Source organism: Lytechinus variegatus, chromosome 5, assembly GCF_018143015.1.
Source record: "Lytechinus variegatus isolate NC3 chromosome 5, Lvar_3.0, whole genome shotgun sequence".
Classification (NCBI taxonomy): Eukaryota; Metazoa; Echinodermata; class Echinoidea; order Temnopleuroida; family Toxopneustidae; genus Lytechinus; species Lytechinus variegatus.
Window position 1 is genome coordinate 28777346 of NC_054744.1, and position 55021 is coordinate 28832366.

Sequence of the window (55021 nt, forward strand, 5' to 3'; positions counted from 1 at the left end):
TTTAAGGGTATTTCATCTCACTGATTTTAACGGAGATAAAATATTTTATTTTATCTGAGATAAAATGGATCTCCGAATACCACCCCTGATCTTCTCGACAAGCATCAAGAAATCGCCAGTTTGCAAGCAGAGGTCTCTAAATAAGTAAGTAAAATGTGATACCAACCCAATTTATGTCATTTTACCCTCCATCTGATATAATTATCTTACCTTTGTCTGCTTGATTTCTTTCCTAAAGCTTTTCGCAAATTAAGGTCTCACTTTTTTGTGACACTTTTTCAGCTGAGCGCGCACTAGTAGATCGCCTTAGGCTTGGAATTTTGAGATCGCGATACGAGCAAAACCCTTGACCTACTTTATATTTATAATTCCGTCAAGCACATTTGACTTTGGGATCTTGCCTTCCGTCTGGTATTTATGATTTTGATTAATTTTGTGTGACCTGTGAGAAATTTTTGATTGAAAATTGAACTTCTTGATAATTTTTAAAATGTAGGTATGTGCAAATACAGGGCATCGCGAGCGCTGGTTTTGGTGGCACGGTTTTCGCGCGGGTTTGCTGCGAGTGGCATCACCTCTGTCTGGGCGGCTCATCAAAAATCGGGTTTAATGCGCAAGCGCACATAGTAGATGCAATCTCGTGTCTTTTAACAGACAGCTGAAGCTGTGCACTTTCTGTACATATAAGTGTCAATGTGGATACTCGCCTGTAAAGTGTGGATATCGGAGCTTGAAAGTTCATCAAATTTTTGGACGCGTAAATGTTCGAAATTTTTTTATGGTAAGTAAAAGAACGTTCCGATTAGGTATAAAAATTGACTTTAAATATATTAAAATTATAAAAAAATCCAAAATCATACCATTCTGACATTGCGCAGTCCAGATATAAGAGATGCCAGCTACCCTTGTCACAGCCGGTTTCTCGGCAGTCGAGCTGCCCGATGCGCCTGCGGTTGGCAGGGTGATGGGAGCGGTCGATAGTGAGTCGTTCATGCTGGATTGAACTAGATCTTAAATTGCTTACTTGATGATAATGTTGTGCCTTTTTTGGGAAATCTCTGTCATTATACCGTAGATAATTATTCTGATATTGATTTTAATACATACATTTGTCACAGAAAGATTTTATCATCCCAAGGTTATGTGACTCAAGTCAAGAGTCGAGGTGGTTGATTATCGTTTCATTTGGAAACTGGATTTGCTTTTGACAGTGGAATATCAATGTTGACTTTTCTAAAATTAAAATCATGGGTAAAAATCCCAGGGGGACACGTCCCCCTACCCAAAATAATAGGGGGACATATAACAATAATACATTTTTGTTTCTTCCTTTTTTTCTTTTTTGGTCAAACTTTTTGGGGTTAAAATGACCTTACAACAGTTTTTTGGGGGTTAAAATGACCTTACAACTTTTTTTTTTAACTTATCAGAGTTGCCAGCATCCATAGGCGGCGAAAGCTGGGGGAAGTGTACCCCCCCTTAATTTGAGGTGGGGGACGATCCCCCCACCCCAATTTTTTTTTTGATAACCTTTTTTTTTTTCTTTTCTTTTTTTTTTTGCTTGTCAAATTTAGTTTTCTGCATCCCCCTATAATTTTTGGTTGATAACCTTTGGTGTATTTTTTTTATTATCAAAATAATTTGGTGGTGGTCCCCCCTAAAATTGTTGGCTTTCGCCGCTGATGCCAGTGTCCCCCTACCTTTGGGGCCAATTTCCGCCCATGATTAAAATGCAAAAAATATGTTGTTTAATTTTTCACTCTTGTAAGAAAATACATGAAAACTCAAAGGAAATATTTCACTTCCACATGGCTCTATTTTTTTTTTCTATGTTATACATTTTTTTTTCTATTTTATTATAATTATTTTTTTTTTCAAGAAGGGTGCAGGGGGGTCGTGTTCATAAGTTGAAATGGGGATGGGATTTGTATAAGTTTTTGTGTCAATTTGTTCTCTTGTTTTGAGTGTTTGGAGCTTTGATGCCTGTTTTTGTTGCTGTTCAGAGCTTTATTTATGTGCAGTGATTTCACGCTAGAATATGAACTTATTTTTCATAAAAAAAGAGTGCTCGAACAGGGCCTTTGTTGTAATCATACATATCTAAGAAATGCATATATTAAAGCTTAATTTTTATGTTTCCTTCTTGATACTTAATTGAATTGCATGCAATGCTACATCTTAACACCCTCAGACTCTGCTGCTCATCCTTCCTAAAAAAATTGTAATCGAATGCCCACGGTCTCCAAAATGAAAGCTACATTATCCATCTATAAACAAATTGTTGAAACAATAAAATACATAAAGAATTGGTGAAACAATCAAATACATCAGAAAAACACACTTGTATTTTTATACCATACAAAGTACATGTACAAAAGGAATTATATTTTTCATTTGTAAAAAAAAAGACCCCATACATACATGTACACAATACTAAAGTTGAAAAAGAGCTAATTGTAATTTATATCAGAAAAACAAAGAAATACATTAGAAATTACAAAAAACAATACTTTAATTTAAACAAATTCATTTAGGAAATTATCTACATGATGCTGTTTTGATGCCAACTAAATTATATATAAATTATCTCTCATAATCACCTTCATTTGGCAAAAAAAGAGGCGAGTAATTGTGATTTTGTGTAATTTGCATAATTAATTAGAATTAATTAAAAGAAATTATTTTACACATAATTACCAAGTGAAATGATTACACATCAATTGAGTTTTCTTTCACCTTTCCATTGATACCTAAATTACATCAAAGGGCTCAAAAACAAAGAAGTTAGAGCCCGTTGAAGACTTGGGTTCAAAATGGTCACAAAAATCGGATATGCACTCCATTGACTTTACATTAAGACATTGAGTCAATGACCACAAATTTGGATAAATATGAGCGACTTAAGTTAAACTGGAATAACTTTATAATTTCTTAATGAAAATTTGAGTTCTTGGTATCATTTGAAAGGTCTTTTTAAGGGCTTTCAAATGATACCAAATTCATTGAGATTTGAGGATTTTCATTTTTTTGTCACATACCTATAAAATGTGCGCAAATTATGAATTTATGGTCACTCCATCATATACGCATTACACGGAAATCAATACATGGGACTGTACAAAAAAACCTGATCATTAAGTAGCTAAATTAAGTGGTAACGCTGCAAAATTACGGTACTCTAACCTCACACAAACCTCATATTATTATTTTCTCACCTGTCACCTCCACGATGAAATCCCGAACCAAGAAATGAGCTAAATATATCATCAAATTTTGACATCTTTCACCGACTGAGACTGAGTGTGATCCATAGCACAAACTCCAAACTTTTTTTTATTACACAATAATCATGGTGTTGTTGCGTCATCATAAAAAAAGAGAAACAAGCCATTTACTATCGATCTTGCATGCCGGGGGGGTGCACTTACATTGACTAGTGGATATTATATAAGGTCTTTGGTGGATACCATGCGCAACCAAAAACACCCGTAAAAGGGATGTCTTTTTCAAGATAGGGCACGTTACGTACGTAACGTAATAAGGGTGTCAAAAACACTAAAATAATGAAAAAAAGGGTATCTATATTTCGCCAGGAATACGTCATTTCAAAAGTCATTTCAGAATTGAACTCAGAGGGTAACCATCTACTTGGATTACCAAGTACAGGGAAGTTAACATCGGGATCAATATTTGATGAGTTATCTTCTTTATTATGCATCATTTAACCCATATCGTAATAGTGTATCATGGTTGAAAATGTTGCCAAATTCTATATCGGAAAGGTAGTTAAAAGGGAAAGAGGATTCACAAAATAACATAAAGTACTCAAAGATTAATGAGGGTAAAAAATACAATGGAAAAACAAGTGAAAAAATTGTAATAAAATTCATATCAATTTGTTTGCGCTCCTTTTTTGCAGTGCGTAGCGTGTTAAATTATTTCCCTATGGAGAATAATAGAAAATACGCCGTTTTTGACGGATTTGCTAAGATATCTCCCAAACGCGTCAACAAGGTGATCTATCAAAACAGAATAGAATAGAGCAGATTCTCACCTTGAACATGATATGATTTTCATTTAATTTTAGTCAAATTAAGTTCTGTCACTTTTGAGGTTTTTGGAACCTTTCTTGATGATTTTGGAAATCCATTTGTACATGAGCCAATGGGCAAGTGCGGGAAACGAAACGTTTGGTGCGACTTCACATTGTTGTAAAAAAATATATACGTCACAATATAGACCCTATCAAAAAAAGACATTTTGCAGAAAATGCTGTAGATTGCGAATACCTAAGAATTATTTTGATTGGATAAAAAAAACCTCTGTCACTTTTCACATTTGCAAAAGCTTTTGCAATAATTGGTCACTATAGTTTGGCGGGTTCAGCCGATGGCATTGTGTGTACACAGTACACACGCATGCATAGCTAGGCAACGCAGCGCGTGAAGAATTTTGCACGTTTTCATTATTCGTACAGCGACGACTTGAGTGTATGTTGGATAGGACCGTACCATTTTTGACCAGGGGTGTGCCAATGAATGCAAGTGATCAAGAAAAACTGAAGGGAGTGAGAAAACAAGGAAAGTGAGAGGGAAATTTATGAAAACAAGTAATGCGAGGAAAAATGACAAGAAAATTAAGGAGAGAAAGGAGAAGAAGTGAAATCACGCAGCTGAGTGCGCTCACGATATGTAAGTTGAACACCCCTGCACCGCAATGTAGCAGCCCGCCACTATACACGTAGACTGCCTGCACGATGCGAAGACAGCGGCTGTTATTAAGGCCCTAAACCGCAAATTGCACCTAAACCGCAAATTGCCGCCTAAGCATGTAGAATATTAACAAGGACCGTGTGCGCGTAAGAGGCGTGAACACAGAGGGCGGCAAACATAAATCGCAGAAGGATAGAGGTTGAAGAGTGAGGAATTAGAACTAGGGCGCTGGTCTCATTTTTATGAGAAATGTTGTTGTTGATCCCTTTGTTGATACACGTATTTATTTATTTGTTTATTCATTTAAATATTTTACCAGGGTGCTAATTCAACATAAAGTTGGTCTCCCATGGGGCCCTAAAAGGCTATCATTATTGTTCTTCTTGTTTGGTTATGGTGGGAGTTGGGCAACTTGGGCTGTACATAGTGATGTTTTTTTTTGTTTTTTTTTTTGGTGTTTTTTTTGTGTATCCCTAATTCTCCCCTAGTATAATCTAACGCCTGTAGGTTTAAGCAAAGGAAAAGGGAAGAAATGAAAGGCGGAAAATAAAGAAAGAATCGCTAAGAATCGCTATAAATAATTTTTTAAATATTTATTATAATCTTTTTAAAACTTTAATTCAAAATGTTACGAGGGTAATGAAGCCATGTACTCATATTATTATAGTCATAATCAGTACGAAATAGTAGTAGTAGTAGTAGGAGTAGCAGTAGTAGAAGTAGTAGTAGCAGTAAGAGTAGTAGTAGTAGTTTTAGTAGTAGTAGTAGTAGGAGTAGTAGTAGGAGTAGGAGTAGTAGTAGTAGTAGTAGTAGTAGGAGGAGTAGCAGTAGTAGAAGTAGTAGTAGCAGTAAGAGTAGTAGTAGTAGTAGTAGTAGTAGGAGTAGCAGTAGTAGAAGTAGTAGTAGCAGTAAGAGTAGTAGTAGTAGTAGTAGTAGTTTTAGTAGTAGTAGTAGTAGTAGTAGTAGTATATAGTAGTAGTAGTAGTAGTAGTAGTAGTAGGAGTAGTAGTAGGAGTAGGAGTAGGAGTAGGAGTAGTAGTAGTAGTAGTTTTAGTAGTTTTAGTAGTAGTAGTAGGAGTAGTAGTAGGAGTAGGAGTAGTAGTAGTAGTAGTAGTAGTAGTAGTAGTAGTTTTAGTAGTAGTATAGTAGGAGTAGTAGTAGGAGTAGTAGTAGTAGTAGTAGTAGTAGTAGTAGTAGTAGTAGTAGGAGTAGCAGTATAGTAGAAGTAGTAGTAGCAGTAAGAGTAGTAGTAGTAGTAGTTTTAGTAGTAGTAGTAGTAGTAGTAGTAGTAGTAGCAGTAAGAGTAGTAGTAGTAGTAGTAGTAGTAGTAGTAGTAGTAGTTTTAGTAGTAGTAGGAGTAGTAGTAGGAGTAGGAGTAGTAGTAGTAGTAGTAGTAGTAGTAGTAGTAGTAGTAGTAGTAGTAGTAGTAGTAGTAGTAGTAGGAGTAGCAGTAGTAGAAGTAGTAGTAGCAGTAAGAGTAGTAGTAGTAGTAGTATTTTTAGTAGTAGTAGTAGTAGTAGTAGTAGGAGTAGTAGTAGGAGTAGGAGTAGTAGTAGTAGTAGTAGTAGTAGTAGCAGTAGTAGAAGTAGTAGTAGCAGTAAGAGTAGTAGTAGTAGTAGTTTTAGTAGTAGTAGTAGTAGGAGTAGGAGTAGTAGTAGTAGTAGTAGTAGTAGTAGTAGTAGTAGTATAGGAGTAGGAGTAGTAGTAGTAGTAGTAGTAGTAGTAGTAGTAGTAGTAATAGTAGCTTATTTTCAAAAATTTTCAAACTTTAATACTAAATGTTACCAGGGGAGTGAAACCACTCATCCAAGGTCCTTCGTTTCAAAAATACTTTTTTTCTACAAGCTTAGGCGGCGATTTGCGGTTTAGGTGCAATTTGCGGTTTAGGGCCTTAACAAGCGGCGCGTATTAGTGGCTGTGCGTTAAACGTCCCATTTCTATGCCTTATAGAGGAGCGTTTTTTGTACACAACAAATTGATATGGTTACATAAACAAGAGTGCAATTGGAGTACACAATAGTTTAATCACACTTCAAGTTTCATTATATGCATGAAGTTCAACAGTCTTTAAAGTTTCATGAGTTCATCCTTTGTTCGTATGTGTCTTTTCATTGTTCTGTTTCCTGTTGTAGCGAGCAGTGCAATGATCCGGCCATCATTATTTTTCTATTGCATTAATTGGTTTCTTTTATTTCCAGAATATACTAGCTCTTAACATCCATGAAATGTTTATCCTTAATCACCGGATGCATAATGATAATCACAATACCCGTTTTAAAGATTCATTCCACCTATGGCCAGTTAAAATAATAACGTAATCATGATAATGAAATGTACGTGTACGATATAATTTCCCTGTTGTTGTTGTTTTTATTCCCGAAATCAGATTTTTTAAAATATACAATATACAAGAGACGATACCTAACGGAGGATCACCTATTTCAGCTGTATTTACAAAATACTGCTGTTCTTCCTTGGGGTCCTACATTTACCATACAAAGTAATATACATCATTAAAAATACTATAAAAAAGCACACACATTTCCAAGTAAAATACATTGACAGAAAAATGTTATAAAAAAAAAAATTAATGGAATTTGGAACTCCACCCCTCGAGAGTCGAGATGTAATTGAAAGCAAGTGTGTTCGGTCATTAAAAAAAAGATTGAAGCAGTTCCTTTATCTTAAATATGTATAGTTAGTTTTTTCTTGTAGATTGACACTTTTTCATGTTGTTTTTTCTGTTTGTGTTTTTGTTTGTTGTTTATGTTTAATTGTTTATCTTATTGTTTCTCTAAAGAAATAAACCGTTTCATGTTATCAATGTTTTGGGAACTGCGCTTACACAAGGCCACTTGGCTTTATTTATGCAGTTCCCCATTTTATTTTCATTTTTTACTCTTGCTTGTAAGTATATTGTTTCTCATACCTTAATTGCTTTGTAAGTTGTTTTATCGAGAATGAAATAAATTCAAATTGAACTGAATTGAATAAAACGTCCGACAAATCGGATGCTTTCATGAAACGCCCCTAGCTAGTGAAGCATTTCCATGGAAGAATTTTGGAAACATTTTAAAATCACATTACAAAAAATAAATTTGATAATCCCCTCCCCCCTCCCCCCACGAATTTACACCCGTAAGGTAGCGTCCGCAGTTGACGATTATGGAACTTTTTTTCTAAAGTTTACATAATTAATAATTTTCCCTTGTCATCCTCTGTGATAAATGCAGGCTCGCTCACTCGCTGAATTTCTCAAATAATTTCACACACCTTGAAAGACGATTTTGATCATCAGTCTTCCAACTATCAAAAATTTGCTCACCCACTTGGCTAGCTCGTTCCTTTGTATCCCAACAAATCCATTACATAGTAGCAATCGAGAAATTAACTAAAGCCCTTTAACCGGAAGATGATAGTACTGTGGGGTTGCCTCAATTTTTTTTATTTTCAGGTCCAATATTGCTATATCACCCCCCCCCCCTCCCACTTACCCCAGTCATGTTACGGATTAGTGGAAATAAAACTGAAATGAAATAAATCAATGAAAATGTAATAGTGAGTGGCTGAGGCCATCGATTCCCCAGTGATATGAAATCGGGCCATCTTTTTCATGTTTTTGCTATCAGATTTTATCCTTATCAAAGTTTAACGTACTGTAACCTACAGACTTAAAACTCACCTCAATCTCGAAATTCAAAAATCTGTTTAAACCTGTGGTTATTACTTGATGTCGGTTTAACTTTATAAGTGACATAAATGACAAGTCCAGCCCGCAAAACACTAAAAATTTGATCAAAATCGGATAAGAAAGTTATGACATTTCAAAGTTTCGCTTAATTTCACAAAACAGTAACTTATATGCACATCCTGTCTGGTATGCAAATGAGGAGACTATGACGTCATCCACTCACTATTTCTTTTTGTATTTTCATATATGAAATATTCTAATTTTCTCCTCATTGTCAAGTGATGTACAACGATTGATTTTTCTCTGAAGTGGCAAAGTTTAATACTATATGGTTCATTCAAGTTGGTCCTTATTGTCAAATCTATAAAAAATGAAATATTGTACAATTCAGACAATAAAAAACAAAAGAAATAGTGAGTGATGGACATCATCAACTGACTCACCTTGTTGTGCATATCACTGAAGTTGTGAAAATAAGCGAAACTTTAAAATGTCATAACTTTCCTATTTTTCAGCCGATTTTGCTGAAATTTTCAGCACTATGCTAGTTTGATTTTTCTCTATTTATTCAAGTCAACATTTTGTTGGGGTGGACTTGTCCTTTGATATTAAAGGGTTTATAGCCCACAAACAGTTACCTGAAATTAAATTAAAGTATTTGCCGATACTTGATGATTATTTATTATGTTTAATGGGATAGGGATATACAGTAACTGTCAAAAATTATCTTGTGTGAATGAAGCTCAGTTTGACTCCCGCCTTTTAGTTTCTTGCTCTTTTTTCTTTATTATTATTTACAGTACGCATTTATCATATTAAGTACCCAATTATATTTTGAAGGGAGATCCACACTGTATTATTATTATTACTATTATTTGTTTGGTATCACCTGTGCCTGGGAGGCGAAAAGCGAACTGAATCACTATGACCCGCATAGGTCTCTCCTTCCGATATAACTGATTGGGGGAGGGGGGGGTGCAGGTGGACCACTACACCGGCGGATTTCCCCTACTCTTATACGAATAGTGCAGGGGGTTCTTAACGTGCAAAGGTGGCGACTCTCTTATAGTTGGGGCCTCCATTTAACGTCCTATCCGAGGGACGGTGTGTTTTCCATTGTAAAATAGCCTACATCTATGAAACATGGGAGACACGCATACGTTTACACACAACGCACTGGCTTCAATCATCCGCCCGGGTGGAGTCGAACCATCGATTTTTGGTTCGTCGAAGGGCAGACACTTTGAGCCAACAAGGCTTCTCAACAACATTTCTCTGATTGACCCCCTTATTTCAACTTTCACATGCCTGATTTCATTGTCGTTCCATGCATGCGGGTCACCTCTTCGCGCGCTCAATAACCAGGTAAGCTTGACCTGAAAACTGAAAGACATTTTATGATTTTTCAGGACTGGTAGGAATTCATGTATTGAATAAGACATACAGTATATCTCAAATAACGCAGGCGCGAAGGGCCAGCTGAAAATGTTCTTAATATTTATATTTTCATTAAAACAGGACTTTTTTTGTAACTGATTATGTTTCATTAACGAAGAATGCGAGCGCGAAGCGCGAGTTGAAATTTTGGTATGTATTGAATCCCAAAAGGGACATTTTTAGGGCTCAATTAGGAATTAATGAAGAGCATACACTATTATCTCCTAATGGTCAACGAATGCGAGCGCGAAGAGAGAGCAGATTTTTTTTATATATCCAAACCAAAAAGGGACAATTTTAAGGACTGTTTGTAGGAATTAATGAAGAGCATAAAACGTATTTCACTAATCAAATAATGCAAGCTCGATATGCGAGTTGATTTGTTTTATATTCACACCAGAAAAATGGAAATTTTCTGATGCTAGGAATTCTCTAAAAGCATTAATTGGTTTAGAGAGGAGTGATTGACGACGACCCGCCAATGGAAAAGCATGAGAAAGAGATTCAATTTTGAGGAAGAATCCGGAAAGTGAGTCTCATATACGCCTAAGGCGAGAGACTTGGCATGTGTCTGTCTAACCACTGAAAGGTGAAAATACATAAGGACTTTTAAAAATGGTACGTACGCCTATATATATATATATATATATATATATATATATATATATATATATATATATATATATATATATATATATATACAGTGCGTCCCAGAAAAAACGAAACCGAGATTTAGCGATCATTTATCATTACTTAATCATAAATAAAATAGACAAATTACCTACCAATTTAAAGCTTAGAATCTCTTCTTTCATCTGATATTACTTAGATTATTTCTCATTCACGCATGAGTGAGCAAATGCAATTTGAAGAAAGGATATCAAAAACTCATTTGGCAGGGGGTATCTGGGTTTCAAAAAGAAAACCACATTTATGAAAAGTTCAGTATCTCCTCTTTAATTTGATACCTAAATTACAGAAAATGGTCACGAAATAACAAAGTTCTGGTCATTTGAAATAAGGCTTGAATTTCAATAATTTCATAAAATGAAGAGGTTCTCCAGGCTAGCTTTCAAACTCTCTCGACACTCTGTTTTGTTGATGATCAGCCATGCATTAAATCTTTTGTTCACCATGCGAAAGCTTCTGTGGGAAACCGGTGAAAACACGTTTATCTCATGAAATTATGGAAATACAAGCCTTATTTCAAATGACCAGAACTTTTTCATTTCTTGACCATTTTCTGTAATTTTGGTACCAAATTAAAGAGCAGATATTGAACCTTTCAGAAATGTGGTTTTCTTTTTGAAACCCAGATACCCTCCGCCAAATGAGTTTTTGGTATCCTTTCTTCAAATTGTTTTTGCTCACTCATGCGTGAATAAGAAATAACCTAAGTAATATCAGATGAAAGAGGAGATTCTAAGCTTAAAGTTGGTAGGTCATTTGTCTATTCTATTTATGATTAAGTTATGATAAATGATCGCTAAATCTCGGTTTCGTTTATTCTGGGACGCACTGTATATATATACCAGCAAAGTTCCACTCAAACTTTCTTTGATTGATACACTTAATGAGTGAGGTAAGAGAACTAAGAGAGCAGATAGAAATTAAAGCCTACAAAAGATAAATTAATGAATAAGTCAAATAAATCAAATTAAGATAAAATAAAAAACAGAATTGAAATAAATGAATGAATAAATAAATACATAAATAAATAAATGAATAAATAACTAAATAAAACAAAATAAAATAAATAAGAATAATAATTGAAATTGAAATCACACAGGCACTGGCAGACAGCGCTCTGCGACCGCTTTTTACCAAAATTGCGTAGCAGATTAATGCGACCGGAACGGCGTAACGACAAATATGCGAAGCCTTGGAGCGGCTTTCTTTGTTCTTTTTCTCAATAAGACAAAAATGCTATGCCTTGGAACGGAAATTTCAGTGTAAAAAATGGGGTACCCTCCGCGGCACATACCCACTATGCATTATATACTCAGGGCGGATCCAGCCTTCGCCAATAGGGGGGCCCGGATTTTTTTTCGGCCATATTTTCCCCGATCGGCCGCTCGAATATGATTTTTGCCGGATTTTTTTGTTTCTCTGAAGGGGTAGTCCTAAATGGTCACTTTTTAGATTTATTCTTATGAAACATAAATGTATAATACCATAACCCTTATTTGTATAATGCGAGCGCAAAGCGTGAGCTAAATTTTTTTGGAAATCTTATGTACTTTTTCCTAAAATTTTGAACATTCTGGGAAATGTTTGTTTTCCTGAAAAAAAAGATGTGTATGCAAGTTAATAATTACTACGAACGTAAAGAGTGAGCAGAAATGAAGTGATGGAAAAAGTACTGTTAGATACTTGCTTGCAGTTAGCCATGAAGACGTTACACATTTTAAAAAATCAAATAATGCGAGCGCGAAGCGCGAGCCGAAATTTTTTGACATTTTTACCAAAGGAATGGAAATTCTTAGCACGTTTTGTAACTTAACTGAATAGGTATATAATTAAACATGCGAGCACGAAGCGTGAGCAAAAGGTTTCGAGATTTAGACCTGCTAACCAAGACACTCTATTCAATTAGTAGGCCTATTGTAAATCATGAAAAGGATTAGTAAGTGGGGATCTTCCTTACATTAATAATGCGAGCGCAGAGCGCGAGCAGAAATTTTGTGTATACGTTTTGAACTGCTCAAAATTATACCTGTTATGGACTGCTTGCATTTAGCCATGAAGACTTTACATATTTCAACATTCAAATATTGCGAGCGCGAAGCGCGAGCTGAAAAATTTTGACCTTTTTTACCTGAATAATGAAATGCTAAGCACTTTTTGTATTCTTGGAAGGACTCTAAGTATTTTATTGATGCGAGCGCGAAGCGCGAGCGGAAAAATTCTGGACACACTATTCATGTTTAATCATGAAAAGGATAAGTTATTTATCCGCGAGCAGACACTTTTTGATATTGTGATCTGAAACTGGATAATGATTTAAATAGAGAACAATCTGCGCATCTGAATTAACGTGTGTTTTAGATTTCGACCTAGAATTTCTAAGTAACTTTCTTATCATGAAAATCAATAAAGCGAGAGCAAAGCGCGAGCTAAAAATATATGATATTCCGATCTAACAAAGGGTGAATTTTAGCTCTGTAATGCAAACACTTTGTGGGAAAATTGTGAATTGTGATCACAGTTAAAAAAGAGCTGATGTATTTTATTATTATTACTTTGAGTTTTTACATAGGACCGGGACATTCTATGAGGGCATTATGTCATCATATGAAAATGATGACCATCTTCCTATTTCTCTTCCTAAGCATGAGAGCGCGAAATCTGTTAATATTATGGCCTGAAAACTGGACATTTAAAGCACTTTGTAATTATGCATAAGAGGCATTATATCTATCAATGCGAGCAGAAATCGCGAGCCGAATTTTTTGATAAACTGTCATCAAAGTAGTTTGATTTAGAATTAATATTGGGTTATACATAACCGACTAATCAAAATGCTAGCGTGCGGCGCTAGCTGATACGTTTTAACAATCTGACCTGAATAGGGAACTTTTTGAGAACTTTATGGAATACAGGAAAATAATAGGTACCTGAAAAATCAAATTTTGCGAGCACGCAGCGCAAGCAGAAAATGATAGTGTTCAGACCATAACACAGACATTTTTACAGAGCACTTTTTTAAAATCAATTTGTAAATCAAACAAAATAATGAAAGTTCAATTTCCCAGCTGAAATATGTTTTGTATATTGACTTCAAAGTTTGATATTTCAAGCTCCATATTGAGCAAGATATGCAAATACCCTAAAAGACAATAAGGCGCGAAGCGCGAGCAAAAATTTTGTATCCTAACAAATAGATTTAAAAAAAATTATTTTCAAAGTCTTCCCCTCATGTTATTTTATTTAATCATGCTCCTCCTCTTACGTTTGCCTTTCTTCTTTTCTCCTCTCTTTTCCCTTCCTTTTCTTTTTTTCCCTTCTTTTTTCCTTTTTTCTTTTTTTGCTCCGCCAATAGGGGGGGCCCGGGCCCCTCGGGCCCCCCCTGGATCCGCCTATGTATACTGAGTACCCCCCCCCCCCGGGCTGGCAAATCGAGATTCATTTCTAGGAATTTAAACGTGTACACAGTTATAAATTATATGATTGCCATGTAAAGAACGAGAAAGATAGATCGGGATAGAAAAAATAATTGTTAAAAAAATTGTTAATAAACGTGGCGATTTATGAGTCCCTCTTGGCTGCATATGGTATTGAACAAAATAATAAAACTTGAGTGAGTGGACACATGTCCTACCCCTGATAACCGCGCATAATTGGCATCATTATCATCATCATCATCTTCCTCATCATTCATTATCATCATCGTCGTCGTCGCGTCGTCAGTTGTTCATCATCGTCATCATCATCATCACCACCACCACCACCACCATCATCATCATCATCACGATTCCTTTCTTCGAGAGTGGATTTTCATAGCACATATAATATATTTAAAAAAATGGAATTGAAAACGAGGGGGGAAATATAGGGATTGACAACAAAGGCATACGACTGATTTGGGGAAAAAAACCGAACTGTGAAATTACATAAACCAATAGACGATTATTCGGGTCTCACAAGTTGAATTTAATATTGGAGGACAGTGTGACTGTGACCTACCAGGGTCATCTTTGTGCGCGTTTTATCTTTAGGGAAATTCCCTACGAAAGGGCTAGAAAATATTGCCAATCATTCAGCTAAAAAATATGATACTTTAAAAGAAGAGCAAAAATATTATAACCAATCATTTCTCTGTAAAATATTTTTAAAATATATAATAAAAATTTATTGAGTAAAAAAATTGTTTAATTTTTGTATGATATTATTAATAATACATTAAAAATGTTGCAAATTGGCTCAAGAACAAAGCTAAACTTGGAAGGCGGGGCTCGTGCGAATGATGGCTTATGTCGGAAACGCTGGTGGAGAGAGTGCGAGAGAATGTCAGCACACGACAATAATACACCACCCATTGAAAATTTACTGGTCAGAGAGCGGCTTTTAGGAACATCAGCCGACATGCAGAACTCAGAGGAATTTCAAGATTTGCCCGTTCATGATGACTTTGATCCGTTTGAATCTTACACGGAATTGCCCGAAGAAACCGTAGATGCCAACTTGACCGCTCCCCCAGAAAATGAGTGAGTAAATAACGCGTGGGAGGACAAAATCGCAGAGCTATTTTTGTTATTGTTGTCCCGATTGTCCATTCATTCATTCACTGCCTGACGCACAAAGGAATGAACTTTCAATTCATTCCGTGCATATCATAATCACTGCACTGTCGCATATGACATGTATGATTGAAATGCTCTTCGCACTTCTCGTTGATTCCACATGATGTTTGGCAGTTTGCTCATTTTGTCTGTAATTTTGGCATTTCTCCCTTTATTATTGCCAGCATCATGCCGATTTTAATATAGGATGGGAGTGGGATGTCCGGACACTTTATTTTGAATTTGAATTTTTGAAAGAAAATGAAGCCTTATTAATTTTGCCTGATTGGCTTGCCAGATACGGACTTGGTTAGTTTAGTTTACTCCAACAATGTTGGATTCTACATCAGTAATATCATATTAATCATCTCCAATATTGTTCTGTATTACTTTAGATCTTTACCCAGTTGTTGACTGTTGTGTATCCGGACGGGTTGTGTGTCTGGACGATCAATATTAGAATCACTCATTCAATGAACAAGGTTATGATATAGGCCTAACCTTGTTCTCAGTTATATCTCCATGTGTGGCAAAATAAGGTTGGTAATGTTTGGCTAATTTTCTCTTTTCCTTTGGGGCAAATGCTTGATTTTTTACACTGACAATTTCCATACACCTATTATTTTTACAACTTAGCTCTTATTTAAATTTGATTCTTTAAATTATTTTTTTCTTAATTAAAAATAGAGATCAAAAAATGAAAATTTTCTTGCCATATTACTTTTCACCAGTAGAGGGCGTACACAAAAATATGCCCAAAATTCAAGTTTTTGAGCGTTCTGGTGAATACAAAAAATTAATCCCAAGTTACTAATGAAAAATAAATTGCAACTGTATGGAAATTAGTAGTTTTGGTCACAAAAGTGATATTTAAATGATTTTTTAAAGTGTGTGCCCTGTACAACATTGGCATGCCATAGTCCTATCCTACCTGTACCTGTAGATTCCCCACAGGCAGGGTGGTAGCAGTGAACAAGTGATTAGAATGTCATTTGGAAAAATTTACCAGCGAAGTTTAATCAATTTTTAGTACAAAACGTTAGGAAATATTATAAAGAACAAAATAGATAATGATTACAACTACAAGTAACGGATTCATATTTTTAGTGTAATCCACAGACAAAAAAGAAGGCTTCAAAAAGATAAAGTGTCCGGACACCCGACCCCCATCCTACTATTAACAGACTAAAATTGAAACTTTAAAGGTCCAGTCCACCCCCAAAAAATGGTTGTTTTGAATCAATAACACTCAAAGAAAAATCAAACAAGCAGATAAGTCTAGTATGAGTGTGACTTGTACATAGATCTAGACCTAGATTAGACAGCTGGCAGCCGTCTGTTTCGAGGAGTTTTTTAACATTTTTTTTTTTTATTTCTCCTCGTACACAGAGGGCTCGCTATCGTGCAGCCACCATTAGGGGACTTGCAATGCAAAATCCCCCCGTCGGGGCTCTTCATTTTTTGTCTTTAATGAATAAAAATTTTGAAAATTAACGCAACCAAAATGCAAATTGATATTCTCTCTTGGCATTACTTGCCAAAAAACGGAGAAAAATCAAGTTAAAAGGAAATAACAGTGACTTACAATGTACCTCGGCTGTCGTGCAAATTCACTTCCCCGTTTATCCGATCTTAAGTACATAAACATATGGCCATTGAGTCCCCTGTACAGATCGCGCTAGAACTTCGGTCTCTGTATTTGGTGAGTGAAGCCAATGGAGTTCAGCTGAACAACCAACATAACAGAGACCGAAGCTTTTGGTCTAGACCTAGATCTGAAAATTTTTAAAATCAGAGGTAAAAATTATGACAATAAAGTGTTGCTTATTTATTTTTTTAATGCACAAATCTGGGTACTGTTTTCCAGCCTTGGGCCCTGTAGGCCTAAACAAATATTTACAATATATAACAAGCCAAATAATAAACAAACAAAAATAATGATTGAACAAAACTTGTAAGCAAAATGGTTGCAGTTATAATAGGCCTACATAAAAAAAAAAGATGATGGAAAATGAAAGATGGAATAGCACAAAATTAGTCTACATGGATAATGTAGATTACAACCAGCATTTATTAAGTTGAAAATCAAATTAAATACATGACAACATCCCCCCCCCCCGTCACAAACAGATTTAAGGCAATTAAATGTTGATATGATGTCCTAAAATCTACATAAGGGCAAGTCCAAGAAAAGGTCACCCTAGAAGGCAAAATTTCATCTTTAATTTAAGAAGTTATCTTTGGTGGGGTAAGAAAGCCCAAATGTTGAATTTTAAAATTTCATTGAGAAAAATTGGATAATATGCATATTTATGCTAATTTGGGGCACCTAATTTGCATAATTGGTAAAATGGGTGTTACGTATGGGACAATGATAAAAACTCATAGAAAATAAAAAGAAAACTTGTGAGATTTAGTCATAGGTGGGACATGGACCCCCTAACATCTTAATACTTTTTTGGGGAAAAAAGCGGTGTCATCTAATTAATTATGCAAATTAGGTCTTGTCCAAGGATGGAATGTCCCATACGTAACATTTTGAGGATGTTTTTTTAAGTTATTTCTCATAATACAATACTTGTATTGTTGCTTCTCTGGGAAGTTCTAATTTATCAAGTATGAAAATGCTATACCCAAAAAAGTTTCAAAAATAGAGTTTACTTTTTAATTAAAAGTTAATTAAAAAATTGTTACGTATGGGACAACATGTTACGTATGGGACATTAACACACAATGTCAATGGGGAGATTTGTGTACAAAGTGAATGGAGAAAAACAAATTTCAAGAGTGCTCTAAAAAGTGATTATTTACCTTTTCTTTAGTTTTTAAAGACTGATTTGTTATGAATACTGATTAATGAAAACAATTGAAGTAAAAAAATTGTGAAAATGGAAAAATATGAAAAAATGAAAAACAATAGAAATACATAAGAAATTCACGAAACCATGAAAAACAAGAAAAAAAATATTGAAATGGCTAATTTCCTCTTCAGTCATATCAAATATGTATCTATAGAACATTTTAAAAGACAGAAACTCTTTTGTTATTTCCATATTTTAAATTATTTCAATTTTTTTAATTATGGGGAAAATTGTGTACGTTCTCTATGGGGACAAAATGTCCCATACGTAACTGTCCCATACGTAACATGTCATTAATTTGTTTAATTAGAGTCTGTAATTAGAGGGATTTGGCTTATGACATGAAACTTGCTTTAGATATACTAGAGTATTGTGACTTCTATCACACTAAGTTACAAATTGTCAAATGAAATAATTTCAGAGAATCCTCAACTTGAAAAAAATGTTTCAAAAGTTGTCTTTTTTCTGCGTCCCATACGTAACAGCCCATCTTTTCTCTCTAAAAGGCCAAGGTCGAGGTCAAATGTCACCATTTTTTGCATGATTATTCTTCTCCTAGATGTCTACCATCATGAGGGTAATTAATCTAATCAAAGTCAATTAACACTATTTTTCAGGTCATTAAAGCCTCTGAAATGTCCCATACGTAACACGCGCGAATTCTTGGACTTGCCCATAAATTTGGCATATCATCAACAAAAATTACAAAGAAATCAACAGATAAATTCATCATTCTATGTCACATAAAGTTAACCGTTATTCCACATGATGCATATAAACAGAGTACAGTATGAACTGCATGTACAGTTCTGTAATTAATACATAAATTTACAATATTTCAGTTCATCCTCAGAACTTTGATATGAAATTACCAGTATCTCTTTTGAAACATTTTGGGTGGGGTACTCCTTGACCAATCTCTAAAAGGCAAAATATTAAAAGAAAACCAAACTCAAAATAGAAAAAAATATTTTTCTTAGATTGAGTCAGACCTGTGTGTGTGTGTGTGCCTGTACTGTGTGATATTTTGCTGTAATTTTCTATTGAGTGCAACATACAGATTTTAATATTTAGGGTTTTCAAATTTTTACCACTTATCCTCCATCCCTTCCAAAAAAAAATAAAATGGATGTAAAAATCAGGCAGGCAATTGGTTTCCTTTTAACCCAGTGTACAGTGTGCTACATGTAGTTGAAATATATAGAGTTATGGGGGTCACTGAATACAATTTTATTCCCAGATACTGTCCAGAACATTTGACAAGCTTAGCAAACATTAAATGTGAAATGTAACTTTTTGATAGTGAAATATTTTGTAAAATCTTTTCTCAAGAAACAAAAAGAGGTAAAATATAATCTAGCAAAGAAGAAAGCTCCTCATTTTCGAAAAATGAAGGCTGGATTTTCGATGTTGAATCTTTAGACTTGAATATTTTAATGTTTATCTTGGCTTCATCCCCAACTTGTGTGTGTGTGTGATTTTTTTCTTCAAATTATTGTCTTACATGTTGAATTGAGCCATGAATGTTTTATTTTAGATTTTATCCTATTTATTCCTTTTCCTTATTTTCATATGATTGTTTGAAATGTCAAATTTGTAATCAATTTTATGTATTGTATCATGATCAGGCATTGTTGATACAATAAATAAAAAATTAATCTGGTCTTGACTGGTATAAACTGGGGAAAAAATATATTATATGTACTATACTGTAAATCCACTTTGCATAGTGTATCTTTCTCTCTCCATCTCTTTCTTTTTTCTTTTTTTTTACATATTATATTTCCACTGAAGGCAGGAGTATTGGAAGGCTAATATTGGGGGGGGGGGGCACTTGAGTGCTTGATTCTGTTTTCTTGAGGAAATTATTGTACATACATATTATGTTAAGGACAGCAGTGCAAATAACATGATCTACATCAAGTGATTTATTGTACATGTACATTACAAAGTGATCATGTGCCAACAAAGTAGTGGAAATACACATTGTATTTGCTTTTTGCTTTTATAAGGGTGTCGTTTTATAATGATTTCCTGGGGAAATTTTCTTTTCAAGAGTACATGTACATTAGTATTAACAGGCAGAAGTGAAATGTTGTTTTCCTTTCCAAGAGGAAAATTATGCAAAAGTCGTGCATTAAATCACAACTGTCTTGGTCTTGGCATTAAGGTTTTCTTTATTTTCAATATCATAATTATACAAACATAGACATGTCTATTTGTCTTTTATGAAAATACCCATGTTGATTTTCCTGTCAGCTTTGCAATTTAATGCAGTTTTGTGGGTTAATGTTTATTGCTAATTTTCAACTTTAAATCTACATTGCTTGTACGCATTATTTAAATAAACTATTTACAATAGAAAGTTGAATTTTCAAATTGCATCCTCCTCATGTTGATTTGATAATGGATTATGGCCCATAGTATGCATGGTTCTTGTCGTATACACAAAATTTAACAATATGGCATATGGAAAGTGTACATGTATTTGTTTTGTAGAGAAACATTTAAGCATGATTTGTGCTTTTTGTAGTTACAAATATTATTGCAAGTACACCATTTTGTAAGACTGGTTCATGCAGAGAGTTGTAAAGCTTAAATGTTACATGTATGTACAATGTACCGGTTTGAGTATGCATTTGATATATGAATTGAGATTTTATTTCAAAACTGGACTGCGACACAGGCTTTATTTCATTCAAGAGTAGGGTTTACAGTAGGTTGCAATAGGGTTTTGTATTGGGTTATATTGGGTTTAGGGTTAGGATAGGATATAGTGTTGAATAGTGTACATGGTGTGTAGAATTTACAATGTACAGTGGAGCAGTTTTCGTCGGAGCAAATGTCATGGAACCATTTATATTGCTTGAACTATCTATTACTGTATATTTTCATCGATTTGAATTTCTTAACTGTTCTGATTTCTTATCTAAATGTAATCTTTACTCTGTTTTTTTTTTCTAGATGGTACCATGGATGTTTAGATAGACAGTCGGCAGAGATGCGGCTGCATGCAGCGGAGAAACCGGGAAGTTATCTGGTCAGAGAGAGTGAACGAAGGCCAGGCTCCTATGTTCTATCCTACCTAGGACAAAAAGGGATTAACCACTTCAAGTAAGCATTATTTGTATTTGACATTGCAATTCGTTTTTATTGGTACTGTAGACATATAAGCGGTTTTTGTATCTATAGTAAATTGCATATTATTTTTTGTTTATTTTTGTTTTTATCCTTATTCTTCGTCTTATATTGTTTTATTATTATTGTTATGAATATTATTGTTGTTGTTGGTGGTGGTGGTAGTAGTGATAGTACATATTAATCATCATTATGATTAATCTATTGTTTGATTGCTTTTCTCCTATTTTAGAATCACTGCTTTACTGGGGGATTTCTACGTCGGTGGCCGAAAATTCACAGCTCTTCCTCAGTTGATAGGCTACTACACTCACATATCAAATATACTTAAAAATGAGAGATTACAATTCCCTGTCCCTCCTCCGCCAGAGTCGCAGGTATGTTGTTGAAATCAACCATGGATGAAACTCTATTAAAGAGAATGTTATATATTTCAGTAGTTGAATATATATACATGTACATGTTTAGTGGTACAGTTAATCCAATCATCAAGTTTATTTCAGTTCAGATCAATTTTCTCAGCATGAAAAAAATATTTGCAATAGGAATTAGAAAAAAACGGAAGTTACAGAAATGTTTATAAAAATTTGTGACGAGTATTTTATCGGAGAGATTATTCCAGATGCTTGGGCCATCTTGCCTCAATGAATTTTGGAGAATTTGTATTTTAACCTTGGGATAGTGAAATTCCATAGTACATGTACAGTAGTATGTCAGTTGAACAGCTAATAATTAATTCTTTCCCTTGAAATTCAATACAAAACATTCAGAACAAGTTTGTAAATTAATTCCAGAAGAAATATATGTACAGGAAAAAGTAGAATTAAGTCAGTTTTCAAGTCTTTCCTTTGTTTTACACACAATGTCAAGCTCAGTATGAAATATATGCCTCCATGTGAATGAAAGATTACAAGGATTATTTGAAAGTAATTTTTTTCATGCTCATTCATGATCTAAAACGTTTTTTTTTTAATTGATTTGACAGCCAGTGGATGAGAAAAAGACGGTTGTTGTCGCCCTTCTTCCGTACAATAAAGTTCCTGATACAGATGAGCTAAGGTAAGATCTCTATGATTTATTCTTGAATTCAAATGGTACTCCAGGGGCCTGTTGCATAAAACTTTTTACCTGAGAAAACTCTGGTAAAAACTGAAAACTAAGGTTAGTCGGATTTCTGCCATTGACTTTAATACAGGGCAAAATCTCTGGTAAAAACAACCTGAGTTTTCTCAGGTACAAAGTTTTATGCAACGGGCCCCAGGTGGGTGTTTCATAAAGCTGTTCTTAAGTGAGGAACAGCTTTAACTGGTGATACTTTTTGTGGTAAATGGTGTGTACTGAAATATTCATTGGCAATCATGGTTTAGCGCAAAAGAATGGATCACCAGTCGTTCTTAAAGTCACTCTTAACTTTATACGAACAGCAATATAAAATGGTCCCCTGGTTGAAGAATTATGTGATACATGTATGAATAGAAAGGCCAATTCACAAAGGTGGTTTGGAAAACCATTGGTTGAATCCATGGTTTATGCAGATTTCTTGTGTGAATTACGCTTTAATGAAAACTGCATATTTAAATTTCAATTTGGTGCACTGACAAGGGTGTGCATCAGCATTGGACATTAGTTAATGTATACGCAGGAAATCTGTAAAACCAACCGTTTAACCGATGGTTTTCAAAACCACCTTAAGTGAATTTGGGCCATAGAGTAAAATCAGACAACTATAAAACACTGGAAATTTTATCAAAGTTAGATGAGGAATAACAAAATTATGACCAAATTGCCTTTTCCATCCATGATGTACATTTGATAGAACAGTTCTATGCACATCTTCACGAATACATGTATGCAATGATTAATCTGATGGTGTCATCTCCCCACTTTTATTAATTATGGTGATTCAAATTTTATCATCCAAGAATGTAAACATATGATTGTCTTCTGACTGTATATACATGTATACTGTACATAAAGATAATCATTGCTAAAACTCTACTATACAAGCACTTGAGCAGGCTTACATGCTTGTATGAAAATCTGAAATTATTATCTTTTTATGTTACAAAATAAGAGAAAGGAGAGTGGGAACACAGCACGATCAGTCCACTTGATTCAAGAGGATATGCATAGTTTGCATATACATGTAACTGTTGAATTCACAAAATATTACAAATTTTTAGAATTGAATATTTTTATTTTTATTAAATTTTCAACATTTTGCTCATTGAATTTTAATCTCATTTAGTATTTTTATTTAAGCCTTACTTCTACTATTACCAAATATCGTTCACTAGTTTTTACACATATGCTGGCCCCGATGTTTATAGTCTGGTCTTTTAAACCCAAGGGGAGCAATAGATGCATTTTGTTTTGACTCTGTTATCTTTGACTGAGCAAGAAAAAAAAATCTGTCAAAACAATTTTTTTTAATTCGATATTACATGTAGTAGGCTTATAGCAACTTTTTTAATGCCGCTTTGGACTATTTGACAAGGACCTTCAGAGAAATGAAGTAAAGAAATTCAGTGTCAGAAATTTTTTACATTGTGATCATGTGATGTATCTCTGTATTTCATTGATCCTACTGGTCTGCAGAAAATGATGACAGTGAACAGCATCCTTGGTTGGGCACTGATAGACCAATTACAGTACATTGTGGCCTAATACATGTAATTAATCTTTCACCATTGTTCATATATGATTGTTTGAAAACTATCTAGATAGTATTTGTGAATGAACGCTGATTTGTAATTTCTTTGTGAATGTACATTGTTTTAGGAAAATTTATCAGAGTTACAATAGAGACTACATGTACATGTACTCATTAAATATTCAAGTTTAGTTCAATTCAAAATTATCTTATTTCCCAAATCTTAAAGATATATATACATAATGTCTTACAATATTCCATAATCAATAAAATTCATAAGGAATAAAGGAAACAAGCAGAAAGTAAAGTTTGTAAATAAATGCTGGTTCCCTTTTTTCACGATGCACATATACATGTAGATAATGAAATAAGTTCAGTATCAAGCTATGTTAATAAAACACGAAGTCATGACAAAAATAAACAAACTTTAGGGGAGACTACAAGGTGGGGGTTGCAGATTGAAATGCTACACCACATTGTAATAAAAGACAAGTCCACCCCAAAAAAGTTGATTTGAATAAAGGGAGAAAAATCCAATGAGCAAAACACTGAAAATTTCATCAAAATCGGATGTAAATAAAGAAAGTTATGTCAGTTAAAGTTTCTCTTAATTTCACAAAACAGTTAAATAGGCCTATATGTGCGCATGCTGGTCAGTATGCAAATGAGCAGACTGATGATGTCACCCACTCAAAATTTCTTTTGTACATGTATGTATTTTATTTTGAAATCTGAAATATTCTAATTTTCTCATCATTGTCATGTGAAACTAAATTTTTTTCCTCCAGGAACATGTGGTATTACCATTATTCAAAAAGTTTATTGTTTATTTTTAAAGTTAACCTGTAAAAATTGAAATATTGTATAATTCAAACAATAAAAAACAAAAGAAATACTGAGTGAAGGACATCATCGACTTTCATTTGCATACCGTTTTATACATGAAAAATAAGCGAAAGTGAAAAATGTCATAGTTCTTTCTTATTTCACATTAACCTTTAATAGTTGAGCATGTTGAGAAATCATGATGCAAAAATTGCAAATGTTTGTTCATGGAAGGCATTGTCTGCTGAGTCTATATGAATGTTGCAGACTTGCAGAACAGAAAACCCAAGTAATATTAGTCAGATTGTTTCTAAGAAACCCCCTTTCATTATAAGTGTGCGTTCATGCACAGTCATGTATTTTGGTCTGAGTCAAGCTGAAGACTTCATCAGTAAAATGCATAGATCTCCATGTTCAGAGTACTGGCATTTTTTTTACATTATGCATGGATGAATAAAAAAAGGAACATACATGTACTGAACATGTACATGACATTGTAGACCTGTCCTTTTTAATGTTTTTTATATTTTTTTAGGTGTATTATTCAATTCAGTTATTTAACCAAAGCATTAAAAATACAACAACATGATAAACATACATAAAATACACATCAATATATATATATATATATATATATACATGTATATATATATATATGATGCTTGGCAGGAAGCAGCCAGAAAGGAAAAGACCCTTAAAACGGCCGACCTTACATATAAGTTTTACTTGTAATACAAATACAACAAAACAAGGGGGGGGGCAAGAGTTAGAATAAAAAAAAATAAAGAAAATTCAACTCACAGTGCTCACATGATAATTGGCAAGATTTATTTCTCTGGATTGTTTCTTGATACATTATTTTTGTACCTCCGAGTGTAGATGGCAGAGAATTCCAAATGACTGATCCTTGATAAATGAAAGATTTTGAGAAAAAGATGTCCGTATGAGAGGAGGATGAAAGTCAGTCAGTAGCACTTCTAGTAAAATGTTTATGAATATCACAATTTAAATCAAAATAAGTATTAAAGTAATGAGTCAGGGAGAAATTTTTAATGACATAAATCCATAAAAATTACAATCTGATACAAATGCAAATTATTGAATCACATTATTTTGAGTGAAGAAAATACAGGTGATGTACTGTATGGGCAAGAAAGGAGGCATGGTCAATAAATAATTCTTACTGCACGTTTTAATTTAATAATCGTAGATGTATAATAATCCTGCTCACATTCATTTAAAAACCAATTTGTTGGAGAAAAATTTATGGAAAAAAATTAGCAACATTAATAATAATAATTTTCAATACTTTGGTTAAGAATTCGAAATTTTTGTTTTTATATTGGACTGCTAATATTCCCTAAAAAGCACTCAAATTTTTCAAAATGTGACTATCATTTTTAGTTGATGGATATTTAGTTGAAATCTGAAATTTTTATTTCGACAGTGATCTTCAGTTTATAGTGCCCCATCTATGTTATGGCATTACAAATGCTTTTTTAACAGTCTCTTTCATGTACAGAGCAAAAATTAATTTCTCATTATAAGATCTTTTACAAAAAAAATTACTTTTTATCATTTTTTTTCCTGAAATTTAAATGAATCCCCCCTTCCTGCCATATAGCGACATTAGTTTTTCTACAATTTCACATTTTTTTTTAATTCACTTTATGTACCGATCATACCGGTATATAATTAGGTACAGTGTAGAGGCTATAGACCCAATGATTGGGCCTACAGTACATGTACACTGTATTTTGAAGACTACTATGCTGTACTGTGAAGAGAGATAATTTTATGTCTAGTTTGAGTATATAGATCTTTCTTTCCTGTTCAATTCCAGGTCTGTTTTTGATAAAGTTGTAACAGAGAGATCTATAAAAACGCCCACGTTTTACTCCCACGCACATGGAAATACATGTACATGTCTGCAAAACAAATACATACAATACAATCATGGATCCTACTAGAATGATAGAATCCCTGATACAATGCGTAGAGAATATATGTTTATGGCATGACCTTTCTAAAGCCATTCCAAGCACTTTAAGATATGAACCTGAATATTGGATTTATAGATCTATTTTTGTCTATCTCATCATTGTGCGTACATCAATGCTTCTGAGATGTGTGTGTGTGTGTTACATGTAGCTGGCACCAGTCACGTTTATTTGGGCAAATTGTGATCAAATGCAGTGAAATTTGTCGGAATTAGTGTTGATGTGTTGAGGTGCCTTCTATCGGTATTCAACACAGTGAATTCCCTGGGAAATATTGTTTTTCATAGTACATTGTATACACACTGTAGTAGTATATGAAGTGATATTCTTTATGATGATGTTTATGCTGAAATGTCATACAGTGTAATTTATGCTCATCAACCTGGAAAAAATATAGCCTACATGACAACATGAGAATGTTTTACTTCCACAAGTTTACATTTAAATCTCAAATGTACACGTGAATTATTAAAATGCACAGTAAAATTCACTAAAATTTTCTTATTAGTTATTTTATTTCATTTTTTTCACAACAGTTTAATGGTTACACTTCGTAATTCCGAAACACGTAAATTGCCAATATTCGATGTTCGTTAATCAGAAAACGTAAAAGGGTTCGTTAATCCAAACATTTGTGGCGTTATTCCGAAGGTCCGATAATCCGAAAACGAAATAAGGATCGGTGTTCTGAAGGTTCGTTAGTCCGAAAACGAAATAAGTTGCGTTTTTCCGAAGGTTCGTTAATCCGAAAACAAAGTGAGGTTCGTATAGTCTGAAAAGGAAATAACATTCGTTAATCATTACAATTTCGGACTAACGAACCTTTGGAATTATGAACCTCATTTCGTTTTCGAATTAACGAACCTTCAGAATTATGAACCTCACTTTGCTTTCGGACTATAAACAAACCTTCGGTATTACGAATCTCATTTCGTTTTTGGACTTACGAACCCTCGGAATTACGAACCTTCGGAATAACGAATGTATGCGCAGTTTAATACTACATGTACATGTTAACATAAATTGAAGTTAGGGAATAAACTATGCAATCCATTTTAAAAACAATTTTCAATGTAACATGTATGCGGGGGGGGGGGGGGTGTATTTTAGGAATTTCCTGTGGGTTTCATGTACAGTGTATATTTTTTATCTCTATTCACCATCTTTTCCACACATAAATGTAGGTACATGTACATGTAGGTGTACAAGTACATAAATGCAATTCTTGGCCAGTAGACTCATGCCTGGGTAGACTGTACCTTTTATTCTTCTGCTTGATGATGTTTATGGTGTACGAAATGCTCGTGTTAAACATGTGGGTACAAGCAATATCAGCATAATTGTTTGGACAGCACTATAAACCATTTCCTGATCAATCATGGATTTTCCCTTTCTGTACATACGCATGTACATGTAGTAGCCTGACAACCCCCACGCCCCTCCATTTGTGACAGCGCAATTGAATATATGAGTGATGCAACCAGGTTGAGGTAGCATTTTTCTTACTCCAGTTTCTGACGACTCCATGTCCGTTCTTATAAAAAGATATCGTTGTCAAAAATTGCATGTGTACATGTATTTCCTGGTGGCTATTGAATAGACCTTTTTATTTCTAAATACCTGGGGAAACTTGATGACATGTACATAATGTACAGTGTAGCGAGGTTCAAGACTTAAAGAAATTCTTTGTTAAATTGTGCTCATTACCGTCCACACAGAAACATGGTTAATGCTAAAAAGAGCATCATTAGTTGGCCCAGTCACATCTTTCAGATTGTGATGTCATACTTTGATCCAAGATGTAAATAACAGTATTGTGACATTAGGCATTGCTGCAATATTACCAGAACTTTGTAACAGGAACTCTCTTTTTGTTAGCGCTAATGTTTCTGTGCGGCTGTTATTAGATTTCTTCCACACCTTGTTGTAGACTTCTGCATTCTGCAAGCACAAACCAAATAACAAATGATCTTCCATACATGTTATTTTTTAATACTGAAGACAATTTTATGAATACTTTCCAGACAGTGGAGTGGTTTTAGAGTCAAATTAGGTGGTATATTTAACTTATTTTATGTAACAATAAGCCATCCACAGTGAGTCTAGTCTCCTATTTTAGACCCTACATTATGCTCTAGTCTATACAAATAGCAAGGGTCTGTGCTTGCAGACTAGGCCTTCCTTTTTTATGTTTATTTTTTTTTTATTTTTAGCGTTAACAAACAACATTTTATTAATTCATCTTTATTGTAAAAACCATTCAACATCCATAGATAAAGAAGAACATATATAACCCAGGACCGAGGTTTACAAATAAAAGTATAAGTTCCTCAGGCAGGGTGACACAGGCTATAGGGTACAAATTAACAGAACAGTAACAAATACATGAGTGGATTTGGTATACGTTCAGTACAATTCGAACATTTCAAATGACCCAGAGTTCTATACCATTGAAAGAAAGAAAAAAAGTCTTGACTTACTTGCAATTATTTGAAATTATGAAAATACATAATGACTACAGAATAAAGGTAAATTATACATAATGGTACCGATAGATACTGGAAAGGAGGGAAAATAGGACACAGCCTTAGATAGATGGTCATACATATAAGTTAGCTTAGATATCTTAAGTGAAATAACACGTCGCTTGAAAACATTTGATAAATAATACTTTTTGCCATTTTTATTCATATCGTAAAATCATACAGATTCTGTTGAAAAAAATACACTTCCACAAAGTCTGAACCAGTAGATTTGCTTGGTAGAAAAGTAAATATCCTCTTTTCTCAAAACCACCAGGATTTTTTTTTGTGTAATATATTTGTGAACGTTCTACAGCATACATTATACAATGGTCAAGAACAAATAAACAGTTTCCTTTGAACCCCACATTTATTGTTCTCTTCACTTCTCTTTAGTTTCTGAGCAGGAGAGATGACCCCTGCTCAAATGAAATTCAGAAATCAGAAGTGTACTCTACTGTACTCTATGTCTAGTCTAGTACTTTTGCATATTTGTAGCTGATAGGTTAACCTCACAGAAATCTTGTATCATACGTAAAGACGAGATGCCCTTCAAGAATATTCGAGGATCCAAATTATATTAATTTTCATCTATTTGGCTCTTTTCTTTATTTTTATTCTTATTCAGTTTCAGTGCAGGAGAAGTATTTGTAGTCCACAATGAGCTGGGTGGTGGCTGGTTGTGGGTTACATCACAGAGGACGGGAGAAAGCGGCATCATTGTTCAAGACCTTGTTAAATTTGTAGTAAGTAGTTTTGTCTCTTTGTCCATTCTTATGATTTATCTTTTGGTATTATGATATGCTTTTCAAGGTCACTATTATGACATCTGAAAAGCTATAATTATCCTTCATTGAGAAAAGAGATAATTACCCCTGTATTGACAAGGTATTATCTACCAAAACTATTTATCAGGAGATATTTAAAAGAAATAAATATTAAAATAGTCAATTCAAGAGATGTAATTTTCAACAACAAAAAATAGCATATTATTCTGCCACAATTGCCAAGTATTGTGTGTCTAATGGACTTCCTATTCTCCATTGGAGAAATGCAGAATATTCCTACAAAAGCTTTAGAATGGTACCATAATTATAAAAAAAACTTTCATTCTGTAACTTACATTGTTAAAAGGGTAATATAGTTATGCATAAATTTGTTTGGGAGGAATTCTATTAATCCTCTATAAAGTCCAGCAGAAGAAAGAATAATAATGCCCCCCCCAAAAAAAAAAATAATAATATTAAATGGATTGACTGCTCATACAGATGATACAGTACATTGTGTCCTGGAGAAAAGAATAAAAACTCACTATTCCTAGAAATTATATCTTGTACAGGTATTTCAAGCTATAGCTTTACATGGTTTTGTTTCCTTTTTTTGTATTTCAGGAAGGTGAAATCGATCCTAATGAGGGAAAAGTGTAAGTATTTTGTTTTCAAATGGATATACAGTTACTGAATCATGTAGCATAGAATACTACAGATGTTGTTTTGATATAATAAATCTATAATAAATCCATCGACGCTTCGCGCGATATTTCCGAAACGCAAGAAGATAGTGCCGCAAAATTTTATGACTTTCTTCTTTGATGTCTTGCGCACCTTTCGAGACCGAATTCGAGACAAGGGTATGGCATCGCGATGTCATCATGTGACTTTTTACGAGACAACGTCATGCTGAAAATGGCTAATTTTACACTTTGTGTACAAATTCTATGGGAGATGAAATTCATAAAAGGGTTCTAATTGGTCTGCTTAATTAATTAAGGGTTTAATTTAGTTTTTAAATGGTCTGTAATAATTTTCATTGAAAAAAACAATGAAAAACAAAAGATGAAAATACAAAGAAATACATAAGAAATTCTAAAAACAAAGAAATACGTAAAAAGAATTGGCTTTCACTATTTTTCTTTGTGGAAACCTTTACATTAGATTACAAAGATGAGATGAGAAGAAAATTTGAAGTGAAATTGGGGGTTAAATATGCAATAAATGTTTTTTATGAATAAATTTGCATATTCTATTCATAATAAATAGAAAATATTAAACTATTTTCAGAATTTTTTTAATACTATGTTGTAGCTTTATGTGGTAAGTAATGTGCGTGCCAAATTTTGGCGCAATCGCGCAAACAGAAGGGGGGCATCATAAACCCAAAGTCAATTGCCTGATCGGGCAAATGGCTATTTTATAATGAAAACATCAATAACATAATCAAGCACATGAAACAAACAATTATTGTATAACCAATGCATTCAGAGACAGACCTTGAAGAAAACTAAATTGCAACTTAATCCAGCCAAGGGTAAAGCTCAATAACTGTGTGGTATCCTTGCCCAATTACTACATGCAGAACTTCTCAGGATCACATGTACAAATCACCATGAATGCCGCCAAGGCTTCGAAGCTTTCTCTTATTAAAAGTTCCCACACCACCAATTGAAATTGGCCTTTCAATGAAATTACTGTTTATTATCTGTTTAGTCATGTACATTTATTATACTATTTATTGCACATCTTGATCAGAGTTTTTATATACAGGTATTTTCTATAATGAATTGTTTTCATTATGAATCCTATTACATTTCTTTTCTATAGATGGTTTCATGGCAATGTGTCTAAAGAAGAGGCAGCGGAGATCCTATGGAAAGGTTTGTATAGTTCTGGGGCCGTTTCATAAAGATTTACAACAGTTGTAACTTTGCCAATGTGGCAACTACCATGGCAAACTTGATTTTGATTGGCTGCTGAGCCCTGTTACTATGGTAGTTGCCATAATGGCAAAGTTACAACAGTTGTAACTCTTTTTAAAACGGGTCCCTGAAGTCTGGTTTAACTCAATCCATAGTTGAATCTATCTATGTTAAAATAGTGGGAAGTCTATCATGTCAAACTTTTTGGCAATGAAAGAGAAGAGGTGTGATTTGTGCATGGTGTTGAGCACACTGTTGTTGAAAAAGCACTGGGGATTAACATGGAGAAGTGATGTCACAATAAAGGCACAACTTTGGCACATGTATTATGAAACAAGCAGATTGACGATATCTCTATTTGTGGGCAAAACTGAGCATTCATATGATTAACAGTTTTGTGTTGAGCTGTATAGGATTCTACAATAGAACATGTGAACACTATAGCATACACAATTCAAATACCAAATTCGACCTCAAATATTGAAATTAATGATTATGGCAGAAGTGTATAATACTTGCATTGTAATTACACTGTATTGTTACAGTTAGATCCTCACTGTTCCACGCACAGGCTCGAATTCACAAAGGTGGTTTTGAAAACCCACAGTTGAATCCATGGTTTATGCAGATTTCCTATATGAATTACGCTTAATTTAGCGTGTGTATAAAAAGTGTCCAATGCTGATGCGCACTTATGTCACAGTGTGCCAAATTGACGCCTGTTACCATGGTTAGATACGATGAGTCCAGTGTTTGAAGAGTGGACTCATTATTCAAAACAGTGGACCCATGAATAAAATAGCGTGGATAACCATGGCAACATGTGTCAATTTGGGGCACTATGGCAAAAGCGCGCATCAGCATTTGACATTTTTCAACATACGCGGTAAAATAAGCGTAATTTATTCAGGAAATCTGCATTGACCATGGACTCATCCGTGGGTTTTCAAAACCACCTTAGTGAATTTGGGCCATAAAGTGCACCATGTCCACTCCCTAAAGCAACCTAGCCAGCCAACTGTTTTGACCAGTGCACACATGCCATTCTATTATTAAAGCACATTGATATTTGCATCCTAGTGGGTACCCATTTAACACTTGGGTAAGGAGTGAAAAACATGTGGAAGTGCCTTGCCATCTAAGGACATCAGTTTCAGGTGGCATTTGAACCCTCATCTGATAGACCAAGAGTCATTGGACTGAATAACTCCATTTAACTATACCTTGATATTAACTTATGCAATCTTTTCAAACTTTATTTCGATAGACGGTGACATTGGAAGTTTCTTGATAAGAAACAGCGACAAGAACCCGGGTGATTACTCTCTTTCGTTCCGCGGACCAAAGGCAATCCAGAGGTTTCGAATCCAGAAACAGCAACGTCAGTATATCATGGGAGGCAGAATGTACAACAGGTTGGTAGTAGAAGATCTATTTGATTAGAATTACTGTGGAACATTAATTTGGTAGGTCATACATGTACATAAAAATGTCATTTATTGTTAGTGAAACTCCCAAAAGGATCTAACTCCAATTTTGATATTGGTAAGATCTAAATAAAAATGCTTCTTTACAGTATCATGTTGTAGCTAGACATTTGGATTTGATTAATGTGGAACATTAACTTGGTGGATACATGAAAAGGTCATGTTTATTTTGAGTAAACTACCTAAAAGGAGACACTGACTAAAATTGGTAAGATCTGAAAACATAACACTACTTGTACAGTATCTTGTATGTAGCTAGACATTGCAAAGATCTGGGGCCCGTTTCATAAAGAGTTACAACTGTTGTAACTTTGCCATAATGGTAACTACCATGGCAACAGAGATCAGCAGCCAATCAAAATCAAGGTTACCATGGTAGTTGCCAAAATAGCAAAGTTACAACAGTTGCAAGTCCTTTATGAAACGGGCCCCAGATGAATAGTCAATGAAACCAATTGAGATTCACTATTAATGTTCTGATATATATTTATGTCTTTTATGCAGGGACTCGTAGTATAACCATATCTTAATTGTTGATTGGGCTACCCTGTTGAATAAAAATGAAATAAATAATTAAATCATACTCTTCCCTCCTTTGAACCCTGTACATGAAATAGATTTCTATGGAAATTGTTTATTATACCAATATCAAATTGTAATCACCAGGCCTATGTATAAAAAAACTGTATATAAAAAGGAGACAACTAACCAATGAGTACATGAGTTTTAGATATTTGACATCATCAAACCTTGATATTTCCCTTTGTTTATTCTTCTTTGCAGTCTGGATGCTATTGTGGACCATTACAAGAAAGAAGAGATAATTGATGGCTTCCGATTATTGGACCCCACTGCACCGAAGGTACATTCCTTGTAATTCCACATCAATGGCATCAGATATAATACACTACAAAGGGAAATTTTATTGGTCAAATACGATGTGGATTACTCTTCGAAATATCAATGGAAATGAAATGCGTGATAATAATAATAAATACAGCATTTATTACGTGCCATCTATCTAGTATACTATGCTGAGGGGCTGACGAATGGAGGAATTACAGGGGGGGAAATGGTACTCTAGTTACACTTACATGGTATTCTGTGCAATATACTTTTGGAAAGACCTGAGCTTAAACCTGTTATATCTGAAATTGACTGTTTTATCAGATCAGATTGTTTTGAGGTCCATTGTATACTTGGTAATTTCATCAAACAATCAACCTTTTAATCCTTAGACATCCATTGTTCTCAGTTCTTACTACACTTCAAAGATACAAAGACAAATCAATTCTCCTTTCACCAATCATTTTCCCCCATTCCTATTCTCCACCAAACCATTTTTATATGCCCTGTTAAATGTTTCCATTACCAGAAATTCAAGAACCAGACGACGAGCACTGAGGACTCATCACCGATGGATTATGAAGAGCTACGGAGGAGAAGAAGCAGCGGAATGGGACTTCACATCATGACAGGAATGGCAGACTCTATCATCAAACAGGGACATCTCAGCAAGAAAAGTAAGGAACTATTAAATTTTAATCTTTAGATGTCATATTTGCTTATCATTTTATCGAATGTAAACTGCAAAATGTTGTTTATATATTTGTATGTACTTATGTATGTTTTTTTAATGCAAATAAAGAGAACATTGAATTAAATTGAAACACATGCATCTCCACCTAGATAAACAACATTTCTATTTGTTGTTTCTTTAGGTGTAAAATTTGTGCGAATTTTAAGAGTCTTTTTATTGCATGTTGAATTTATTTTGATGTAAAGGGTTATGCAATTTGGCTTATCAGTGGCCATGATTCTCTGTCATAAACCAATTGAAATAGATGAATTGATTAAATAAATAAACTTTACATACTTTCCTTTAGGAGACACCTTGCGCTTTATTCTGAATGTTAACAAACACATGGAATATGATTAGAAAGAGAGAAATATACTTTAAAATATTGTCATTCCCAGTGGAGTATATGGGGGCATTCCTGAATAAAAGCTGTGTAAGTTTAGTCAATCTTTAACACATTAACTTGGCAATATGATGAACATAACAAAATCAAAATTGTGAATGTACACTTCAAATTTCATTTTTAGATTTCAGTTATTTCATAAGATGGATTCTCTATGTGTCATTCAAAGTTGTTGAATACTTCATATGTTGGCCGTGAATGAGGTCATACATGTATGTGCAATCAAAATCATTTTCATTCCAATGATGAAATATTACTGATAGTCTAGTTCAATAAATCATCGATCACTTTATTTTTATCAGGTCAAAAACACAAGAAATGGAAAACCTACTTCTTCTTACTCAACTCGACAGAGCAACATCTGTATTACTTCGACAATGACGCGGTATGTATAATTGTAATTATTCTCAAATTGTCTGCTTTTTCATTTGTTTCTTTAATGAAAAATGTTAGAGCATCCCTTTAAATCTGATAAAATGTGGTTTATTGACAAATACCTGACATTAATAACAGCATAGCTCAGAGTATGAGCTTTGCCAAGCCATTAAACGCTTGTAAATGGCAATGAGCAAACTACCTCAGGAATTGATTTTAGGTAACAGGTTATCGTGTTTTATTTTGTTTTAACAGCGTACCAAACCGAGGGGGCTGATTGATCTGGGTTATGCTTCCGTCTATGCTGTCCATGAGAGTCTGTTTGCCAGACCCAATTGTTTCCAGATCGTCGTAAGGGCACTCAACGATCTACAGGTCTTTTACCTCAACGCAGAGTCGCATGAACTCGAAAAGGTGAGAATAATATTACAATTCAATTGTATTTGATATAAATGAGAAAAACAGCTTTGACAAATATACATGTTGCAACCCATCACAAAAAAATCATTGTCCACTCAAATTTTACAGTTGCATTCTTATATATTATTACCCCATTTTAAACAAATAAGAATCGATGTGTGAAATCTGCAATCAATTGCAAATTTTTGTATAACAAGGTAAATTTGCGTACTCTGTCATGAAAATTAGCAGATAATCACAAAATTTGAGATAACCAATCAAAAATGTGGTTGCATTCGCATATTGTTCAAATTCCTAATTGTTAACCAATTGCTATTCTTGTCCAAAATCTGCAATTGATGGCAATTCTGTGTGTATTGAGGGCAAGAACTATCATTTTTTCTTCATCAGGAATGGGTCCAAGTGTTGCGTTCGTGCTGCAGCAAGGCTGGATGGACAACCCAGTCCCAACGAGGGAGTCGTAAACGGCGCGTCAAGCAACTCAAATCGCTTCGTCTACGAATCCTGGAAGCGCATAACATCTCCAGTAAGCAGATACCGCATGCTTACTGCGTGGTTTCACTCAACGAGGTCAAGGTGGCCAGGACACCCGTCCAACAGGCTCCAAACCCTGTGTGGGATGAAGAATTCTTGTTTGAGTAAGTTCACTTTGTGCAACCAGGGAAGCCATTGTAGTTTGACTGTGGCACTGGAATGTGCCATTATTGTAACTTCTATGGAGTCCTTGATTGTGTTTGGCTGCAGAGCCCTGTTACCATGATGGAAGTTACAATATTGGCAAAGTTAATGATTGGTAAAGTCTTTATTAAATAGCCTCCTGGGGTCTGTTTCACAATTATAATTACATATTTCCAATACCAGTTAAAAGGTATTAAAATCATTCAATATGATTGGCTGGTGGTAAATCTGTTATGGAAATTGTGCATTAAGTGCTATAACAAGTGTTTATGAAACGGGACTTCAATCAATCAAAGCTTAAGAGGGGCATATAATTGTCTGTAAACAATGACTAGATCTAGATGCCCACCCCCCCCCCCCCCCCCGGTGTCACTGCAGACAATATTAGTGATTTTGATGCAGTTAATTTGATTCATTTAATTTGTTTTAGATACATGTATTCAAACATAAAATATACAGGCGGGTCTTTCAGAGTCAACACAAATAAGAACATATGTTGCCTTTGGTATCTGTTTGACTTAAAGGCAAAATTTGACTGTGAATAGGTCAATAATGCATCTTCAAAGGGGTTTGTAAACCTTGTATCTAAAAATTTTATTGTTTTGAGGAAAGCTTAGAAAAATTGTATAGACATCTGTGTTTGTACCTTTCTTTGATGCAGTGATTTTCCTGATGAGATCGATTCATTTACCATTGAAATCTGCAACGGTGCTAAGAGAGCCAAATCCATTCCTGTCTGTCGGACGTCTGTCCTGCTTGACCGTTTGACCAACGGATCGGTGTCGGATGAGTGGTATCCACTCATCTCTGCGGCAAATCAGAGTAGATCGGTGGAGATGGGATCGATACGAGCGAGGGCGCAGTTTATATCGGAGACCCTGATGCCTATTGAGGAGTACAGCCGAGTCAAGGAGGTGAGATGTCTCAATGTTTGATGTGTCGGTAGCATAGCAATAGAGCTTGTGAGTGTGAAGGGTCTATTCCACTATCACGATCTGAAACTCTGATCCATCCCTATTATTACATTGGCGGAGAGTGTGACAGGAATCGCTTGAAATGGGGGGCAGTGTAATAGCAATGTTGTGACAACGGGATAACAGCGGGCCTAATATTCAGATCGACGAGTTGGGCTAAAAAATTTTAACATGTTCAAAATTTCATGCTGACCTTTCCGATCAGAAAACTTCCATTTGAATCGTGGGGGAAGGGGGAAAAGTGCAGACAACATGGCGCACAGTCGGGGGATGAGCTTAATCAGGTCTTTCCTAGCATACAAACAGCGGCATGTGGGAGTAATTAATCCCCCGTTCATTTGGACAATTTTTGTGACTGCAAATGATTTTTGGCTGACTCCTGGTAAGGTGGTTTATTTTCTACCGATCAGAAGGTTTGTCGAATCGTAGCAACATCAGCATAGTGGAATGGGGACTTTATGCATATAATTACCATGCTGCACTCAACCTAGGTGAGATGCATGGCAGGATTAATTTCCTTAATGTATTGAGCGCTGATAAAAAAAAGTGGGTGCTTAGGTTTAAGTTGTAGTAATAAAAGTTGCACTTAGGAGCCTCAAGACAAATTTTTTAGAAATGAAAATATTATCTTGTCATTATTTTATTATTACCATTATTATTTTTATTATCATTATTAGTATTTTCATCATCATCATGATTATCATCATTATGTATTTCTCTTATCCTTGTGGTTATCAGCTCATCTTTGAGGATTCCGAGTACCAGAACATCTTTGCTCTTGAAGAGGCATGTGCGAAGGACAGAACCCATCTTGCCAGTGTTCTCCTAGACATCTTCATGCATCAGAGGAAAGAGATCCCACTCCTAAAGAACCTCAACTCAAGAGAGATTGAAAAAGAAGGTAATTCTAAACAGAACTTACTCCTTCTAAAGACCCTCATCTTGAGAGAGATAAAAAAGATGCTAATTCTGAACACCTCTTAGGGGGTGTTGCAAGAAAAAAGTTGTAACCAGCAATATTTCATCTGATGATCCAATTCAAGCAGCTGTCGGCAATAAGTCGGCAGCCCTTGTTCCAACAACCAGATCAACAGCCAATTGCACTTTGCAATTAGTTGCAAGATATATGACTGATTTTGTACAGATCCCGATGTACTCGCGATTGGTAGTGTCTTTCTTTCAATTCCCCCTATAATCTTTTCTCACTTCTAAAGAACTTTGACTCTAGAAAAATACAGAATTTGCTCCTTACTTCTACTCAAGAACCTCAACTCAAGTAAGTTTGATTAATAAGGTAGAGCTCAGCATCATTTACTTTTTGTCTCACCTGCATAGTGCTGCTTTTCTGACGGCGGCGGCATCAACATTGAAATCTTAACCACGGTTAAGTTTTTGAAAAGTCATAACTTAAAAAGTGTGCGGACCTAGTTCAGGAAATTTGGACGTAAGGGTAATAAAGTATTACTGAACATTTTGACTTTCAGGTCATATGACCACTGTCAAAGGTCAATTAGGTTCATTGAATTTAGACCATGTTGGAGGAATCAATATCAAAATCTTAACCAAGGTTAAGTTTTTGAAATGTCATAACTTTAAAATTTTATGGATCTATTTAATGAAACTAGGACTTAAGAGTAGCCATGTATCCCTGAATATCCTGTACACATTTCAGTTGACATGACCTAAATCAAAGGTCATTTAAGGTCAATGAACTTTGACCATGTTCGGGGTATTTGTTGAATTGGCATCATAACTTTTAGACAGGGTACTACATGAATGATTGTTTTGCACACATCATAGGTTACATGATCATGATCAAATGTCATTTTTGGTCAATGTACTTAGTATTTTATTATGATAGTGTTATTCAATATCTGTTTTAAAAGTCGGCACTGATGCTATATCGAATCGCGTAATGCAGGTGAGACTGCCAGAGGCGTTCCACTTGTTAAGAGATTAGACTAATAGTTTTGTTTCATGAACCCCGAAACTCACTCATCTCACAATTCTGTTTCATTACTACATTATGTGAAAGTACATGTATACCTTAACCAGTTATGTGAAGGTGATGACTATATATGTTTTAATTGATAAATGATGAAATTTTGCATGTTTCTTATGCACCCAATGAAAACGAAATAACTGCACATATTTGTCTTTGATATTGAATATCTTATGCTTCCTTTCCTAGGTGAGAGAACAACCCTGTTCCGTTCCAACACCCTTGCCACAACATTGATGGATAGGTACATGAAGACCACAGCTCAGAAATTTGTACAGCATGCTGTAGGGGGAGTCATTCTCAAAATCATGGAGTCGAAACAGTCATGTGAGGTAAGAATCGACAGAGGGAAGTCAACATAAGATGTCGCTACTGCATAGTGGATTTTGATGCTTACATGTACCCTTTTTTGCCAGGTTGTCAGAGTCATCATAATTTCAATGCCGAGAAGAAAAAAAACACGACTTCTTAAACTATTACTCTGGTGTGTGTTTTTTTAAAGAAAAAATAAGGAACAAGGATTTTATATAAATGAATTAACAATTGAAAAATGATAATGAATACCCCTTCCAATCGCTCGTGTACCCATTCTTATTAATTTTCTAATAAATTTCCAATAAAGTGAGCATTCTCAAAATATTTGGATGGGAATTTATGAAGAAGTGCCCGATGATGGGATAAACTTTTATACTTAAGCCAATGCGATGGGAACTACACAATGTGGTATTGCAGTCATGTAGTACAGTGTCCATCCTTGTTACTACTCTCTTTCTTTTCTTCTGATCGTAGTTAAATCCGCAGAAGTTTGAGAAGGGTGCAGATGCAACAGAGAACCTGGAACATTTACTAGGGTTCCTCAAGGACATTATTGAATCCATATTCAGCTCGACCAATGCTTGTCCAAGGTAAGTACACATAGCACCAAGTTATGTCAATATTGTGGAAGCCATATTTAGTTGAACATTATTTTCCTAAGGTATGTACACATAGCACCAAGTGCGATCTATGGTATTGAATTCATATTCAGCTTGTCAGTGCTTTCGCAAGCTTGGTACACATAGCATCCTGTAAAATTAACATTTTAAATCCATATTTAGCTCAACCAATACTTGCCCAAGGAATGTATACATAGCAACAAGTGGAATCAAATGGAATCAAAGTATTTCATCCATAATAGGCTCACCAATGCTTCACCAAGAGAGGAGGTACACATAGCATGAAGGCAAATCAGTATTATCGAATCCATATTCAGCTCGACCAATGCTTGCCTTAGGAAGGTGCACAAGTGAAATCATGTGTGAAAACTATTTTATATTTCATTTTCCCAAGTAAAATCTATAAATATTTTAAACATTTTCATGTACATATACCATTTCCACCTTTTTCTCACTCAAATAATGACTAGCATTTTCTTGGCAAATCTTTGGTTAACTGCGCAATTTTAATACATGTATATGCAATTCATGAATCAATTACTGGTATGAAAAATACACACATTTTTTTCAATTTCATTTCCCTTTATTTGCTTGTACAGTGTAAAAGAGCTTATCTCCTCGAGTTCTGACAGGATTTCTAAGAATCTAAATACTACGTTGAATTAAATTGATACATCATTTTCTTTCCCCCCAAGGGCATTACGATACCTGTGCGCTTGTATTCAGAATGATGTGAAAGCAAAGTGGAAGGATGACCCAGTCTTGCCTGCTAGGGCTGTAGGGTAGGTTATATCCCAATCAGACTGACCTATATTACATTTAACTTTGTTAGCTTTTGAAGTATACCATGGTAATGAAATCTCCGTCCATTGTATGAGTGTAGTATAGAGTCCATTAAAATCTTAGTTGAGTTACCCATGACTTTACAAAGGGTATTACGGTAGCATTTACATTTAAAAGCAAATACAATCCTGCAGACTTGTATAGTACCATCTCAAGTCATCAACTGCTTAAATCTGGCCAGGTTTATAACCCATAATGCATTATTCTTTGCAGTGTAGTCTTGTAATATAGACCCACTTGAATAATTACACAGATTCAGTACTTAACACACTCATACTTCAATGATCAGTTTACTAGGTAAGAAAGCAGGAACTTTTCCCTCAAAACACTAGTTTTTCTATACAAATAAAATTATGTTAATTTATTTTCTGACATAGTAATGGTTATCTTAAATGGTATATTTTCAGACTAGCTATTTATAGCACACAGTCAATGAGAATTGAGATACCATACAGTGTGTTGTTTAGTTCATTCCCACTTTAAAATATTATTTTTTACCTATACTGTGATATAAATCACTTTCATATCATTTTGCCCATGCAGGGGATTTATATTCCTCCGTTTGATCTGTCCTGCTGTCTTGAACCCACGTCTCTTCAATATTGTATCAGGTAGGTTGCATTATTAGTATGACTCTTTTATGTAAGGGATGTTTCTCTAGCCTGGATAGCAGAGCGCACAGAGGAGGGTCTTGTTCTCGATGGTGGGAGTGGCAGTCATGACGAGTGACCGTGGCGCATCATCAACATTGAAATCTTAACCAAGGTTAAATTTTAAAATGTCATATCTTACAAAGTATTTGGAGCTATGTCGTGACATAAGGTTAAGCAAGTGGCACTGATCATCTTGCATTTGTTTCAGGTCACATGACCAAGGTCATAGGTCATTTAAGTTCAATAAACTTTGACCATGTTTGGGATATCAGCATTGAAATCTTTTAAAACCAAGGTTAAGTTATAAGTTTGAAAGTATTATAAGGACCTCGTTCATGTAGATTGGACATAAGGGTATCAAGTACATGTATAACTTTCGTCTTGCATGAGTTTCAGGTCACAAAATTAAGGTCAAAGGAAATTTCTGTGATAAAAAATGTGTTTTGAAATTGTATCAATCCTTTCCAATCATGTCATATCCGCAGAGGCCCCATCACCAGTAGCTAGTAGAACGTTGATGATGGTTGCCAAGGCGATACAGAATCTTGCCAATCAGGTGGAGTTTTCTAAGGTAAGAGAACTATCTTTGCTATTTTTGTACATTCTAATTAAATGAAATGATTTTGCAGGGTCTGTTGTGAAGCTATGCTTTTAGGATCTAAAATGAAGACCTGTCAAATGAAAATATGGATACAATATCAATATAATGTGATTGAAACTGAGCAAATGAACCATTTTATAAATGAATATGGAAATAAACTGTAAATTGGTAATATCATATTTATAAGTGTTGTGGCTCTGAATACTCTAACTGGGGGTTGCTGCTTGCTCCTGTTTATCCAAGATATGTGAGGGAAGTTACATATTGATGCAGGGGTTCGAGGTTTGAGCCCTGGGCCCCATCTTACTAAGAGTTACCATTGATTCGAACAATTGATCCGATCAATCGCAACTATGGACGACCAGCAACATAAACATCTATTATGCATGTTTGGTCAAAATATTTTCTAACTATGATGTATATTCATGCATTCATTGATTTTTGATTGATTGATCGGATCAATCGTAACTCTTTGTAAGACGTGGCCCTGGTCATGTCTTTCAGATGGTGACGTTAAAGGTCGGTCCCAGACATAAGTAATCATATATGATTGATACACGTCTGAAAAAAATCTAATTACACACACACACACTCTCACACACAGCTTAGCCGTGCAAAAGCCTTAAGCTGGGGTGCAATTATTCAATAGGAAGATATAAAATGTGAAGTGCTTTATAAATGTTGCTCATTATTTTTTATTTTTTCACCTTTTAGGAGCCATACATGGAGGCCATCAATCCATTCATTGTCATCAACAAGGGGAGGATGATTCACTTCTTGACTGATCTCTGTGTAAGTCCATTGTACACACTGAATATCACCAACACAGATAAGCATATGTGGGACAGTTTATTATTATTGCTTGGAAAATGACCTAACAGTTTGCTGGAATACCAAGCTTCATTATTTTGTTCATTTCTCAGCAATTACACATTTTCTACAGACTTGGGTGGTCATTTGATTGGGTTCTTGTTCGAACCCCTTTTCAGATTGTTACCACAATTTGGCATTTATCTTTGCTACAATATGGTTTTTTTTTCTTCTCATGGTAAATTACAGCTTGTGAATGGACCACCCACACCAGGTGACGTACCACCTATAGACCTAGCCAGGCAATTAGCAGCCCTACATCAACTCTGTGTCACTCATCTAAAAGAACTCCAACAACTCAGTCAATCACAGGTCAGTCAGTCTGGAGAAACAAGTAGTGATTTCTACAGACTATTTCTTGTAAGCTACTGCAATCCTTGCGTCTGATTGGCTCAGCTCATAGCTGTCAGTTAAAATCATTGATTATTTGTTCTGTGAAATGCTCCCCTTTGTTACATATGGCTATCGGGGCAACAGAGTCCTGTATCTCAAATAAGGATGATGTGCTGGTTCGTTGTATGAAAACATGCTGACATAGCTCCTTTGCAATTACGGATCCTACCATGGAAATATAGACTTTTATTGGCTATTGAGGCCTGTTGCTATGGCAGCATTTCTCTGACAATTCACTTTGACTCTTTGTGCCTCTGATTGCATGCAATAGTCGGCATAATTTACATAATTTAGGAAATGGCATTGTTTTCTTAACATATTTTTATTCAGTCTATGCAGATTGCATAACCAGCAATTTGTGTGTTGGTTTTCACCTGGATCATACACAACCACCAGGGGAGATATTTTTAGTTGTCAGAGTTGCTCAGTCTTTTAAAAGTTATATCGTCGCACGCACCACGAACCGTCCTCTTTGCGCACTTCGATGTGAAAGTTCAGCGCACTGTATCTATTCCATGAACCGTCCTCTCTGTTACGTTGCCCACTGTGGCGTAAATAATTAACTTCAAGAAAATATAAAGATACGGGATGAAACTTTAGAATGTGAACTTTTAATGGAGACACTGGTAAATAATTTGCTCTCCTTGTAGGTGCACTTATTGCTGGTTTAAAAAAAAACTTTTCTTTAAATGCGTTTTCTGCAGAAGTAACTTTCGCATCGAAGTGCGCAGAGTGGACGGTTCGTGGTGCGTGCGACGATATATTATGTATGATGACTTCTATGAAAGGAATTCTATTTATAGCCAAGTAGAGAATTATCCATTCATTGTGCGTAATATGCAGTACAACTTTTTCTCCCCCCCCCCTTACAGCCTAGTTTGAAGTATCTCCTCGGCGTGACGGAAATGCTGAACCAGAGGCGGATCTATTACGTTGGGCAGCAGGGCGCAAACCAGGGCTTTGGTACTATGTCGTAACTTGCAGCTCTTGTGCAATTATCGGCTTCTCATTTTTGAAATGTCAATGCTGTTAATCGAGCTTGATGCATTATAAGGATAATGTTTACCCAAGTTTCATTGTAATGTTTCCCTGTCGTTCAATTTTATATTTGGAATTATAATCCCTGAAGGTAACTCTTCATGAACATGTAGTAAAGTTTAGGGTTAGGGGTATGTTAGTCCTTGCCATTGATTAACTAGCATATTATTCCAGAATTGATCAAATACAAAATCATGTTTACAAATCCAAAACATATGTATTTAGAAAGAATAATGTATTGATAATTGAGCTGATTTGTTTTTAATCTTTGAATAACAGATTTTTAAGGGGTTATAAGAGCAGATGTCTGTTATATATATATTAATCAATTATATTGATTTCATTCATGTATGCTATTGCATTTATATTTATTGTACTTGATTTGATATTGTTAAAATAATTCATATTAATTTTGTATATCTGGATCTGTGATTCTGTGAGTAATTATTATATTTACCCCCTTTTTTACATACCCATCGGCTGTTGTTAGTATACCTGTTATGCTGCATGACTCTGTTTATTCAAATTTTTTTTATTAGACAGATATATGCCCATTCAGAGGTAATTGCCAATCCCGATTGATAGCACTATCGGTCACCAGGGGTGGTAGGTGGCATGTGAATGCTTTTTTATTGTGAGTAGAGATTGATTGCTAATTGTGATCTGTCACCACACGTGATCATCAATGTGCTATGGATATTGTATTGAGTGGTTGGAGCCTTGATAGATCATGGACCATGTCTCACAAAGGACCATGTGCTACTGTGGGCTCGTTATGGTCTAGTGGTTCTGACTCTCGCCTTTCAAACAGAGGGTCGTGGGTTCGAATCCTAGCCATGGCGCGTTTTCATTCAGCAAGAAATTTATCCACACTGTGCTGCACTCGACCCAGGTGAGGTAAATGGGTACCGGCAGGAAATAATTCCTCAAAAAGCTGTGCGCACCAGAATCAGTACACTAGCTTAGCCGGGGTAATATAGGAGCGCCTTGAGCACCTAGCAAGGTGGATACGTGAGCTATACAAAGGCTATATTATTATTTGCATTTGTGCCATATTGCATACCGCCATGAACAGTTTTTATTTCACATTGTGATGCATCATACATCACATGTGAATAACATGTTCATAATGTGCTAATGACATGTTGCTGATCACCACTGGTCATTGATAGCGTTATCCATGTAAGTGGTGATAACTTAATATTCCATTACTATGTGGAACAGGAAAGGTGCTAGAAATTAAATTCTGGAAAATCCATGACTAGTCTCAGCATATTACATGTATGGATCTTGGATTGCTTTACAGTTGATTGTTCTGGGCTCGGTATGCAAAGCCGAGTGTTTGACCGTGGGGTTGATCATTACACTTAATTTCTGTATATTGATCATAATGTGCATTCATGCATAAAAAAATCTATTGTATGACCAAGCTCTGTCTAACAGGCCCCCTATTATGTAACGAGCAGTTGTGAAACTTACATTGTATCGATTGTGCAGAAATTCATGGTTTGAATGAGAAGGATTTTATTTTTATTGTCTTCCTTCTTTTATTTGCAGTTTTGTTTATTATTCATTTATATTTAGTTCTTGGTGTACTGAATTACCCACCTGTAAGATCTGCATCAAGAATGCCTACAAGCAATGTGCTGACATTAAAAAACTTGGACTGAATGAATTCTTTTTTTTTTTGCTAATACAATGTACATACATAAAGTGAATATTCTTCTGAACACCAATTATATAGCCACTTAATATGGATAGTATCGCTGGTATTAACTGCCACCTCAAACACTAGAACAGCAAAGTAAACCCTCCCCCCTATAAAAAAAAAAGATCTGTGATTAAATTCAAAGCTACATGTAAATTATGATTAATAGACCTCGCTTCTCTGCAGCTGATTCATAAATCATTTTGTTCTCGATTGCAGGATAGGGTTCTTTTATGAGCATTTAATTTCATTTCAGCTTCTTAAATTGCTGAGATGAAACATATTTGTTCATATATTCTAATTGTTATCAAATTTTTAGATTTGGACTCTCTCCGCATTATCTGACAGGAGCCTCGTCCTTTTGACTTCTCAGGCATATCTTACATCTTCAGGGTTTTCTTTTTCTCTTCTCCTTTTCCTCTTTGATTTTTCATCAGGGAGTATTTTTCTTGGTATTGCAAAGCCCTTTGCTATGAAGAATTTTTTATTTGACTGCTTATCAAAATGTCATATAAGAAGCATGTTGTTTATATCTAAGACTGTCCAAACTGTTGAACCCTTTCCCCAAAAAATGACAAACTGCTAAAATGATTTTCTGTTAATGTACAATGATTCTCATGTTCATGATAATAATTATAGATATGATTTATAATGTGCAAAATCCTATCTGCATAGTACCCAAGGCACAATGAAAGATGAGGGAGGAAGATAAAAGCGGCCGTCAGATGGTAAAACGGTCTAACTCAAAAATTTGACTTTTTGAGGTAAATTCACTTTCCTGGTAATGTGAGGGTTCTCTTTCCAATGGTGCTATCGAGAAAATCCCATCATGTCTTAATTTAGAGATAATTTCAGCTATCTTGGTACTTTTTTGTATTTTTCCTTCAGATTTGATGGTAAAATGGTCTATCTTTGAGTCGGCAATATCGTTTGGAGGTAAAACATAAACCTTTTTAACCTTAACCGAGATTTCTTAATCATCAATGTCAGATGGTAAAATGGTCTATCTTTAACCCTATCTAGGCCGGGGTATTTTGAGAGTTCCTATGGCCGGGGGGGGGGCCTCCCAGGCCCCCCCCCTAAGATCTCGGCCGTCGACCGCGTGATCGCGCCGAAAATTGGCACGCGGGTTGCCTGGGACATAATCTACAAGATTGTATAGTAATTTATTTCATGCGAATCGCTATTAAGTGATTATGCTAATTTATGCGTAATTAGTATGCGAAATCATACTTTTTCCTCTAACTCCCTAAATAAAGCTCCAAATGTACTAATTTTTGGTATAGAAACTCTTTGTGGTGTCCTTAGCAAGTGTACATGAAAAAAATTGTGATATCAAATGATTTTCTTATGTATTTTATTGTTTTTTGCAATTTCTTATGTATTTCTTTGTTTTTTTACCTTTTGTTTTTCATTGTTTTTTCAATGAAATTTCTTGAGGAATCTTCTGTGATCATAAAAATCATAAAATGAATACATTTTTACTAGCAAAACTAAAAATAATCATACATTTATGAATTTTGGTTGAAAACACAATTTGCATTGACTTTGTACACGAAATCACGTTTTTTGAGCCATTTTCGGTCTGACATGCACTTACACAATGTTGCGTAATTTCGGAACCACGTACCCAGTGATGCAAAATTGGTCTCAAAAGTTGCGCAAGACTTGAAAGTAAAAAGTCAGCGAGCGGCGCGGTCAAAAAATTTCGCACGGCGAAAATATCGCGCGATTCGTTGAGGGGGGGCCTCCGAGGCCCCCCCCCCCCCACCGGCCTAGATAGGGTTAAGTTAGACCAGTTTACCGCAACGTCACACAGCTGTCGAATGGTAAAACGGTCTATCTCGAAAAAACACATACCTACAATATATTTGTATGTTTAACTTAATCTTAAATGACTTTAAAGTTTAGAGTTTTGAGCTTTTTTATGAGAGGGGTGTAATGCATTTTTAGCAATGGGACAAGAAGAAGCATAATAAACACTAATAATTGAAGAATTTTGTGCTTATTTGAGGTAAGATGGTAAAATGGTCTATCTAGATCATTTTACCATCTTATGATGTGTAGTATGAGTGTATACATGTGCTGTGGTTAAACAGTCTATCTACATGTACACAAAAATCTCATTTATTTCATAAACCCCAAATAAGCTCAAAATTCTTCAGTTATTAGTGTTTATTGTGCTTCTTTTCCCATTGCTAAAAATGCATTATTCCTGTCTTATAAAAAAGCTCAAACCTCTAAGTTATTATTATCAGAACAGCGATTTTCAAGACCGTTTTACCATCTAACAGCCAGTGGGTAAACATATTAAAAAGCAATGATAAGTTTACGAAGTAGAAATAGGCGTGACTTTGAGTAACATTTAAACATGTCAACAAAAGTGCATTCTTAAATAACCAGGAAAAGATTGCTCTAGATAACTGGGCCAGCGTGAGCAAATGCCTGAGCCCCATGCCTTTTTGTCTGCTGATAAAGAAAACTGCAATCATTTAAAAACTTTGTTACACCGTTTGGACACCCCGTCATAAAATGGCAAAGCAAACAAAATCTCAGTGATCTCTCCATCACACTTATTTTCTTTTGATATTCTCAGGAACTTTGTTTTTCTCATTTATTTGTCAAGTGTCATATGACTTTCTTATTTAGGGACATTACATTGTAATCTTTGACCTTTCATGTAATTCTATGCTGGACTTAGCATATCAAAATTACAATGTAGAAGGTAGCTTTTATTTCATAGATAATGAAAAAAGTGGATTTCGAGAGTTTGATAAAGGGGTGTGTATCACAGGATACCTTGTGAGTGTTTTCTCATTCAGGTGCAAGTTTCACTTAGTGTACATCAGACGGTTTTTTAAAGTAAATTCTTATAATGGCACTGGGAGTTTCTGATTGTAATAAGAAATGAATAGATTTTTTTTAAATGTCTGTTGCATACTGGTTAAGGTAAAAATCTCTTATTGTAAAGCAATAGTCTTAAAGTTTTTTTAAACTTTATCTCAGATACAAACCAATTTCTTTGGTTTCATGATCAATATTATCATTATTATCTTATGAAATAATGACGTTGAGAAGTTATGCCACAAGAGACCATTACTTGGACAAGATCACTCTATTTCAAGTCTGGGATTGGCGACTTCATTTCAACATATTTTTGGAAGAAATTTTGTTTTAGACTTAATGACGACTACTTGTTGCTGTTCTCTACTCTGTTTTTGTTGGATCAGACCGATGAAAAGTCTGCCAGTGCCAGTGACTTGTTAGTGGGTTATTGAATGAATTTTCTAGGCAGTGTTTTTCTTGTGATCATTCAGCTTCTAATATCTTCATGCGCCATTTTTTTTTTTTTTTGCCATTGAAAGGTTATGTAATCATGTAAGTAATATAAAAGATTTATATCTCCATATTAGGAAGCGTTCCTTGTGGAAATTCATAAAAGAAGTTGAGCGATTTTCAAGAATGTTATTTTGTGCAATATTTTAAATGATTGTTTTTTATTCCTTTTTTTTTGTTTAATGAAATTACATCACACAGTCTTTGTACATGTACATGTATGTCAATGCATTACAGGGAAACAGAATAATGTATTATACAAAGTCAATACCGGATGAAATTCATAAATGATGTTTTTACTTTGTGTTTGTACTATTAATATTCTGCTTTGTACTTCATATTTTATTAGATTACTAGAATTATAAAATAGTACTTGTGGTATTTTGCACAAAAAAGGCTTACTTTATTTGATTGAATTGTTTTGTTTATTCATCTTATTATTAACTTTTTGCATGGAGAATGCTTGTACATGTAAATTGTCTCAAAATGTTTACTGAGAATTTATGAATAAGAACTCTTCCCTTATTTGCATGTACATGTATATTTTTCCCCATATGCCCTTTAACACAATTTTTCAGGCTATTTTACTGTTTTTTATGTTCATTGTATGTTCAATTATAAAAGCCAAGAGGTTGTTTGTATGATTTGCAACCTTTGTTTAGGAGATTTTTTTTTCAAGTAACAACAAAATCAGCATTTTAATTCCAGGGATTGAATACTGTTCATTTATTTCTGTCACATACAACTCCTTGTACATTGTGTGCTAAATATTACTAAAGGACATTTATTGATGCATGTTTGGTATAAAATCTCAGTAATTTCACTGTATATTATTCCTTCAGAATCACAGCATTTTCATGAGAAATGTTAAGAAGTCCATGTAGATGTAGAGTATTAGTTCAGTTCCGTTTTGTTTTTAGATGTATCTTTTTTATTGATATGTATATGGTTGTAAATGTATGTGTGTGAGAATATATTGGAGCTTTTCATGTATTTATTGTCTTTGCGATTTTTTTTTTAGTAATGACAGTGCTTCTTTAATTTTGTTATCCACCTTCGGTCATTTCATGAGGTTTCGAGCAGATAACAATTCATTGACGCAATACACTTGGACAAGCATTTATATCTGTGTTTTATTATTAAAATGAATGCATTATTAATTTCGTTAATGAATATTCATGAGGGTATATGAAATATTGATTTAAGTACTATTCAATTAATATGGTTCTATCTGAATAGATCGTACTCCCCTGTTGCTTTATGTTTAGAAACCAAGATTATTTTCCCAACCAATAAATTGTCATTTTCCTTATTTCCTTCTCGTAATTAAATGTAGTATGTATAGAATTTAAAGCTATATAGAAGTCATGAAATAAAAAACAAAATACCCAGCCTGATTGGAATTTGAAAAATGTTTTTGTTGTACTGATTGTATTTATTGCATTTTGTTTTTGTTTGTGTGTATGAAATTAGTTACAGTTAAATGGGACGTTCACCTTAACACCAAGAAGATTTTAATGACGTTAAAATGGGAGATTTGAAGTTCAGTGTTGACCTTTTGGTGTTACATGTAGGTCAATTTTTACACGAGTATACTAAACACCAAACATAAAATGAAGATGGTCCCGAAAAGTCACTCACTGGTTGTTGAGATGTCAGTAATATGATGTGGATCAGTTTTGCAAACTCAGAATAGGTTTTGGAGCAAGGGGAAGCAATCCAATTTGTGCTTCCAACACCAATACCAACGCAAACACCGGACTTGACATCACCCAGTGGTTGAATGTATGAATGGTGCGATAAAAATCCTTCAATGAATTATAGCAGTTATAGATTTTTGAAATTTTGATTTCACATGAGAACAACTTGCCCATATATGAATTGCATAAATTTTCTTTGACCGAATATCCTCAGGCAAAAAGGGCTTAATAAATTTAGCTATTAATATATTTTCTCGCCGAGATTGCATTCAGTGTAGGATATACATGTAGATGTATGTCTGATGATATATTAAATGCATGCATGCATATGATGTAGCCTTTACTAGCCAAGGCACTCCTGTTTAATGAATGAAAAAAATCCCACAATCATGTGATGTACTTCAGCTGAAGTGGCTTGGTGCTGCGATTACTACTGTAACGCACATGCTGCCTTGGTCTATTTTCAAACCCTGTTTGGTAGACAAGCACCACACGAGGACTTGCCCATAGGCTAATGCATGCATGGCACAGATTATGGGCAAGCTGCATATAAAAGGCCACCGCACACCTTACAACTGCTCAAGATCCGATTTTGGAACAAATCGCATTTTGCTAGTTTTCTGAGAATATGAATGGAACATTACATTATTACAGATTGATATTAATTGAAAGGATACTAATATAACCATTTTGAAAAATTGCAAGCCTTTATTTTGGAATAAAGGCCAATTTAGTTTCAAATCATAGCCAATCGTACGACCGCTATCCTATGACGTCATTACGACTAGATATCACATTTGCTTTTACTCTAAGAAGAATGGTAGCATAGTCAAAGATTTGAACAGATGTACTCGTACAATGATTTAGAACATTATACGGTATGGTATTGGGTGATTCCATACGTGTCGTACGGGACATTTAGAGAACATTTGACAGTTTTTTTACAAGAAAAAACTAAAAATATTCCAGTAACTATAGGTGATCATCAAGTACTACCAGAGTGTTAGAAAAACCAAGACTTAACATGACTTGAATTCACATCCTGTATAATACAGATTAAAAATAGTAATGTGTCGTACGGACGCAGAAAAAGTGGCTTTTTTAGAAACCTCAAGTTTGTACTCAAAAGTCTGTGAGTTGGGCAGATAAATTTCATAGAAACTGAACTCATATTGATATTCAATTACCCAAGAACAAACACATCTATAAAAGAAAGCAAAATAAACATTCATGAATAAATAAAGCAAATTATAATTTTCTAGAACATTGTGGCGTACGGGACATTCAAAATGTGTCGTACGGGACATCTCTAAATTGAAGCCAAACTTTCTTACTTTATGTCTCTTTGACTTCTTCAATCACATTATTTGGCTATAATGATAATCCTATCAAACTAAGACATTCATTAGGTTAGAAACAGCTATTAGCTGAATATTTCTGTCAATATATCATAAACAAAATAATGTGTCGTACGGGACACTTGTGTGTCGCACAGGACACTGCTGTGTCGTACGGGACACTTGTGTGTCGTACGGGACACTTGTGTGTTGTACAGGCACTTACGTGTTTTGCTGGGCAGCCTGAATAAAAAAATGAACTTTTTATCAATCAGAACTAGCAATGCCCCTAAATTCTTCCTTTTTTATGAAAAATCTTTTAATAAGTAGTCATTCAGGACAACATAATTAAGTAACCTCAATATATACAATCGGGAGCAATATGTTATAATTTTTGTCATGATGGAAAATGTACAAGTGTTCACAGCATTTTTACGAGCTGAAATACTTGAGGTTTTGTGTGAAGTTATATTTTAGTGAATTAAGTGATGATTTCCAAACACCATTTAAACAATGAATCAATGAAACTTTGTGTAAATTATGGGGCTAAAATGTTATAACTTTTTTATATAAAATGAATATCTACATGATATATGTCACAACTGTCACTTGTAATTCCACAAAATATTTTTTCTAAAGAAATGCGGTTCTACTTTTTCAAACCCATCTGCATTTCATGAAACCATATGGTTTGTCTTATTTTCCAGATTTTATTTTTACAACTTGAAAAAGTAAGGAGTTTCAATACTGTATATAAAAAATAGCACTTGATCATCAAGGGAAGTCCAAATAGATGATCATGATGGTTGATATGCATTTTTTTTACATCTTATAATAATTCCACATTAGCATGCAAGAGGAAGTAATCTTCCAGGCTAGGTTGAAATAATTATAAAGGTTTTCTTTTCATGCTCAATGAAAAGAAATTAACCTGCTCTGATCAGTGAAAATCACCAGTTTAGCTGAAGGGATTCACAAAAGAATAAGCCTATATGAAATCAATTAAAATGTATAGAATCCCCTATTTAATGTTTTAACGAGATAAACAAAGTACTTTTTCAGTTCACTTTATGTTAAATCAATTAAATGAATTTAAATATGCCTACTATTTATGGTTTCTGAATCCAAATCCTGCAATTAAATGCATTATATATTGTGTGTCGTACGGGACAACTTTTAATAGGACAATAATTGAAAAATGAAGGGCAGTAATTAGATCCTTATGGGATAAATCGATCACCCAGGAGTCTAAGAAAGAGAAACTGATTTTATGACATTGCATCATCCAAAATAAATTAGTAGGAAAAACTTTTGCATTGTCATGTGTCGTACGGGACATTGCCAAAAATAGGTTTGGAAAAATCAGGGCTGCCCCTATTATGGATCATGAAAATGTTGTAGATATTATTTGGTACATTCAATGATATTATTCTATTGACCTGCAATATTTTCAATCTTCTCGTGCTTTGCAAATAATTGTTTCAGGCGGTGTTTGTACTTGACTATTCAATTAGCAAAATTATTGACAATTTAAAACCCCATTGTTCCCCCCAATTAAAACTATATCCGTGTTCACTTTTGGTTAAAACTCATAATTTTCATAAAATTTAGGTATCATAGTAAAATATTACACTACTAATGACTTTTTGAAAGCATATTGAAATTTATATTTTTGAAGTTCTAGTGTGGAATCGCCCTATTCCATATCTCAATATTAGCACCAAATTATACTACGTTGTATTCCAAAATCGGGTCACAGATCGATCGTAAGGTGTGCATTACACACTTTCGAATAAGTCTTTGATGGATTTTGGCTAAAACATTTTCTCTCTCCGTCGTACCTCTCCTCATTGCTCTCCCTCTCTATTGTTTT

At 34.6% G+C, this 55021-nt stretch overlaps 2 protein-coding genes across 2 annotated transcripts in view; one reads left to right on the forward strand and one right to left on the reverse strand.

The window, feature by feature from the left end:
* LOC121415878 overlaps positions 1–3314 on the reverse strand; it is a 16385-nt gene extending 13071 nt beyond the window's left edge. The window contains exon 1 of the mRNA XM_041609254.1: positions 3216–3314. Coding sequence (XP_041465188.1) covers positions 3216–3280 — 65 coding nt within the window. The 5' untranslated portion in view covers positions 3281–3314. The remainder of the gene's footprint in view (positions 1–3215) is intronic.
* An 11449-nt stretch (positions 3315–14763) lies between these two features.
* On the forward strand, positions 14764–45910 carry LOC121415879 (ras GTPase-activating protein 1-like). Its single transcript, XM_041609255.1, has 23 exons — positions 14764–15047; positions 20948–21097; positions 21354–21498; positions 22107–22180; positions 29750–29867; positions 30513–30544; positions 31722–31774; positions 33084–33231; positions 34087–34165; positions 34679–34826; positions 35588–35670; positions 35916–36074; positions 36471–36718; positions 37420–37672; positions 38471–38633; positions 39924–40066; positions 40524–40639; positions 41365–41451; positions 42056–42123; positions 42651–42736; positions 43481–43558; positions 43826–43948; positions 44902–45910. Exons 1-23 carry the CDS (start codon positions 14848–14850, stop codon positions 45004–45006), a joined length of 2859 nt encoding a protein of 952 aa, XP_041465189.1. The 5' UTR covers positions 14764–14847; the 3' UTR covers positions 45007–45910.
* The last annotated feature ends 9111 nt before the right edge of the window (positions 45911–55021 follow it).

What these genes read in the sequence shown, in the direction of transcription:
- LOC121415879 (XM_041609255.1), top strand. Translation starts at nt 14,848, where the DNA reads ATGTCAGCACACGACAATAATACACCACCCATTGAAAATTTACTGGTC. An exon ending in AAAGGGATTAACCACTTCAA is followed by an intron (nt 21,098 to 21,353) that starts GTAAGCATTATT and finishes CTCCTATTTTAG; the next exon opens with AATCACTGCTTTACTGGGGG. An exon ending in CTCCTCCGCCAGAGTCGCAG is followed by an intron (nt 21,499 to 22,106) that starts GTATGTTGTTGA and finishes TTGATTTGACAG; the next exon opens with CCAGTGGATGAGAAAAAGAC.